The sequence below is a fragment of the Hakea prostrata genome, chromosome 7, assembly GCF_041222555.1.
Source record: "Hakea prostrata isolate BN-2017 chromosome 7, UWA_Hpros_2, whole genome shotgun sequence".
Classification (NCBI taxonomy): Eukaryota; Viridiplantae; Streptophyta; class Magnoliopsida; order Proteales; family Proteaceae; genus Hakea; species Hakea prostrata.
Genome location: NC_142606.1, coordinates 69227811 through 69299899, shown reverse-complemented (window position 1 = coordinate 69299899; position 72089 = coordinate 69227811). Strand labels below are relative to the sequence as shown.

The 72089-nt window shown below is 38.8% G+C and overlaps 3 protein-coding genes and 1 long non-coding RNA gene across 4 annotated transcripts in view; 1 reads left to right on the top strand and 3 right to left on the bottom strand.

Moving 5' to 3' along the window:
- Positions 1 to 25684: 25684 nt before the first annotated feature.
- Positions 25685 to 30031, bottom strand: LOC149011869 (uncharacterized). The gene is made up of 6 exons (XM_089162781.1): positions 29980 to 30031; positions 29050 to 29382; positions 28220 to 28741; positions 27825 to 27983; positions 26449 to 26897; positions 25685 to 26305 (listed from the first exon to the last, which is right to left on the bottom strand). Exons 1-6 carry the CDS (start codon positions 30029 to 30031, stop codon positions 25685 to 25687), a joined length of 2136 nt encoding a protein of 711 aa, XP_089018907.1.
- An 8262-nt stretch (positions 30032 to 38293) lies between these two features.
- On the bottom strand, positions 38294 to 39428 carry LOC149011868 (uncharacterized). The gene is made up of 4 exons (XR_016174345.1): positions 39359 to 39428; positions 39111 to 39203; positions 38811 to 38912; positions 38294 to 38482 (listed from the first exon to the last, which is right to left on the bottom strand). It is a non-coding gene; the product is annotated as an uncharacterized LOC149011868 (long non-coding RNA).
- Positions 39429 to 39598: 170 nt separating this feature from the next.
- On the bottom strand, positions 39599 to 40430 carry LOC149011867 (uncharacterized). The gene is made up of 3 exons (XM_089162780.1): positions 40340 to 40430; positions 39740 to 40261; positions 39599 to 39672 (listed from the first exon to the last, which is right to left on the bottom strand). The coding sequence occupies exons 1-3, from the start codon at positions 40428 to 40430 to the stop codon at positions 39599 to 39601; spliced, it is 687 nt and encodes a 228-aa protein (XP_089018906.1).
- Positions 40431 to 70135: 29705 nt separating this feature from the next.
- Positions 70136 to 72089, top strand: part of LOC149011866 (uncharacterized) — a 4085-nt gene continuing 2131 nt past the window's right edge. The window contains exons 1-4 of the mRNA XM_089162779.1: positions 70136 to 70625; positions 70685 to 70741; positions 71209 to 71384; positions 71854 to 72089. The exon at positions 71854 to 72089 is cut by the window's right edge and continues 170 nt beyond it. Of these exons, the coding sequence (XP_089018905.1) occupies positions 70136 to 70625; positions 70685 to 70741; positions 71209 to 71384; positions 71854 to 72089 (959 nt within the window). The remainder of the gene's footprint in view (positions 70626 to 70684; positions 70742 to 71208; positions 71385 to 71853) is intronic.

The following is a 72089-nucleotide window of genomic DNA, read 5'->3' as shown; positions in this document are numbered from 1 at the left end:
CATGATTTCTATGCCTCTGTAATTTCATAGTATTATTAGTAATGATGTTATGCATATTTGTTAAATATGTGAATGTTTGGAATGTGAATGAATTATGATATGATGATGTGATTGTAATCATATTGTAATGTGAATCCTTAGGTTGCGATTGTGGAATGGGGAATGCCAATTGGGTATTTCTGTCATGGGACATCAGTGGAGGTGGTATGGGACATAATCCTATGATGCCCCTTGATACTTTCCATCATTACTGGATGTCATACCTAGCATGTCTAGGTTAGAAATTCTATCATATCACAATCTATCGGCGTGGGTATTGAAGCTGAGTGACTAGTAGCATCAATGGGTATTGTGGGTGCTCAAGCCCGGTAGCCAACCTGTGAGAGGACACAATCACATGGTGGGGACCATTCATTGGTAGGATTGCATTATAATAAGCTTGGGCTTATGGGCGCTCAAGACCGGTAGACAACCCGTGAGAGGACATGAGAGCTTCCCGTTTATTATATGTGGATGACTAATAGGGTTAAGAGCTCATAGTTCGAGTTGGTTGGTGCCATAGGATATGATGACTTTAGGGGGAAGGATACTGGAACTGGTTGTGAGAGGCATGAGGGAAGTATCCAGCCCTAAGTTGATGTGACTCAGTAGATGACTTGCATTGGGCTAGGTATAACCTTGACATGCACCAGTACTCATACTAAATGGTGTGATGAGAGAGCGGTGACCTAAACCCCACCAATGGTGATAGTTCGAAAGGGATGCCCGTAACCCCTTGCTTGGATCCCAAAAGATGTAGCCAGTCTGTGAAGGATCAAAGTGACAAAGACCTTCCCAGAGGAGGCTGATGTTTTATCTTAATGCATGTCTGTCATTAGAGACTAGCATTTGTTAGAGTTAGTTGCATACTTGCATATTATATCATATCCTATTGTATCATGCTTTGTTCTTGAATTGGATTGTAATTGTAATTGTTATTGTATGTGAACTATTCGTTGAGTTCTTTTGAGCTCACACTTCGAGGACAATGTTTGTTTTAGACTTTGCTGCAGATATTGATGACATCGAGACCCAGGAGTATGAGATCCGACTAGTGGCGATCACGAATATCACGGTGAAGAATGTTCGTGTGTCTATTGTGTGTACTAGGATTAGTGCGACTCTGGAGCTAGTCTACCTTGTACTGGATACAGAGATTTTTGAATATAGACATTACCTTTTTGACAAAGGAACATACTATTTGTAGTACTTAGAACAATTTCGAGACTTCTTTATTTCTTTCAGTTGTAATATGTTAGTTATGACCATTCTTATGCATTTTGATTATTTGAGATCACTTCTGCACACTTTTACTCTAATTATTTTGGTATCATTTCCGTACTTCGATATTGTTTGAAGATCTTTCTGAGATCCATACTTTGATTATTCTTTTAATTACATCAATACAATGATTATTTCTTACTCATGATTGTACTATTGTGCTATATGGGAGGATGATTGTTGAGACTTGGTCTTTGGGACTATAGATCCACTTCTGGGTATTGCAGTCTACTGGCTAGGGGGATGTGACACAAGCTATTTTATATATACTAGGGATGGTGGTATTACATAAATACCAGTAGGTAAGATGGAACCCATGACCTCTTCATTAAGAGGTGTTGGTCTTATCAACCGTCCAACCTTGCAATGGTAAGAAATATTATTAAAATTATAGAGAAAATTGCACTGACACCCCAAAATGGAGGCCTTAAAGCATTGACAACCCACTTTATGTTTAAAAAGCACAGAGACCCCCAAAATTAGATTTTCATTGGATATATTTATCCAATTTATCACTGAAAACCTTTCAGACACTGTTTATTATAAGGACCACACTTTATGTTTAAAAAGCATAGAGACCCCAAAATTAAATTTTCATTGGATATATTATCCAATTCACTGAAAACCTTTCAAACATTGTTTATTATAAGGATATTTTTGAAAATAAACAGTAATTTAACTGTTTTTAGTGATAAATTTGACATATATATCCAATGAAAATCCAATTTTGGAGTCTCCGTGCTTTTTAAACACAAAGTGGGGTGTTAGTGTTTTAAAGCCTTTATTTTGGGGTGCCAGTGCAATTTGCTTAAAATTATAAGCATGCCACAACTTTTTTGATTGGGATCATCATATTAGAATTTGTATACATGATGCTAATCTGATGGTCAATCATATTGGGAAAAATTGAGAATATAAGGGCATTTTGATAATTAAAGATCAATGCGTCATCAATTGGTCATTTCAAATACCATAGGGGAGACAAATGCAAGAAATCAATCTTTTTAGGTTGAAAATGACTTGGATCAAATTTCATGGTCCAAATGAAAATTACTCAAGAATTTTTAAAATCCGAATATGATTTACCCAAAAATTCGATTTTTTCTTTTCTTGATTAAACATAAATTCGAATTAAAAGAAAGGAAAACATCACCCATGAAAGGGGTTGTTTCTCTCTGCTTCGGAGCTCGTCAAGTCAAGGAATCTACGTCTGGCTCCTAGAGTTCATACTTTTATCTAGAAACTTTTGCATCACAAATTACCTATTGCAGATCTACTTCGTAGGAAATGATACCATCTACCACTAGACTGTGTAGAACACATGCTTATCAATTGTAAATTCATCAAGAAAGTTTGGAATAAACTTGGTTTACAATTCTAGGGCGAGCATTCACATCTTCATCTCCAATTATCTCACATCTTTATGGCTCTTATGGAAAAACTATAATAATGTGTTTCACCATAGGAAAGGTAGCACAACTTGTGAATCCAAAGAGACGATGGAAGACTACATCGGCTTTTTGGAAATCAAGACTCCAACAACCAAGGAATCAGATCTCATTAGATGGAATCCACCAAACAAATGCTAGTTCAAAATAAACATAGATGGAGCAAACTTCAAAGATCACCACGGTATCATTAGAACTAGATATGGAAGTGTGATTTGCAATCATAAAGGAATGATGTTGTTCTATTTTCATGAAGGTTGTGCACATCAATTTTCACATCTGCTATGAAAATGAATAAGCTCTAAGTTGGGCAAGAGGCCTGGGGCTAACTAATTTGATACTCGAAGGCAATAACTGGGATGTTATTGATCTCATGATCCACAAAGATAGGGATCCTTGTTGGAAAAATTAAAACTATTATCCAAGATTGTTGCCAAATCGCCCTTCAATTTGATTTGTGATGAGAAAACAATAACATAGCACATCGCCGGGCATATAAAGGAGCATGTTCCCAATATTCTCTGTTCTGTCATTCATTCTATACCTCCCACGTTTCTGGTTTGGTATTGTTTGTTTGATAATTTAGGGTGTACTTAAGTTGTAGACTAGAACGTGACTCTAACTTTAAATAAATAAATAAAAAAGAAAAAGGAAAAAAAAAAGAGAAGACGAAGAAGAAGAAGAAGAAGAAGAAGAAGAAGAAGAAGAAGAAGAAGAAGAAGAAGAAGAAGAAGAAGAAGAAGAAAGACAGTAACTGGGGACGATTCGGGGAGAGAGAACCAGAGAAGAAGCGTAATGGAGAAGTTTTTTTTCTCCTTTCGCTTTGGGGGGGTTTCTACAGTTCTCTTTTCCGGGGGCTTCGGGACTCAAGGGGAGATTGAGAGTATCGTTGTGGCTTGGTTCGTTTCTTGAGGGTTTGCTTCAAGTGTTAAAGCTAGTAAGATTTTGCTTGAGGGTTTAGTATGGACACGTATCGATACAGCCTTCGAGAGGGGAAAAACCAAGGGTTTATCGTCACATGACGAGTTGCAGAGGCGGAGTTCGATCTCTCTCGCTGAGTTGGAGAGTTTCAACTTTCAAGGCATTATTCGCATTGTCACTGTTGATACGGAATCTCGCTCGTCCTTCCTGTCACGAACCTTGCAAGATACGAGCTCGACCTTGGGGGGTCGAGGTACGTCTCCGACGAACAAGTCAGTACCAATAATATGATCTCAACTACTCAATAGAGAATTCAAGTAATTGATCACAAGAAGTATGAATACCTACCTCCTCATGTTTACCTGAGGTGTTTATATAATGTAAGTTAGTAGAGTTATATTCGGTATGTAACTCTACCTTGAGTTGTTCCTAGGAAAGTAACTTCATAAAGAGTTCTTTTACCTATCGGATTCTTTTCTCCTATTGTTAGGTAAGGGTTTTCTTTTATAAGATTTCCTTTTCATGCCAGGCGGATGTACTTTTTATCATGGTCGGTCCTATCATGGACCTCCAGGTCGAACCTTCTTAGATAACGATCCTGGTCGAACCGTACATCCTTTGAATCAAACCGGAAGGCGTAGAATGACCATTTTAGTCATTAACAGAAGCCCCCGAGTCCCTTGTGCTCGAGAACTTTATGCTCGGCTCAAGGGAGTGTATGTCTTCCCGTGCACGTGGTATTTGGTCGAAACGACCATAACACCCTACCTCGAAATCTGTAACGTCCCACTCTTGTGTAGCCGCCGAATTTGAGCGCGTAAACCAATGCACGTTTCTCAAGGCTCGTTCGTGGATGACACGTGTCGTTGCTTTCTCTTCCTCATAAATGATTGTCATTATGATGAAGAGACTCTTCATTTTCCACCGTCCACCTACGCGTATCCATCATCGTTGGATATGGATGTTTAGATTTGATGAATTTTAACCGTTGATGGTATTTTTGTATCTACCCTTAGATCAGTATCTACGGTTTTATATATATCTTCCCCATTTCTTCTCTTCCTTTCACTTCTGCTTCTGAAAACCGTTTTTTTTCTTCTGCTACTGTGAAAATTTTTTTTGTTGGGGATTTGCTGCTTGCTTCGTTTTCCAGCTGTTGGTCTTTCTTTGGGAGAAGAGTATTGTTTGTGTTCTTCTTCTTCTCCGTTCGTTCAACAACAAGTAAGTCCTTCTTACTTTGCTTCTTCTTTTCTGTTGTTCAACAAAAATCTTATACGTTTCTCTGTCATTGTCTTCTTTGTTTTTCTCTGTCTTTGTCTGCACTTTCCGTCATATTTTCTTTCTTTTTTAGAAAAACATGGTAGTAGTGAAGAAAAGGGGTGCTACATCACATAGGAAAAACTTAGAAGAGGATCCGTCCGTCACTGTTTCAAGTGAAAATCCCGAACAGTCTGTAGATCCCGAACAGAGTCTAGATGGTAGGTCGGAGGCCATTGGTAATGATGATGAAGTAGATTCTCGACCACAGTTAGTTGCCCAAAGTGCCCGAGCTCGCTTCAAAGCCGAGAGGCGAAGTTGGAAGGATAGTTTATCCCTAGCGAGAATACACCCTAGAGAAGAATAAGGATCTTACTCCCGATCATATAGATTATGATCCTTATTCATCCGGCCCTGACTTTCTTCCTTCATTGATGTCCGAGGAGAGGCTAGAGTTCCTGCGCCAGAAGTATGGAATACCGTCCGACCATGTTATCCGAGTTCCGAACCCTGATGAGAGGGCTAACTCTCCTTGACCCGGAGAGTTTGCCTTTTATGAAGATGCCTTAAAAAGTGGCTTTCACTTTCCCGTTCACCCCCTTTTTAGGGATATTATGATCCATTTTGGAATGTGTCCTGGCATGTTTGTCCCGAGCAGTTGGAGGAATGTGATCTGTTTCTGGGGCTTTTGTCAAGATAAAAGGGTAAATGTCCGACCATCCCTTGCCTTGTTTCTTACGTTTTTTATGGCGAAGAAGCAAGAACAAGATGGATGGTTCTATTTATCCAAGAGAACCGTAACTCAGTGTGGTTGGGAAGGTAATTTTGTCGGGACTGGTACCCTCCCGTCCAACACTAGAGGTTGGCGTCCAAAATTTTTCTTTGTCCGTCCTCCTTCCAAACCTTCTTTCCCTATTTATTGGGTCCGGGGACCAATTCAAGGGTCAAATGACTTTCCCTTGCTAACTGGTGCCGAGGAGCGTGCTAGGGAGAAGATTTGCCATCTTTCTTCCGAGGACAGAAATAAGTTTGCCGTCCACGGATATTGTCCGGAATATCCCAATGTTCTCGTCATTGGGGATTCCTTCCCGGTAAGTTATCCTTCTATTTTCTTGATTTATAGAAAGTTACTTTGTCCGGATTTAACAATGTGTTTTTGTTTGTGCAGTGAAACTTAATCCAAAGAATACCGAGCTGGCTGCGGAAGCTGATGCTGCAGACGCCGAAAAGAGGGTTCCGACCAAGTCTGATCGGATTCGTTCCAAGTGCAAACAGAGCTCGGCTTCTGTATCTCAAAAGAGGCCTACTAGTGTTGCCGAACTTCCTCCTCGGGCGAACAAAAAGAAAGGTCCCATGTCTTTCATAGCTGGGTCGTTGGAGGAGAATACATTGCCTTCTTCTCCTCCTCTTCCTGATTCTTCCGCCGGCCCTTCTTCGGTGCTTATGCCATTGTGGTCGTTAAACTCCTGCTCGCACGTTCTCAGTAATAAAAAAGATGGGACTGAGGTGTCGAAGGAGTGGTTATCGGGAGTTACTCTCCCCGCCGACCAGAAGTTTTTGCTGGAAATTGGTTCCTCTCGTACACAGGATACGATGACAAGGTAAACTCTTTCCCGAGCTTTGTGGTAATTGCCTTTATTGATTTGGAGATTTCTTGATTACTCCGGTTTTCATTAGGTTGGTCTGTGCCCTGACACAAGCTTGGGCCGGTAATTTGGAGGTTACCCGGCGAGATGTGTCGGCGATCCATATGTTGGAGGACAAGATCAAAAGTTTGAGCCTTCAGGTGGATAAATTGACCGGTGAGAAGGTTGAAGCAGATGCTCGGGCGATGGCAGCCGAACAGCAGGTGTCTTCCTACCAATTCGAGGTTGAGAACCTGAAAGCGTCTTTGGAAAGTAAAGATCTGTGTCTAGCATCCGCCGAGCAAGAAAAGCTTGAGAAGGATCAATATATTAAGGATCTGACTGCTCAATTGGCTCAGTCCTCTCCGGCCACATTTTAAGATTTGTCCAATGAACTACGTCATGAAGTAATCCGTAGATGGGTCCGGACCAAAGGTTGTCAAAATTTTGTATCGAAGGTTGCCGCTCCCGGGTTTAGATATGGTCGGCGAGCGGCTTTCCTAAGCATCATCGGAGAGTTTCGGAATCTTGATCTGTCAAAATTTGAGAAGTACGTCGATCCGAGCATATATGATGATTTGAAGATCCCTCGACCGGGCTGGGCGGTAGGGAAAGAATCCTTTGGGCTGCCCAAGGATGTTTCCGTCCAGGATTTTCTTGACTCCGACTGGGAGCCGGCCCCTGAGGAGGAAGATGACGCCGGACCATCGTCGACCACTGAACCTGCCGACCAAATAGACTCGGAAGCTGTTGTTGAGTAGTTTTGTTTCAATGTCTATTTCGATCTTTTTGTGTCCACATCTTTTAAACAATGATAATTTTGTATCATAGTTTATTTTGTATGTGGTAGATCTTTGTTCGTCAATGGTATGTTTTTCCATCATTTGTACCAAATATATCTGGTCGATTGGATACCATTGTTCGGCCCATTGTGGTTTGCTCGCGTGTTTCTGTTCATCTAAGCCATGTTGTTCTGTATAGTAAGCTTTGCTCGGTCATGAACTGAAGAAGCTGTTCGTCAACAACTGCTCTTTCTTGCCTATTAATTGTAGGTCTTTTCTGCCTAAGTAGTATCTTAGGTCTTTCATGCCTTAAGATTCTTAGGGCCTTCCTAGGAATCTCAGGTCTTTTTCTGCCTGAGAGTTTCAGGTCTTTTCTCCTCCGAGAGTTTCAGTCGGTCTTTTCTCGGCTTTCGAGAGTTTCGGTCTTTTTCTCGCTCGAGAGTTTCAGGTCTTTTCCTTGAGCGTCTTGTTGAAGTTGTGTAATAATTTGTACGAATGTCTTTATTTATATATAAAAACTGATTTGACTTCTTGGGATTATGAATCTCCCAAGTTATCTACATACTGAAATAAATGGCAAAACTGAAATAAAACGCTCAAAATTTGTCGTGTTTACGACTTTCTCAGATACTATTCTCATTGATTGTATTTCCTGAGATTGTTCAAATTCCATGATCGAGGGATCCTGTCGCTCGTCTCTGGATCTTGTAAATGATATGCTCCGGGAGCGACTTGTCGTATGATTATGTATGGTCCTTCCCAATTGGGGGACAACTTTCCTTGATTGGTCGGATCTGAAGCAGTTGTTCGGCGAAGTACTAGTTCGCCTGGCAAGTATTGTTCATTTCGAACCTTGGCATTATAATATGTCGCTATTCTTCTTTGATATTCTTCAAGACGGAACTGGGCTTTGTCCCTTACTTCGTCAATCAGATCCAGATTGGTTCGCATTCCTTCAATGTTTGCCTCTTCTTCGAATTCTATTTCTCGAAGTGATCCAATTTGGATTTCTACTGGGACTCTAGCTTCTGCTCCATATGCTAGTCGGAATGGAGATTCTCCTGTGGTCGTCCTTGGAGTTGTTCGGTACGACCACAGTACACTAGGTAGTTCATCTACCCATCTCCCTTTTAGCTGGTCGAGCCTTTTCTTGAGTCCGTCGAGCATGGTTCTATTAGTAACCTCGACCTGGCCGTTACTTTGGGGATAAGCTACTGAAGAAAATCTATGCTCGATCCCTTGTTCTTTGCAGAATGTTGAGAATGCTGCGTTCTCGAATTGCTTTCCATGGTCGGTTACTAATATTTTTGGAACTCCATATCTGTACGATATGTTATGCTTGACAAAATGCTTCATTTGTTCAGTACTGATAGTTGCAAGGGGTTCAGCTTCTACCCACTTTGTAAAGTAGTCTACTGCTACTACCAAGTATTCTCTTCCTCCCGATGCTTTAGGTAGCTTCCCTACCTGGTCTATTCCCCACCTTGCAAAAGGTATTGGGGATAGAGTTGATGTTAAAGGAATTGTGGGGGTATGCGAGATTTTTGCGTGTGCCTGGCACTTGTCACACTTCTTAACGAAGTCTTTGGCATCTTCTTCTAAGGTCGGCCAAAAGAATCCTTGGCGTATAATTGTATTAGAGAGTGTTCGGGAACCTACGTGGGATTCGCATGTTCCCTCGTGAACTTCTCTTAATACATTTGTAGCTTCTACTGGTCCCAAACATCTTAGAAGTGGTCGGGTGAAGGATCTTTTGTATAATAGTCCGTCCCTGATCGTGAACTTGGCTGTTCTTTGTCTTATTGCCCGAGCAATTTTTTGGTCTTCTGGGAGCTGGTCGTTGTCAAGATAATGTATGATCGGCTCCATCCAACCCAGCTCGGTTGAAATTTGCATGTGGTCGATCTTGTTTATGCTAGGGCTATCAAGTTCTTCAAGGTAGATCACTGGTGCTTGGGCATCCATTCCTTCCGTAGCCAAGCGAGATAATGAATCAGCCTGGTCGTTTTCAACCCTTGGTACTTGAGTTATTTCTAGCTCTTTAAAGTATTGTTTGTAGTTGTTGACCAGGTTCAGGTATTTCTCCATCCTTCTTTCTTTGGCTCCATAAACTCCCTTCACCTGATTTACAATCAACTGTGAATCACTTTTGATCTCCAGATGTTGAATGCTTAGAGCTTTGGCCATCCTGAGTCCTGCTAACATAGCTTCATATTCAGCCTCATTGTTGGATGCTTTAAACTTGAAGCGAAGGGCATATTTTATTTCAAATCCCCCAGGACTCTTCATTAATAGGCCTGCTCCACTTCCTTGCGAGTTGCTCGATCCGTCCACAAACAGAATCCATCTTTTGAATGATTCTACCCCTTGCTCGTCCTCCTCTTGACTTGTTTCTTGTTTTTCAACAATGAAGTCTGCCAGGGATTGAGCTTTGATGCTTGGTCGGGGTTTGAATTCTATTTGATGTTCGCTCAATTCCACGGCCCATGTCACCATCCTTCCGGCCGTGTCCGGTCGGTGAAGAATTTTTTGAGTGGTAAATTCATCATCACCGTAATGGGATGAGATTGGAAATATGGACGGAGTTTTCTGGCCGCTATAACCAGTGCCAGGGCTTGTTTGTCCACTTCTGGGTAGCGAGTCTCGGCATCATTCAGGACATGACTGACATAGTAGACAGGTTGTTGTATGTTACCTTCTTCTTGTACGAGAACTGCACTAACCGCTATAACGCGGGTTTTTTTTGGGTGCGAGGGGGTTTTTTTTCCCTTGGTAGCGGTCTCGGCATCATTCAGGACATGACTGACATAGTAGACAGGTTGTTGTATGTTACCTTCTTCTTGTACGAGAACTGCACTAACCGCTACCGACGAAGCAGCTAAATATAGTTGTAGTTCCTTCTTTCTGGTCGGCATAACAAGCAAGGGTGGTCTGGATAGTTTGTCTTTTAGATCTTCAAATGCTCCATGGCATTCATTAGTCCAGATGTTTCCTTTCGACCTTGCTACCTACTTTAAAATTTTGAAAAATGGCAAGCACTTCTCCCCTGATCTAGAAATAAATCTATTCAGTGCTGCCACCCGACCACTTAGGCATTGGATTTCTCTCGATGGTTTTGGGTGCTTTCATATCCAAAATTGCCCCGATTTTCTCAGATTGGCTTCGATTCCTCTTTGGGATACCATGAACCCCAGGAATTTTCCCGAAGATACCTCGAAAGCGCATTTTTCAGGATTGAGCTTCATTTTGTATTTTCGGAGTACTTTGAATACTTCTGCCAGGTCGGATAGATGATCTTTTTTTGAGATGCTTTTCACCAGCATGTCGTCCACATCTACTTCCATATTCCGACCAATTTGATGTTTGAAGATTTTATTTACCGCTCTTTGGTATGTCGCTTCTGCATTTTTTAGACCGAAAGGCATTACTTTATAGTAATAGCTGTCCCTATCAGTCATGAATGCCGTATGCTTTTCGTCATCATGATGCATAAGGATCTGATTGTATCCTGAATATGCATCCATGAAACTGAGCATTTCGTGTCCTGCCGTTGCATCTATAAGAAGGTCGATTCTTGGTAGTGGATAGTGGTCTTTTGGGCAGGCTTTGTTGAGATCTGTGTAATCGCACACATCCGCCATTTCCCGTTTGCTTTTTTGACCATTACCACATTAGCTAGCCATTGCGGGTGGTCTGTGCGTTTTATAAAGCCAGATTGTTTTAGCTTTTGCACTTCAGTTCGAATGGCTTCATGTTTTTCAATGGCGAAGTTTCTTCTTTTCTGAACAACCGGAATTGCCTGTGGATCAATACAGAGTTTATGCTCCGCCACCTCCCTGTCGATCCCTGGCATGTCTTCAGCCGACCAAGCGAAAACATCAGAATTCTTTTTTAGAAACTCAAGGAGCTCTGATTTGAATTCTGCTTCTTGCTCGGAACCGATCATGGTACCTTGCTCCTTCTGGTCGGAATTGAAGTGGATTCTTTCTAGTTTTTCCACTGGTTCAGCTCTTTGCAAGGTTTCTTCATCGCGGTCGTCCCTAACTTCAATGGTCATGGTCGACTTCGTTCTTTTCTTTTTCCGCATGTAGTCGTTGTAACTTTGCCGGCTACTTTTCTGGTCGGCTACACATTCTCCAATTCCCTCAGTGGTCGGGAATTTCATTTTCATGTGTAGCGAGGAGACCACTGCTTCAAGTGCACAGAGGGTTGGTCGTCCTATGATTGCATTGTATGCTGATAAATCTCGTACGACCATAAAATTGGTCTGTATGATTCTATCTTGTGGGTGCTCTCCAATCCGTAGCTCTAATCGGATCGTTCCTTCTGCTCGGGTTGATGATCCCGTGAAACCATAAAGCTGGGTTTCGCATGGGACGAGCATGTTTTCTTTTAGCTTCATCTTTTTGAACGCATCTAAAGATAATATGTCTGCTGACGATCCAAAGATCTACCAAGACTCTCTATGAATTTCAGTTCCTTCCAGGAGAATTTTGACTACCAAGGCATCATCATGAGGGATTGTGATATCCCATAGATCCTCAGAAGAAAAATTATTGGCTCAGTAGATATATTTTTATGGGTTTCAGTATTCCCAATATATCGTACTTTTCTTTTTGCTTGTCGATTTGATTCTTCCGTCGGACCACCAAATACAAGATAGACTCGTAGATCTTTTTCTTTGTTTTTCATCCGCCTCGGTGTCGGCGTTTGGCCGGACTTCTTCTTTCTTCTCTGTGGCTCGACCTTTCTCTCTTCGGGATAGGGTTGTCATGTGGTCGGCCATCTTCTTTAGATTGGATATACTTCTTTAAGTGTCCTCGGGAGATTAAGTTTTCTATCTCCGTCTTTAGATTTTTGCAATCGTCCGTCCAATGGCCGTGATCTTTGTGATATTCACAATACTTTCGTTTATCACGCTTTCCTGGCGGTGCTCGGATTTTATCCGGCCATTTCATATGTCCTTGATTTTTGATTTGCATCAAGATTTTGGATATTCTTGTATTCAGTGGTGGAAGATTACTAATCTCCTGCTTTTTTGGAGATTCTGCTCGACCTTTCTTGGTCGAGCTTATCTCTAACATCCTGGTCGGTTGAGTCCTTTCTCGACTGCTTCTTCTTTCGGCCCTTGGTTCTCTTTTTGGAGATTCTATGGTTTCCGAAATCTCTGCTTGTTTGTGACATCTTTCATTCAGTTCCGCTTATGTTTTTGGCATATCTTGGAGCAGTCGCTCTAGCAATCCTTCATGAGTAATTCCTTGGTATAACGCATGAAAGGCAATTTTCTCGTCCATGCTTTCAATTTGCATGGTAAGATTATTGAATCTCTGAAGGAAACTTCGGATAGATTCCGTTCTACCTTGTTTTATAGAAAACAAAGTATCTTCTCTTTTCTTCAATCCGACTCCTCCTTGGAAGCGCAGCACAAACACTCGTCCTAGTTGATCGAAACTCACAATCGAACCGCTTGGCAGTGCCAAGAACCAGTCCAATGCGGAACCGGTTAAAGAGGCTACAAAACTTTGGCACATGGCTGCCTCATTATGCTTATAAATTGACATGGTCGATCTGTAGCGAGTGATGTGATGTTTTGGACATTGTGATCCATCAAACAAGATGAAAGTTGGGCATTTGAAACTCTTTGGTATTTCCGCCTCAGAGATAGCTTGGATGAAAGGATCCTCTTTTAGAAAAGCATATAGCTCTTCTTTCTTTGGATCGTTTAACTTGTTTACCTTCTCGTCTAACTCTTTGATTTGTTTGCTCAAACGATCTTCCCGCTTGCTCGGTCCGGACTCAACTTTCTTGTTTTTTGGTTCTTTGAGAGGAGCGTTGCTACTTCCTCGATCATGATCTTCATTGAACAGAGGATCTTTATTTGGAATTTCTTTCTCAGATGCTCGGGATTTTTCGCCTACCTTCTCTTTTGACTTCTGTCCGTCTTCTAGAGATGGTCGAGGCGTTCGATCAGGAAGGACCAAGTGGTTATTCTTGCTTCCCTCAAATATTTTTTGAGTATTTTTAGGATCTGCATTAGGGGCAATTATATGACCCACGGCCATCCTGAGTAGTTCATTCATGGAGGATAATTCCTCCCGAAGCTTTGTTTGTTCCTTCTGGAGTGTCTCAACTTGATTTGCTAATGCTCCATGATTCGGGTGTTCGGGATTTTTCTCCCCTTGATCGGTATTTTTCTCCACCTGGTCGGGAATTACTGATTTTTCAGGTCGAGGAATTCCCTTCGAAGCATCATCCTCCACCTCCTTCTGATTTACAGCCTTCACTTTCGATCGCACCATGACTTTTTGATGCAGTTCCCACAGACGGCGCCAATTGTTGATACGGAATCTCGCTCGTCCTTCCCTGTCACGAACCTGCAAGATACGAGCTCGACCTTGGGGGGTCGAGGTACGTCTCCGACGAACAAGTCAGGACCAATAATATGATCTCAACTACTCAATAGAGAATTCAAGTAATTGATCACAAGAAGTATGAATACCTACCTCCTCATGTTTACCTGAGGTGTTTATATAATGTAAGTTAGTAGAGTTATATTCGGTATGTAACTCTACCTTGAGTTGTTCCTAGGAAAGTAACTTCATAAAGAGTTCTTTTACCTATCGGATTCTTTTCTCCTGTTGTTAGGTAAGGGTTTTCTTTTATAAGATTTCCTCTTCATGCCAGGCGGATGTACTTTTTATCATGGTCGGTCCTATCATGGACCTCTAGGTCGAACCTTCTTAGATAATGATCCTGGTCGGACCGTACATCCTTTGAATCAAACCGGAAGGCGTAGAATGACCATTTTAGTCATTAACAGTCACTTACCATCTTTTCCTCAGTCCTCTTTTAGTCTTATCTATAGATGATTATTGCATGGCTATTTGCTACTATGTTTTCTCTCGCACCTTGTTGATCCTTACCGTATCTTGTTGTTGCGAGTTGTATATTACAGTTTCCTTCTTACTAATAGCTGTCCAAATTAGTTGAGACCAATCCTCATTCAAATTGATCCAGATCTTTGTTTTTGGCTAATTTTGATTGATTGTTGCTGAATTGGATGAAAATCTACGATAAAAAATTCTGGTATCAATCCTATCTTTGGGAGCATGTAATCAACCGAATAAATGAGAATAATTACTGTGTTACTGTAGTTTGAAGGAGAAGATAGAGAAGATGGACGCAAAAACTAGAATCTTTTTTGAGAGTGGTGTGAGATTGGACAGGGAGCTGAGATGAAAGGAGATTATTCTTTTTTTCGTTTGAGTTTATAAGAAAGGGACAGGGGAGTTCCTGACCTTTGTGAAAAATATGAATTGCTTTGTACTAGCAAATAGCTTCTAGTGTGACGATGCATTACTTCAATCTGTTAGTGTGTTACATATGCTATCGTCCTCTGATGAAGATGCTTCTTGCTTACATGTTACCATTGAACAGTTTGTTGCAGTTCAAAAGGAAGTAGGATAAAAATTTTCTGGGTATGAGAAATGTTAAATTAACTTAAAAAAGGGTCTATCCGCATTATGTCATCTCTACATGTTGCTTCAGTTGCATTGAATTTTTTTCTTTCAAAGCATGATTTACATGCACATTTTCTGGTCTTCTTTTATCTCTGTTAAGCTTTGTTATTTGACTTGTAATAGGATTACTGTTACTTTCATTTGTAAAACAAGGGAGAGAAAGAATTTGGAATCATAGTCCGAATGGTCAGATTATACACCTAACTTGTGAATAATTTTCATGGATCAGCAATAATGGGTCAGCCAAAGGAAGCTGCGTGGTGTGACAATGGCAAAGCATATGAGCGACAAGTTGCTAAGCCAATCAAGGTTAGTTGTCTAACTTATTCTTTCTTTTCCTTTTCATTTCTCTTTTTCCATGTGAATCATTTCATTCTTTAGACATGTTGGAATGCATATTTTGCAGTTGAAATGTGCAAATGACTGCCCTTTGCGTATCTATATTGTCAGCCAATTCTTTTTTTCTGGTTTATATGTTTTCTGATGACTGCTTGGAAGACACGCAGAGTGCTCCTAATTTTGATTTTGTATACAGTTTATTCTTAGGAGTAAGAAATATAACTGTTGATTTTCTGAATTAGATCTAGATATAATCAAAACAACAAAACTTATGTGCTTGAGTTTCCATTTGATGAAAATTGGAAAGGAGAATTTCCTTTTGGGGACTCTCAGATAAGTTCATCTAGTGAGGATAATGAATAGCGCAGTTGTATTTGCAAGAAAGAATAAATAATATTTCTTCAGACTCTATATATATATTTTTCGTTTGTGCGTTTCTATTTGGGAAAAAGGTCTTGTGTAAGCATAATGTATATGTTAAGACACCCAGACTTCTGACTGTTGTTCATTATTTGTTATGTTGTTGGTCGTGCTATCGCATTGGACATTAATCCCATAAGGCGGCCTATGTGCAAGCTTGAGAGGCCCCTGAGGTGCTTGTGGCATTCTGGTTGGCGCAAGTTCACCTTTGAGTAGTTATCTTGTTGGGCTTTCCATGATGTAGGTTGGACAACTCGAACTAGCATGAACAAGACCTTAATGTGGGCTAGGTTTATGGAGATTGAGCAACCATTCTTGGGTGAACCAACCAGGTCAAAGGAGCTTAGTTTTCATATTTTTTATTTGCTTTAGTTTATTCCTATTTCAAGGAGAAGTTTGTAAGTTCATTACCTAAGTTGTAACTAGCAACTAAGTTAACGTAGTCAGATTAGGATTTTATTAGTTTAGGCGTCTATTTTTTTTCTTTTCTTTCTTCTTCTATTTGAACCATTATAGAAGGCCTGTACATAAAATGAAATAAAGTATTGAGAGGATAGAGGGAGTCAGCACTGTTATGAATCCAATAGGACAGTGAGATTCATGTGAGTGTGGTTTGGAACCTGGTTATCTTCTTTTTATTCTTATCTCTGTTTTACATACAGCATATGTGCGACATGATGCTAAACCAATAGGGTTAATTATTTAATTTATTCTTTCTTGTCATTTTCATTTCTTCCCCCCACCCCCCAGTGAATCCTTTTTTAGCCAATGTGCTGTACAGAAGCTACGATCAAGAGTAGTTGCAACACTACCCCTTTGCCGGTTATTTCTTCGAGTAAATATCCTTCCTTGAGATGGCATTTGTAGCAGCTCACACCTATCCACCATTTCCTGAAAACCAACAGCAGACCGAGCATTGAATCTACCTGGTCACCCGCTCTCTGACTCATATAAAACAGCATTAAGGTCTCCTATCACTGACCAGCTCTTCCCTGCCACTTGAAGTGCCAACAACTCTTGCCATAGCAGCCTTGGATCAACCATCCTAAAGTTAGCATGGATCAATGTCATCCTACAACCTAAACCTTCCATCATATTTCCATTGAGATTTGTTGTTCAAATGAATGAACCATTGTTGGCCTTGGTAACACCCCTTTGTATCACTGACAAGCTAGGAACCTTCCCTACTATGTTTGGAATCTGTTGAAAGAGACGATTGTGGTGAATGGCTTATTGATCAATGATCTTAAGCCCTCTATTTATAATTAAGTGGAAAGTAGACTATTACAAGGAATAGAATTTTACATGAATACAAACTCTAATTAACTCCTATACAAACTCTAATTCAACTCCTAATAGAATCCAACACTCCCCCTCAAGTTGAGGCGTAGATATTAGTCATGCCCAACTTGCCTACAATAGGGAGGAAATCTCTTTCTTTCAAACCCTTAGTGAAAACATCTGCTACTTGATCTCCAGATCTTACAAAAGGCATGCAGATAAGCCCTTGTTCCAACTTTCCTTTGACAAAAGACCTGTCAATTTCAATGTGCTTAGTTCGATCATGTTGCACCGGATTATTAGCAATACTAATAGCAGTCTTGTTGTCACAATATAACATCATAGGGTTTGGAACTTGGACTCCAATATCTTGCAACGGCCTTTCAACCATAGTAGCTCACAAACTCCACGAACCATAGCTCTATATTCAACTTCGGTACTGGATAAAGCTACCACATTCTGTTTCTTACTTCTTCAAGTAACTAGATTACCTCCAACAAAGGTACAATAACCTGAAATTGACTTCCTGTCTGGAGATCCAGCCCAGTCTGCATTTGCTTCTACTTTTAGATTATCAGTGGGTGTCAGAAGTATTACTTTTCCAGGTGTCCCTTCAAATACTGTAATATTCTAGTAACAACCTTCATATGAACTAAATATGGATCATGCATGAATTGGCTCACTATCCCTACAGCATAAGCGATGTCTGGCCTGGTGTGGGACAAGTAAATAAGCTTCCCTACCAGCCTTTGGTATCTTCCTTTGTCCACTGGTTCTCCCTCTTTTTCTTTAAGTTTAGCTCCAGCTTCAATAGGGGTATTAACTGCTTTACACCCCAACATTCCCACTTCTGATAATAGATCTAGGACATACTTTCTTTGGGATAAGAATATACCTTTATTTGATCGAGCCACCTCAATTCCTAAGAAATACTGTAACTTCCCTAAATCTTTAATTTCAAACTCTCTTCAAAGAAAGTCCTTCAACTTTTGAATTTCTTCACCATCATTCCCTGTGATGATAATATCATCTACATAGACAATGAGAAGTGTGATGTTAGTACCTGACTTCTTGACAAATAGAGTATGATCAGCATTGCTTTGCTTGTACCCAATAGAAGTCATTGCCTTCAGGAGGTGTCCAAACCAACATCTAGGAGACTGTTTTAACCCATAAATTGACCTCTTCAATTGACAAACTTTCCCTGCAGTATTGTCATTGGAGAAACCATGTGGGATTTCCATATAGACTTCTTCTGCTAACTCCCCATGTAAGAAGGCATTCTTTATGTCTAATTGGTGCAAGTTCCAGTCTTTGTTCACAGCTACAGACAATAGAACTCTGACAGTGTTTAGTTTCGCAACAGGGGCAAAGGTCTCCTGATAATCAATCCCATAGGTCTGGGTAAACCCCTTTGCAACTAGTCTAGCTTTCAACTGGTTGACTGACCCATCCATATTTTGTTTAACTACAAATACCCATTTGCAGCCCACTGGTTTTTTTCATAGAGGAAGTGTAGCCAGCTCCCAAGTGTCATTTTTCTTCATTGCCTGCATTTCCTCTACCATAGCTGCCTTCCATCTCTTATCAGCATAGGCTTCCTGCCAACTTGTAGGAACAGATACAGATGACAGAGAGGATATAAAAGCATGGTAGGAGTCAGACAAAGAATTATAAGAAACATATTTAGCTATGGGATGTTGAGTACAAGATCTGACCCCTTTTCGAAAACAATAGGAAGATCAGAAGAAGATACCTTAAGGGGAACAGTAGAATCTGATTCTGGAGTAGGAGACTGAAGTGGTAATGTATCACCTTTCTCCACTTGCTTTAGCCGATTGTAATTCTTCCTCTATAAGTCTGCACCTCCTTATTCTGGTCAATTTGGTTTTGAAAGACCCTAATAGTGTGTCTCACAGGAGTGGTCTCCCCCTGGCTAGGTTCTTCACATGGTTCAGAAAACGAAGGGGGGGGGGATTAGAGTCCTCAGTTATACTGGCTGAAGTCTCCCCCTGGTCAGGAAACTCTTCTGGGACTCTTAAGTTGTGTTGGTGTGTGATAGGAAGATCTAGAGTCGGAAAGAACACCTCTCCTCTAGGACTCTCCCCTTGGAGAGGTGTATAGTAAGGGCAAGACTCATTAAAATTTACATCCATGGATACAATGGTTTTCCTAGAAGGAGGATGATAACATTTGTACCCTTTCTGAGTAGCAGAATACCCCAAAAGTATGCAGCGTAGGCCGCGGGGAGGCAATTTACTTTGGTGGGCTGTGATTTTGGCATAACACACGCATCCAAAAACCTTTGGGGGAATAACAAAATAAGAGGCTCCCTGAAGAATCTCATTAGGACATTTAAAACCAAGTATCCTACTGGGCATCCTATTCATAAGGTAAGAAGCAGTGAGTATAGCATCACTCCAGTATTGGTTAGGTACATTCATAGCAATCATAATGGAACGGGCTATCTTTAAGAGATGCCGATTCTTCCTTTCAGCAACCCTATTTTGGGTAGCTGTATTAACACATCTGGTTTGGTGTATTATGCCAAAGTTAGAGAGATATCTCTGAAATTCACCATCAACATATCCTGTGCCATTGTCACTGCGAAGGATCTTTACAGTGGCATTGAATTGAGTTTTAATCATATTATGAAAATCACGAAAACATCGGAAAACCTCATTTTTTTGTTTTAAAAGATAAATCCATGTAGAATGAGAGTGACAATCAATAAAGTAACAAAGTACCTATGGCCAGTAATAGACACACGTCAGTAGGGACCCCACACATCAATATGAATTAACATAAAATGAATAGTTTTTCTATTATGAAGAGAATGTAAATAAGTAGAACGAGTCTGCCTCGCAAAAATGCAGGCTTCACAAAAAAATCATCCTCATTACAAGAAGAAACTAAATCAGGAAATATTTTCTTAAGAGTTCCTAGAGGGGGGTGACCTAGCCTACGGTGCTACTGATGAAGGTCTGATATTACCGAATGGACCTGATTAGAAGATGTAGTCAGAGCAGAAGTAAATCCTTCAATTGGCTCGAGCAAATAAAGTCCATTGTCTAGTTTACCACGTCCAATCTCTTTCCCGTGACCAGATCCTGGAAGACACAGTAAGATGGGAAAAATGTCACTTTACAATTCAAGTCATGTGTAAGACTATTGATAGAGAGCAAGTTAGTAGAGAAAGAGGGAACATGTAAAACTTTAGACAAAGAAAGGGATGGAGAATGTTGAATGGTTCCTTTTCCAGCAATGGAAGAATAGGAGCCATCAGCAATTCGAACTTTATCCTTTCTAGAAGTTGGAGAATATTGTAAGAAAAAAGAGGATAAACTTGTCATATGATCTGTGGCTCCTGTATCAATAATCCAAGGAGTAGAAACTAAAAAAACTTGGAAGCTTGTAAAAGTTTTACCTGAAGTAGTAAGGTAGGAGTTGGTTTGGTTAGTAGAGGAAATAGTGGTAGAGGTTGTACCGACAGTAGAAGATTGCAGAATACGTTGCGAGGTAGCTAACTCCTCCTGTGAAAGACCAATGTCTGCAGAGGGTGTTGTGGAAACTGTCTCAGAAATATGAGCTTTCGGTTTTCCTCTTTTTTGTGCTCTTTTTTGCTTAAAACAGCAGGCTTCCAATAGAGTTTCCAACAATTGGCCTTGGTATGATATGGTTTGTGACAGTGCTCACACTTGACAATCTCCTTAGCCGGATCATATTTAGTGTGAACAGACTGTAAGACTGATTTCTCCACAATAGGAGCATGAAGCATGGTTAATCACCGGCTTTCTCACACTGAACAAGTGCATAAGACTGTTCTAGTGTAGGAAGGGAGAACGACTTAATATTTGCACTCTGATTTGATCATACTCTACATTCAAACCTGCCAAGAAGTCATATACCCGAATCTTATCAACGTGCTTCCTATAAGTAGTCACATCATTTGGATTAGTGGGGTGATAATCCCCATAATGATCCAACTCCTGCCAAAGAGAGCGCAACTCAGCATAATATTGGGCCACAGTCAGTTCCTTTTGGGTAGTCTCATGAAGCTTCTTTCGTAGCTCATAAACTTGTGCATCATTCCGCAACTGTCTATAGGTTTCAGTAGTAGCTTTCCAGATTTGGGCTACAACATCAAGTAATAGGTAACCCTGGGCAATATTTGGATGCATGGAATTCAAAAGGAATGACATAATAAGAGAGTCATTTGATATCCATTTATCCTGTAAAACACCTGCGGTAGTAGGTTTGATAGTGGTGCCAGTAATGTGTCCAACTAGTCCTCTTCCAACAATAGTTAGGTAAGCAGATCAAGACCAGATAAAATAATATGTGCCATCAAATCTTTTCGAAAGAGGATGAAGAGTGAGAAAATATTCGGATCCAGTGGGAGCAATAGTATCATTGGTGGTTGTCATGTTGAAAGAATTGTCTGCAGTTCTTCAGTCTTCACCCCTTCAAAGTAACTGAAATGTCGCAAAATGCAATAGCCAAACCACCTAAAAAAGGTTATAAATACCTCCCTCTTTTTTTTTTTTTTCTTTAAAAATTACAAATATGCCCTTGAAAAAACCTGAAATTACAAATAAGTCCCTAAAAATTGCAAATTACGCATAGGTCCCTGTAGTTATGCTAATTTACTAATAGGTCATTGAAAGAATTCAAATTTACAAAATAACCCCTCCTTTTAATTCGATAAATCGACGGTAAGTTCAATCGATAGATGAAGCACCACAAACACAGAAACTCTACAGCGATTCAATCGCGATCTATCGCAGGGACTTTGGCAACGAAACTGAGACTTAAACACCAGAAATTGAGAGAAAAATCAGATGTAAACTCACTGTTAGGTGCAGGAAGCAGAACCAGTAGTAGCAGAGTCTTTGTGTCTGCTGTTTCGACTCCTTTTTTCTGTCGATTGCACAGGAAGCAGCGGCAGTACCTCAGCAGTGGCGGTAACTGGAAGCGGTAGGGATTAGCAGCAGCGTTAGTAGCAGCGGTGGCAACATGAAGCAGCATCGGCGGTAATATGGAGCGTGGTTCTTCTCTTCTTCTTCTTCTTCTTTCTTTTTCTTCTTTTTTTTTTTTTTTTTTTTTTTCTGGTCTTCGAGGTTTGCAACAGAAAAGATAGTGCAGCGGTAGTAATTGAAAAACGATGGTGACCCAATTGCGATGGTTTGCGATGGATTTGAAAAAAAAGAAGAGAGAAGAAGAAGAAAAAAAATCTACTGAGTACCCCTTCCTATTAAAAAATAGAGAGGGTTACCAGCAGTATCAAACATTGGCCTTGCCAAGCAAATAATGTCTGGGTTGTATTGCTCAAGGACGGCACTCAACTCTCTAACGCCAGCCCTCTTCTTACACCACTAATATTCCAATCTAAAACTTTCATAATGGAAACAATGAAAAAGAGTTAAAAGTTTTGGTTTGAACAAAACTGACCTGCATCCCCCCACCACAAAAAAAAAAAAAAAAAAGTCTTTCGTTGCGCAAGCTGCTCATCCGCTGCATACAATGAAAGACACTCTTGCCTTTCCATTTTGATTTTCTATGTGTTGGGTAGTTGTCACTACACCCTCTTCTTGAAGAAATCTTCTCGGCTACTTTGTAACTCCCTTCTGTTGGCCATCATATTGACCAGCAGGCTTTCCAACATGACAGGGTTCATAGTTTGCCTTTGTTTGCTTCGGATGTGCCACCTTGAACTCCTGTCGATCTTGTATTGGCAGTTAAGAACCCCCCCAATCTCACCATCACCCTCAGATATCAGCCCCTCAAGCGCCACGTGGTATGGCTGGCCATGAGAATTCTCCACCTCTTCTTCTTTGTCAAAAGTAGGTTCATGGCCCAGCTCAATAATAATTCATGTGTTAACTGGTTCTGTCATGGTTTGAACCTAATTAGGATGCCCCAAACTTGAGTCCAGCCCACTTTGCACCTCTACAGATTTGGTCAACAGCTGAACATGATCTGGATTTGGACCCACTTCAACATACGCCTCTTTAGAAAGAGTCTGAATATTACCTGGACTCTGATCCACTCCATTTCAAAAATTACTCAAACCCAATTCCACATCAGCGTGTATTTCCAATGAGGGAAATTTTAATTCTTGAGAAATTCCTTCCTAGAGAAAGTTGGAGTATTGTTCTCCACTTCCTCCTCACCATATGAAATTCCAAAACTGCCCCCCTTCCTGCATCTAATCATCCTTGGATGATACAACGGTACTTGTTGGTTCTTCCTTCTTTGTTAAAGCAATCTTTGCCTTTATAAACCTACGTTTTTCCACTTGGTGCTCTTCATGTCTGCAGTAGCTACATCATGAAAGTTCTAACTCATAGTTTACCCTACGCATGAAGGAAAGAAATTTCATGGACTCTAGTGATGTAACCAGCCAGAGACAGCTTAGGAGGGGCTGAAAGAGGGCCCAAGCCCATTAGCAGTTCGTGGCAAGCCCATGGGGGGCTGAACCAATATGGGGGCATTTTGTTCATTATCCACACCTGGTTCAAGCCCTATTTAGTTGGAATAATCTCAGCTATTTTTGTGGAGTCCTTTTCTACTTTTCTTTTGTTAGTTAGAGTCCTATTTCATGAGTTAGTTAAGAGTTTTAGTTTGAGCAGAAGTTCTTTAGTTAATTAGTTGTGGGCCCCTAAGGAATCTTAATTAGAAGTTAGTTGGGTTTTCTTTAAGAGTTCACGTAGGAGTCTTAGTACTATCTATAAAAACAAGTCTAGGGTTGTAATTCAATTCGGTTTGCGATGAATGAAAATATGAGAATTGCAGCCAGGAAGTTCGCCAATGTGCTTCAGGGCTTGAGAAGCCTTGCAGCAACCAGTGAAGTTCTCTCCAAGATTATGAACAGCAACCTGCGATTACAAGTAAGTCTCATACCAGCCCTTCGCCACCTGTATTCTCTCCTTCCAGCTTTTGAATCCTTGATAAAGGAAGAAGACTGTAGGAGGAGTTGTATATGTTACACCAGACTCAAATCAGGTAGCCATACAGCCGCAGTCATAGTCGATAGTGGGAATAGTGTTAATTAATGTGGTCAGGTTTTTTTTCTTTCCCCCCACTAGAACTGGGTTGAGAGTTGTGAGGGACCCCTAATCCTACAGAGTTTCCCTACTCAACAATGATAGACTAGAAGTATCTCATAGGTGTTTAGTTCCTGTTTGTCTCTATGGCTATTCTGAAGAAATTTGGAGTCATTTAATATCTATGAAATTAGCTGGCATCATCTTAGGGAGGCCTTGGTTATACGATAATGATGTATCAATCTTGGGAAGGGACAACACTTTTAAATTCTCACATAAGGGATAGAATCGTATTGTTACCACTAAACTTACCAGCAGAGATCAGGAAGAAACAGACCCACAAACCAACCAGCAGACACCCACTCAGGCAAATCTTGGTTATTCCACCCAAGGTGTAAAAAAGTATGTTCCACCCAAGGGATGAAGTAAAGAAAGCAATCTTATCATGGCATGAGTCACCAAAGTAGAGACACCACAACCTGAAGAAGAGCATTCTCCACCCATCAAAGAACATCTCCAGCAATATTCAGATGTAGTACCAGAAGATCTTCCTGATGGATCAACCCCCATTCAGAGACCATCGATCTTGTACTAGAAGCGCCACTTCCCAACCTACCAGCCTATTGGATGAGCCCTGCCGAACATGAAGAGTTACAAAGACAAGTTGAGGATCTTATGAAGAAGGGATTTGTGACCAAAAGCCTCAGTCCTTGCGCTATGCCAGCCTTGTTAACCCCCAAGAACGATGGATGATGGAGGGTGTGCGCAGATGGTAGAGCCATCAGCAAAATCACAATGAAGTACTGATTCCCTATATACCCAAACCTGTTGATATGCTTGACATTCCCTTTGGTTCTTCAGTCTTCTCCAAACTTGATCTCAAAAGCGGGACCAAATCAGAATCAGGCTAGGAGACGAGTGGAAGGCAGCATTCAGAATTAGAGGAGGCTTATTTGAATAGAAGGTCATGCCCTTTGGTTTGACCAATGCACCTAGTAACTTCATGAGGGTTTTGGCTCAGGTACTCAAACCCTATATTGGGAAGTTCTTGGTAGTATACTTTGAAGATATTTTGGTGTATGGCAAAACCCCGGAGGATCATCTGAAGCATCTACAATGAGTAATGGATGTCTTGAGGGCAGAGTAGCTATTCCTCAATCTCAAAAAATGCACTTTCATGCTACCAAAAGTGATCTTCTTGGGATTCTTCATCTTCAGGAGGAGTAGAGCCAGATCCAGAAAAGTTCAGATGTATTGCAGAAGGGTATGGATGAAGTGGCATATAAGTGATATGTTACCAACTTCAATTCCTTATGATTCTTGTCACTTTCTTTTGACGTACATAATAACAGTGTGAAGTTGGATCAAGTCTTTATAAAGACGATGATCTGAGTGAAAGCGTAGATGGTCTTAGACACCTTGTACAAAAGCATTATCTAGATTTAGTACGAGTCTGTATTCAAGGCCATACTCTACAATATTCCTTGTATTTACCATATATAACAAATTAATGCTCCAATAGCTAAAGTTGCGAGCTCTTTCTATAGAACAAATTGATCCTTCTTCAAATTTTGATCTTTTGTTGCCTGACACCAATTGGCTGTTCCACTAAGCTGGTAAATTTCACTTAATACACATTAACACAAGCTAGTTCCTTTACACATTGTTCTCGTGACAACACATCGCCAGTGGTGATTAATTACTTCCACACCCTCTCATGCATGCTTATTTGGTTCTCTTCCCAAAGACATCTGACAAAGATGTGTTAAACACCAATTGCACAAATAATGGAAGTTCCACTAGCGCGTATATACTGATTGGGATACTTGCTAGAATGACTATTGGGGCAAAGGCCCATAAACGAACCCCGTATGGAAGCATAAACAAGACAGCTGCCACAAAAGATATCATCATCCCCACTATAGAGATGAAGAGAAATGAAAGGCCCAACATCAGCATTCGAGGCAAAGTTGACAAGAAATCTTCTTCAGCGAATCGTGATGTTATGATGGCTAGAAACATTAACATTGAAGCAACGGAAGAGCAAAGTGCTAACACATTTGATATGACAAAAACTGTTGAAAACTTGCCATGTATGTATCTATTGGCTTCTCCTTCTGTTAGATCACCACCATAGTCCTCAACACCCGGTATTGTAAACAGTGCCGCAAACATAATCGTACTGATTAATGTTGCTACCACCATACATTGTGTTGATGTATCCTTCATCCATGTAGTGCCTTCCTTTAGTAAGTCTTTATGCTCTTCCGTGAATAATGCTTTTGGTGTTTGCTTATTTTTGTCTTCGCACCAATGATAGTTGGACTTCATAATATATTCCACTTCCTACATTAGATGAAAAAAGGAACTCTTAAAATTCACCTACACATCATGATCATGGTGATGGATGAATAGAATTGCATGCCTTGAATATTCAAACTTTGGATGCATGCATTGATGACTACATGTAAGAAGGAAAAACTAATCACCTTACTCCAGAGTAGCTCACGTTGCATTTGAAGAGCTGCACCAGGAACTTGATTCAGCCTTTCGATATTAGCTGGTCTTTTGGTAGCTATATGTGACATGAAGTCTCCTGATTCATCGGTCATCAGTGCAAGATCATTCTTCATTGGGCATAGATAATGAATAAGCCCAAAAATCTTTTCTTGGCGGTGTCTGATTGCGCAGTGGAGTATTGTTTCATCATCGTGTGAGTCTGATGAAAGCGTCAAAAGTTGAGGACAAGTCTTGATACATTCTTCGATGAATTCAACTGTTCCGTTCTTGGTTGCATAAAACATTGCAGAAAGGAGACCTTCCTCCACCCTATCAACTTCATCAACTTCTAATAGCATTTTTCCCCATATTTCTTTTAGTAGCTGTAAGGCTTGAAAATGCTTCAGCTTCTCCTCATAAATGTCCCTGCAACCAGGCACTGTACACCGTGTATCCATTGTAGAATTTAATTGAACATCTTTCATGTATATGATATGAAGATGACAACATTGATGAGTCTGAACCACTTGTGTGTCTGGTTTTCCCACCACACAATAGGAGTGAGGTCTATGTGTGACTCATTGAGGGTCATAAATCTGAATTATTTTCTCAGTATTCAAACTGTGTGTCCCACCTATTGTTTAGTGAAGAAGCATCAAGGAAGTGTACTGTGATCTAGACTGACAATGATGAGCACAGTCACCTTTCCGTCGGGGGAGCATATATTGCTTCCTTGCTGTTTCTCCATCACACAACTAGGGTAGGACTTGTGGGATTCACTTCTGAATTACTCTTATCAGTATTTCAGATGTGGGTTCTACACCTAATATGTGGTGAAAAGCGTCAAGAGAGCATGGTATGTGCTCACCGATGGAGGTGAGCCACACTCGATGATGACGGCCTAATGGGGGAAGGAAGATGCTGGATTTCATACCTAATTCAGTGAGTATCTTCTGAAGTGGCCTGCCAAAGTGTACCTTCAGAAGCTGAAGGCAATGGTACATCATCTTGTCTGGACCAGACACGGGTAGGTGTAGGTTAGAATTTGGAAGCCTCCACAAGAGAGAGAAAGAGAGAATTTTTTACGTCTCCTGTTGTGTGCCAACAAGTAACTTTTGCATCGACATTAACATCTAGCACTGCTCCAGCCATGTTTACACATACACAATTTTTAAATGAGGTAGGCAGAAGGAATCATTCTCCATTTGTGTCGATTAACAGTGGAGCTAAAAGAGAATAGAAAATACTTCACATGAGTTCTTTTTTGGTAAAGAAGAAATACTTACATGAGTAGATGAAATAGGAGCTAGAAGAGAATACAAAATACTTCACATTAGTTCTTTTTTGGTAAAGAAGAAATACTTACATGAGTAGATGAAATAGTATCCTATGTTCCCAACGCTTAGGGCTGGCAATGAACTTCTGAATGCAGTTTTCTTCTCTGCGAGTGTTTCCAAGGCTATCCATTTATCGTCCTCGATCAAGACTAAATGTGGGTATTTCTGTACTAGTTCAAGAGCTAGGTCTGCAGTACAAATAAATTATTTAATTAATTTTTAAAATTATTAGGAAAGCCAACATTCAATGGTCTGTTAAAACCTCAAAGATCAATTAATTTAGGTCCCTATTGATCGGACAGATTAAGTGGATTCATCCGCTCTAAATTAGGAAAGATTCTTTTTTACTTACAATAGAAATCAGCCCAAAAAAAAAAAAGAAGACCCCTTTGGGGGTGAGATATATAGTACTAATAATACTTACCATAGAAATCACCCCGAATTAGACAAGTAAGAATTGTAGCTCTAGTTTTTTCGAGCTTGCCGTCACGGTCTTGCTTCTGAGTATCTACATCTTGGCATATGGTGATCGGGTAAAGATAGTTCACCACACCTTTGTTGCCGGCCATTGCGGCAATGTTTATTGGAATTTTTCCTCCGTAGAATTCGCTTTCAAGGAACACTAGTTTCTTATCATTTTCTAGTACCATGCCCTTGACTATCTCTTCATTCCCCTTAGAAGCAGCAATGTGGATGGCTGTTCTACTGTTTTTTTCTTCTCTTGATAGATCATCTAGAGACATCATGTTTATCATTTCTTTTGCAATTTCAACTTTTCCTTGTTGAACTGCCACATGAATTGGAAGTTCTCCTCTCGTTGTGAGCCTAGATCGAAGAGCTCCCTTATTTTCGGAGAGCAACTCAGACGTAGTCTTCCAGTTGCCATCAACAATAGCTTTGTACAAAGGTAGACACCATGTGTAGGCTGTGCTCCTCTGAGTTGTCACTGCCAATATCAACCACTTTCATTTAAGCTGCTAGCTGAGTTCTTTATGTACATACTATATTTTAAATTAGAATGAACATTCAGAAATCAGTGATTGACTAGGCCTAAGCCCTTTTGCCATCATGGATCTCATGAATTGGGTCATCTAAGTTGCATGAATTGGGTCATCTAAGTTGCCCACAAAAATGTTGGTGCGGATCCATCTTTGGTGTTAGGTACAATTAATGGAGTGACACATAACATTTTAGAACTTGAAATACTGTAGGTGAAGAGAAAGTTGAAATCATCCGTGTACATTGATTACTTACCTAGAGTAGTACTTGTTGGATAAGTGAATTCAAACATGATAACTAGTTGGCTCCAAATATGTGTGACATTGTCTAGTTCGTCAATGTATGGTAGTGCCCTGGCTCCACATTTTTCTCTGAATACTGATATAATTTCTTCCTTCTTCTTCTGCCAATCCTCATCCTCCTTGCTGGAAGTATCTTCTGGCTGATGTTTTGCTCCAATCACATAATCCCAAAATCCTTTCTCCTTCAAGAAGTTTTCCATGCTATCTTTCCAAGTCTTGTAGTCTTCTTCTGTCAGAGTGGGAATCTCATCAAGATCATCATCTGTTGATGATACATCAGTTTCTCCTAGGAAGAAAGTAAATTCATTTATATTATAGATGTTAGAATGAATACCGAGAAGCAGAAAATAAAAATTGAATGAACATAGAAATTTCACGTGGTTCCCCTACCAACATGTTGTGCTACGTCTACAAATGAAATACTTTCACTATGAAGGAAGAAGATTATAGAAGATTATAGTGGAGACCTCTCAATCAATCACAAAACTCACATAGAGTTCTAATAGGGTAAATGGGTTGACCCGTCAGCTTGGGTCGTACCATATCCGATGGGAGTATGCCACCACCCCCCCCCCCCAATTCCAAAAATGAGATCAGTGATAGGCTCCCAGATCTCTCCTCCTATCATAGATCTGGGTCAACCCATATCCGATGGGGTACGCTTCCCACCCCCTTCCAAAAATGATATCAGATATAGGCTCCCGGGTCTCTCTTCCTATCATACATCTCACAAATCAAGTCATTTAGATTGCCCACCAAAAATATGTTGAATCAGACGATCCTCAATGCCGGATACAAGAATTCGGGTTACACATAATAGATAAAAACAAAATGATTGAAAATAAGATAGTAATTGTTAAGTTTCTGCTTTAACATTGCTTACCTGTCGTGTTTGTTGTATACATGTAAGCCAAGTGGCCCCAAATATGTACCATGATGTCTTGCTTTTCAAGATTTTTTAGTTTCTCATATTCACACTTGCTCCTGAATAATGATATGATTTCTTTCTTCTTCTGCAGTCAATCTTCATATTCTTCGTCGAAAGTATTTTCAGGTTCACGTTTTGCTCCAATCACATAATCCCAAAGTCCTTTTTTCTTCAAGAAATTCTCCATTCCATGTTTCCATTCTTTATGGTTTTTCTCTGTCAGCATGGGAATGCCTTCATAGCTGAGCCCTTCTGTTTCTGATGACACTTCAGTTTCCTTCTGTCCTTCCATACCTATATATGAATGAACAAACCAAATTATACATTCTTCAACTAACATGTATAGAAACGTACTTCAAGAGTACCAGAATAGGTTTTTCTTTGGGGTAAAAATGTACCAGAAGAGATGATTCCATGCGGATTCTGTAATTTTGTGCATCACCTTCCAGGACTTAGCAGTAATAGAGTGCTCTTCTCCTCCTCTAATTGCGGAATGAGTATTGGATGCAGAACAGGAAATGATGCTTGCTATTGATCAAGCAAAATGAAAACAGAAAACAGAATTCGAACTGAGTGAACTCTGGAAGAGAAATCTTCTGCCTTCTGACTACATTCAAACTCTTCTTTATTTATAGATGTAAAAAAAGGAAAGACAAAGGTAAAATAATTTAATACAGATGGAATTAAATAAGGATGCAATTTTAATGCAAAATTGAACAAAGGTATATGCATTATATACAGATAACTTGAGAATACAGGTACCCATCCATCACAAGATACAAAGAGATGTGTTATACATTGATAACTTGAGAATACAGCTACCCCATAACTTGCGAATACAGCTACCCTTCCATCACAAGATTCTTGGTCTTTCCAACCCAGCCAAAGCTAACAGGGATTTTCTTATATGCACAGATGGTGCGTGGGAGTCACCTACAGGCTACAGCACAAGGAGCACGTGGTTGTATTGTATAAGACCCTGAGACTACTTTTGTCGAAGCAAAGACGAGTGAGCAAGGCGATCTTGGCCTATATGGTGGATCCTAAAGCTATTCGCGATGCAGTGGATCCTAAAGCTATTCGCGATGCAGTTTTTGTTGCAATTTCAGTTCAATTGCTTAGGTTTCAAATAATTTCTGATTGTAAACCTGTTATTTTAGCCCTCAATGGACAGCCTTTATCCTTAAAGTTTTGTTATGTAAGTAGGTCTAGCAACATTTTGGCAGACTAAGTGGCAAAGGGTGCAAACAAATTTTGTGCTAATGGTTCATTGTAAATTCCTCTTTCCTTGCCTCTATGGATAACGTACATTTTCACCCTCACCTCCCAAAAAAAAAAAAAAAAAAAAAAAAAAAATGAAATCGGCCTGAAATATGTCGGACTGAAGCCACACGTCAGAATTGGTGGTTTCAGAAAGAGAGATATTTCCGGCCGGGGACAGAAGGCAAAGAGATTTTACGTCAAGGGTTTGGTGGTTTTCGGCGAAGGTGGACAGTTCTCGGCGAGGTGTAAGTAGAAGATGAGTTTCTTCACCCATCTAAGGGTTGGGTATGGGAGGGTCTAAATGGGATGGTTATGTCATTATATTTAAATGAGGGCAATATGGTCATTTGACTTATGAGTTAATAGAATCAAGGAACGAAATCTCAGCTTGATTTGCCCGTTCACTACTTGGCAAACCAGTTGAACCGGCAAAATCTCGTCCGACATATACAAAAGCAAAACTGCAAAAGTGCAAATGTAAGGTTTAAATAATAATAAATAATGTATAATCATTGCAAAGTGTCAACTGTCAAGTTTAAAAAAATTACAAAAATAAAACTTAATAGCAAATAAGTCACGTCCACTGGTCAAGTCATGTACAAAGGATGTTTACGATTAGTAATTATTTATTTTTATTTTTATACAATTCCATGGTTTTATATGAATCACGTGTGTGGCTCAAATGCAATTTACTGTTCATCTTCCTCCTCCATCCTTGGCTTTGCCAGAATCCAAAAGTATGAGTTTTCTCTTCCGAAGACCAGGAGCATCAACGATGTTTGTTCACCATGTTCACCATGAATAAGCTTCAATGGCGGATGGTGGTGTTGCGACGGTAGTGTTATCGAGGAGAAATTGCTATTTTCGGCAAGTTCAGTGATAAAATGGCTCGGCGATATCCCGTCGGATCGAATTTCGGCGATTTTGCTTTCCTTGAATAGAATCTTGGATGAATTCTTAATAGTGTGCATTTTGCAAGTGTACAATATATAATTTAGGCCAGTAAAGTGAAGTATTTAGAGTTTAACACAAAATACGTACTATAGTGATTCTAAAACTTAACTATTAGAGGTATTTGCATAAAAACGCCTAATATTGGCACTTTTTGGGCATTTATTAACATTGTCTCTAAAAGAAAACATTAAATACAATTATTTTTTGTTAGTGCCTCAAAAAATATTTTACAAATGTATTTAAAATACTATTTTCTTGTGGTATAATTGTGTCAATATCAATGTGAAAGGTCCAAACACCTTGTGTTTAATGGTTGTTACATAGAACAATTTGAACTTAACAATAAAAATTCAGCCGTATCATCAAAACGGAAAGTCATTGGCACCTTGCGATCTGGCGATCAAATTATAAGAGGATAATAAAATGGAGACCAACTAAGAAAATTCATATCCTACCATTCATATAAACTAAATAATCAGACTACCTTATAATTCCTATAGAAGATTGTTTCTTAGCTATACACATCTTTGATTAGGTATGTTACGAAATTTAATTCCTTATGATTCTTATCTCTTTCTTGTGACATACATGATAACAAATTCATGTTGCATATAAAGTCTTTGTAAAGACAATGATTTGAGTGAAATCTTAGATTGTCCTAGATGTCCTTGTACAAAAACATTTTCTAGATTTAGTACAAGTTCATATTTAAGTGGCTATATGATTTAAACACAAAGATTCCCTGGCCGAAACCTCAAGTGGGGCTCTCAGGATGGCTCGAAGAAACCACTCTAAGCTAGCCGAACACCTTCTAGAGACTATCTTGGGCATTTTCCCCTTTTAATGTTTTCATAATTTGAGTTGAGTCCAAATTCGTAAGTTAAGTTGAGTTTGATTTGGTTTGAAGAGTTCTATTTTGATTTAAAGTTAATTTAAATGAGTTTTAAGTTTTCTTAATTATCATGTGCTTTTTTAAGTTAGTTTAAAATTTGATTAACATTTGTGTTGTAGTAGATTCTAAATCTAGGGTTGAAGTCTTTAAAAAATTAGATTTTATTTTAATTGTCTTGATCAAGAGGTGGGACCCTTATCTATTAGGGAATTCCAACCTAAGTCAATGTCTACGTTTGAAAGCTATAAATTGCCCATTTGTGATTTGTAATTTTCAGTTTTTGATGAATAAAGATTATTGAATTTATTGTAGCTAGAGTATTTTTTTTTTTGGGGTAAAAGGGAATCTTTATTAAAGGGAGAAACCACGATTACATCCTAGTGATACAGCGTCAAATAACAGTAAGTGCCTAACATAAGGAGGGGGTGTATGTACATATAAAAAAGCTTCCTGCGTTAATGCTCATTCCTTTGCCAAAGCATCTGCCACAAAATTTGCTTCCCTAGGTACATGGGCAAAAGAGAGATAGTCAAAATATCCTGCTAGTTTGTTGATATCCGATATAATTGGAAAAATCTTCCACGGGGCCTCCATAGGGTGTTTGTGCAGGATGGAGATTAGAGCTTGATTATCACTTTCCAATACTATTTTGGACAATTTGAAAGCTTGTGCCCAAAGAATAGCCTGCCTTAAAGCAAGAGCCTCAAGCGTAAGAACATCTTGAGTTGTAGAGCCATGCCCAAAACCAAATAGCATTTGCCCCTATAATCCCTCGCAATCCCACCATAGCTTGCAAGATGCTTCTCCTTAAATAAGGAGCCATCGACATTAATTTTGGTAATATTGGGGGGGGGGGGGGGGGGGGAGTACCCATTTGATGACTCCATAGGAGATGGTTGTCACTGACTTCATAGCTTTGGATGAACAATAAAACTGAATACCCTTCCATACCTGAAAGCTAATTTGAGATGGCTGAATAGTGATGTCAGCTGCTATATTCGCTGTATATGATTTCCAAAGAAGCCATAAGGCAAGAAGGGTGTTAAGTATCATTGGTTTGTCCGTGTTGTTCTGTGCAAGAGTGATGCACTGTTGAACTGTAGATATAATCGAGTTAGCGACGAGCAAACCATTAAGCTGTAAGTCATGCCATACTTGTTTTGCATACTGACAGTGAATAAAAATGTGATCTGGTGATGTCTCCTGTAACCCACAGAATAAACATACTAGAGGCACAGAACATCCACGAGCTACCAGAAGGTCAGCTATTGGCAGTTTATGATGAAGGAGTTTCCATAGAAAATGTAGAGCCCTTGGGGGGAGTGTTAGTCTCCAAAGATGATGCCATGATGATATGTCATTCGAGCAATTACCCTGGCTAGGCTTCTGTGAACAAGCTAGTCTATAGGCTAATCTGACTGAGAAATTCCCTGAAGAAGTCCAAGACCAGATTAAACGATCCACCAATGCTAAATGAGGAATCGGAATAAACAGAATTTTCTCCACTACGTGCCCAGGCCACCATTTATTTAATAGCTCTCTATTCCAAGAATGAGTTCGAGGGTTGATCAGCTGAGCAACTTTGGTAGGACCTTTCGTGGCAAACGGGTAACATCCCACATCCAGAAGAGTATCCGGAATCCACTGAGATTTCCAAGGATGAATAGAATCACCGGATCCTACTTGGATGAAAATACCTTGTTTCACCAGATCTTGGCCCATCAATATAGACTTCCAACCCCATGAGTCAGTAGCTTGCGGTTCTACTTCGAGGAAGGAATTCTTTTTGCTGTATTTATGCAACATAAGCTTTCCCCACAGTGTGTTTGGAGTTTGAATTAACTCCCATGCCTTCCGAGACAGAAGTGCAAGGTTAAAAGCATGAAGGTTTCGGACATTCAGTCCGCCTTCAGATTTTGGCTTACAAATGGTATGCCAATCCACTGTGTGAACATGTTGTCGATCGCCATTTGACCAAAAGAAAGATCTCATATATTTCTCCATTTCCATTAAAGTGCTCATCGGTAACTTGAAGCAAGACATGAAATGAGAAGGCATGGCTGCCAAAGTAGCTTTAATTAGAACTGTCTTACCTGGAGCTGAGAGGACTTTAGATTTCCATCCTTGTAACTGGCGAGATACTCGCTCTATCAGGGTAATACAATGTTTCTTCTTAAATTTTCCTGCAAAGAGAGGAATACCCAAATAGATATCCATTGCCGATGTTGGGGGTGATATGGAAATGAGTGGCTAAGACCCGTTTCATACTGGTTGATGTGCTTTTACTATAGTGATGTGCTTTTACTATAGTGTGCCCTTGTTTTCTGTAAATTCAGTTCTTGTCCTGAGTGGGAACAATAATCCTGAATGATTCAGGTAAAATTACGAGCCTCAGATGCCTTGGCTTGCCAAAACAAGATTAGATCATCTGCAAAAGCCAGATGCGATATCCTTTCACCTCCCTGCGCTAAAGCAATGCCTTGGATTTTCTTTTGAGAGACTGCAAGCTCTAGATAAGAAGATAATACCTCAGCACAAAGTATGAATAGGTATGGAGATAAATGGTCCCCTTGTCTAAGGCCCCGCGAGGGCCTGAAGCTGCCAGAAATAGATCCATTAATCAGAAGAGAATATCTCACTGATTGCACACAAAACATAACCCACTCTATCCATTGGTGAGGAAAACCATAAGAGATAAGGGCTTGTTTAAGAAAACTCCATTCCAATCTGTCATAGGCTTTGCTCATATCAAGCTTGACAGCCATAAGACCTGTCTTTCTGTTCTTATGCCGATTCAGTTTTGTAAGAATCTCATGAGCTATCAAAATATTGTCCTGGATATGCTTGCCTTTAACAAATCCATTTTGTTGAAAAGAAATCACTTGTGGGATAATATGTTTGAGCCGGTTCACCAGGAGCTTCGAAATGATTTTATAGTTTGTATTGCACAAACTAATTGGTCTATAATCTCCCACCCCCTGAGGCAATCAGATTTAGGGATAAGTGTGATGAAGGTGTTATTATGAGCTGAGGTGAATGTACCTGTTTGATAGAATTGTAACACCATTGCCTCTACATCCTCTTTAATAGACTCCCATGCATGCTGATAAAATATCGCTGGAAAGCCATCAGGTCCTGGGGATTTAAGACCATTCATACCAAACACTGCATCCTTTATTTCTGCTGAAGAAAAAGGTCTGACCAACCATGATTTATCTTCCTCAGAAACCCTGTTGGCAATAGGATTGAAATAATAGGGTTCCTTTGAGGGGACTCTATGGTCGTTTAGTTCTACATTTTTCAAGCTTTTTCAATCCAGTTTTGCAACTCCTTCAAGCAATAATTCCAGCAAGCATCCTCAATCTACAAGTACAACAGCTTCCCCAACCCCTTTTAGACTCCCTTCCCCTTGCCCTAGGATCACACCTAATCCCAAAACCTAGCCCTATTATTAATTTCCCAATTAAACCTGCTTCCCTTAATGCAGAAAATTTCTACACTTCATCTTCTTCCTTGGGAATTCTACAGAATTTTTAAAACTCTAAAAATCCAGACCTGTCCACACTCCTGGCCTTACTTTATAATTCAAACTTATAGACACCAGTTCTGAAATTACAGAACTAGCAAGGATAGCCCTTCATCCACCCTAGCCGAACCATCACAAAGCCATAAATTCTGATTTATACAAATATCCAGAAACCTGCTCACATTGTAACTGAGTTTGAGAGTGAAAATCCCTCTAAAACCCTAGAATTTTCATTCTTCTTTGCTGGAATTTCCTGGGAAAACCTAAACTAGGGAAATTACTTCAATACCTTTAGGCCTAGATCTTTGTTTACTTATGATATATAACAAATTAATGCTCCAATACCTAAAGTTGCAAAGCTCTTTCTTATAGAATAGATTGGTTCTTCGAATTTTGATAGTTTTTCCATCGAGCTATTTAATTTTACTTTGTTTTTTTTCCAATAAAAGATGAGCTTTGTTAAAAGAAGAAAAATAAAAAAGATTATAAGGAACTAAAAACTCATACTTGCAACAGTAGTTCCACCCAATAGCTGGTAAATGTAACTTAATACACAGTAACACAGGATAGTTCCTCTACACATTGTTCCCCATCACAACACACGGGTGGTTGATTAATTACTAGTACACCCTTTCATGCATGCTTATTTGGTTCTCTTCCCAAAGACATGATCTGAGGTGTTGAACACCAGCTGCACAAATAATGGAAGTTCCACCAACGTATATATTCTAATTGGGATAATTGCTAGAATGACTATTGGGAAAAAGGCCCATAAACGAACCTCGTATGGAAGCATAACCAAGACAGCTGCCACAAAAGATATCATCATCCCCACTATAGAGATGAAGAGAGATGAAAGGCCCAACACTAGCTTTCGAGGCAAAGTAGATAAGAAATCTTCTTCTGCAAATCGTGAAGTTATGACGGCTAGAAACATCAACAATGAAGCAACAGAAGAGCAAAGTGCTAGCACATTTGATATGACAAAAATTATAGAAAACTTGTCATTTATGTATTTATTGGCTTCTCCTCCTCTTGTAAGAATACGGCTAGAATCGATACCTGGTATTGTAAACACTGCTGCAAACATTATGGTACTAATCAATGTTGCTACCACCATACATTGTGTTGATGTATCCTTCATCCATTTGGCTCCTTCCTCTAGTAATTCTTTATGCTCTAATGTGAATATTGCTTTTGGTGTTCGACAATTGCCATCTTCAATCCAATGATAGTTGGATTTCATAATATATTCCACTTCCTACATGTAGATGAAAAAGAACTCTTAAAATTCACATACATGCATCATGGTCTTGACTACTCAGATTTTGAATGCATGAATTGATGACTACATGAAAAACAAAAATTAATCACCTTACTCCAGAGTAGCTCACGTTGCATTTGAAGAGCTGCACCAGGAAGTTGATTCAGCCTTTCGATATTAGCTGGGTTTTTGGCAGCTAAATGTGATATGAAGTCTCCTGATGCATCGCTCATCACTGCAACATCATTCTTTATTGGGCCTTGATGATGAATAAGCCCAAAAATTTTGCCTTGGTGGTGTTTGACTGCGCAGTGGAATATTGTTGCATCATGATGTTTGTCGGATGAAAGCATCAAAAGTTGAGGACAGGTCTCGATACATTCTTGGATGAATTCAACAATTCCGTGCTCAGTTGCGTAAAACATTGCAGAAATGAGACCTTCCTCCACCTTCCTAACTTTATCAACTTCTAGTAGCATTTTCCCCCATATTTCTTTTAGTAGCTTTAAGGCTTGAAAATGCTTCAACTTGTCTTCATAAATGTCCTTGCAACCAGGCACTGTTCACCATGCATCCACTATAGAGAGTGAGTGAATATCTTTCAATGTATATGATGTTGTGATGATGGGTCCGGATCACCTTTTTGTTGGGGGAGCATGTATTGCTTTTTGACGTTTTTCCACTACACTATAGGGGTAGCACCCATGTGGGACCCACTGGGGGTTTCGCATTTGAAACATTTTATTAGTACTCAGACGTGGGCTTCATGCTTGTTGTGTAGTGAAAAAACTTCAGGAAATAAAGCAGTATATGTTCCTCCGACAAGGAGATGATCATGACTACCTAATGGGGAAGGCTGATGCTCCCTTTCATGCTCCATTTCTTACCTGATTGAATAAGTATATTCTGAAATGGCATGCAAAAGTGTGACTTCAAAAGTTGAAGAAAGAGGTTCTTGCTTGGACCAGACGTGGGCTCGTCAGTGGGACCTGTAGTTGTAGGTTAGAATTTGGATTCTTCCCACCTAGCCTGCTCATACAACCATATACCCCAACTCATATGAGTGTGAGACCCAATGCCTTGCCTTGCCCTAACACAAGCAGACTGTAAGGATGGGTCCCACACTCATGGAAAAGATCTGGACTTGAACTTGAAAGCACCACCAGAGAGAGAGAGAGAGAGAGAACCTTGACTGTTTTGTCCGTTGGGGTTGAAGGAATTTTCTACATCTCTCGTTGTGTGCCAACAAGTATTTTTTGCATCGACATGAACATCTAGCACTGCTCAAAGTCATATTCATACATATAGAGAGAATTTTTAATTTAGATAGGTAGAATGAGTCATTCTCCAGTTGTGTCGATTAACAGTGGAGCTAAAATCAACATCAAAAAAGAAAAATAAAAAGTGGAGCTAAAAGAAAATACAAAATACTTACACGAGTAGATAAAATAATATGCTATGTTCCCAAAACTTATGCTTGGTAATGAACTTTTGAATGCCGTTTTTCTGTATGCGAGTGTCTCCAAGGCTGTCCATTCATCTTCACTATTGGTCATTACTAAATGTGGGTACTTCTGCACTAGATCGAGAGCTAGGCCTACAGTACAAATAAATTATTTAATTAAAAATTGAAAATTATTGGAAACCCAACGTTCAAATGAATTAATTTGGTTGCCTATTGATCAGACAGATTAAGTGGATTCATCAGCTTTAAATCAGAGAAGATGCCGCTTTCACTTACAATACCCCCTTAAAAAAAGATAAAAAATAGAAAACCTTCTTAGTGTGGGAGATATAAATAAAGATACATACTTACCATAGAATTCAGTCTGAATTAGACAATTGAGAATCCCGGTTCTAATTTTGTTGAATTTGTCATCATGGTCTTGCTTCTGAATATCTACATCTTGGCATATGGTGATCGGATAAAGATAATTGACCACACCTTTGTTGCCGGCCCTTGCGGCAATGATTATTGGAATTGCACCATTGTATGCTCTGGTCTGAAGCAGCACTAGTTTCTTTTCTTTTTCCAGTACCATGGCCTTGACTATCTTTTCATTCCCCATAGAAGCAGCAATGTGGATGGCCGTTCTACCGAGTTTGTCTTCTCTTGATATGTCATCTACAGACGTCATGTCTATCAATTCTTTTGCAATTTCAACTTTTTTTTGTCGAACTGCCACATGAATTGGAAGTTCTCCTCTCGTAGTGAGCCTAGCTCTAATTGCTTCCTCATTTTTTGAGAGCAACTCAGACATAGTCTTCCGGTTGCCATCAACAATAGCTTTGTACAAAGGTACATACCATGTGTAAGCTGTGCTCCTCTGAGTTGTCCCTGCCAAGATCAACCACTTTCATTTAAGCTGCTAGCTCAGTTCTTAATGTACATACTATATTTTAAATTAGAATGAACATTCAGAAATCAGTGATGGGCTAGGCTTAAGCCCTTTTGCCATCAGGGATCTCATGAATTGGGTTAACCAAGTTGCCCACAAAAATGTCATTGCGGATCCATCATTGGTGTTAGGTACAATTAATGGAGTGACATAACATTTTATAACTTGAAGTACAGTAGGTGAAGAGAAAGTTGAAATCATGCTTGTACATTGATTACTTACGTAGAGTAGTATTTGTTGGATAAGTGAATTCAAACATGGTAACTAGTTGGCTCCAGATATGTGTGACATTGTCTAGTTCGTCAATGTATGGTAGTGCCCTAGCTCCACATTTTTCTTTGAATACTGATATATAATTTCTTCCTTCTTCTTTTGCCAGTCCTCATACTCTTCGCTGGAAGTATCTTCTGGCTGATGTTTTGCTCCAATCACATAATCCCAAAATCCTTTCTCTTTCAAGAAGTTTTCCATGCTATCTTTCCAAGTCTTATAGTTTTCTTCTGTTAGAGTGGGAATCTCTGTTGATGATTCATCAATTTCACCTAGGAAGAAAGTAAATCCATTTATATTATAGATGTTAGAATGAATACTAAGAAGCAGCAATACAAAAATTGAATGAATATAGAGATTTGATTTGGTTCACCAACCACGTGTTGTGTTACGTCTACAGATGAAGAACTTTCACCATGAAGGGAGAAGGTTACAGAGGAGACCTCTCAATCAATCACAAAACTAACATGAAGTTTTAATAGGATAAATGGGTCGACCCATCAGGTTGGGTCGTACCATATCCGATGGGGGTATTCCACCACACCCACTCATTCCAAAAATGAGATCGGTGATAGGCTCCCAGATCTCTCCTTCTATCATGTATGAATGAACAAACCAAATTATACATTCTTCAACTAACATGCATAGAAACGTACTTCAAGAGTACCAGAAGAGGGTTTTTTTTTGGGGGTAAAAAAGAACCAGCAGAGATGATTCCATGGATTCTGTAATTTGTGCATTACCTTCCATGTCTTAGCAGTGATAGAGTTCTCTTCTCCCCCTCTGATTGCGGAATGAGTATTGGATGCAGAACAAGAAATGATGCTTGCTATCGATGAAGCAAAATGAAAACAGAAAACAGAATTCGAACTGATTGAACTCTGGAAGAGAAATCTTCTACCTTCTGACTACATTCAAACTCTTCTTTATTTATAGATGTAAAAAAGGAAAGACAAAGGTGAATAATTTAATACAGAAGGAATTAATAAGGATGCAATTTTAATGCAAAATTGAACAAAGGCATATCCATTATATACAGATAACTTGAGAATCCAGGTACCCATCCATCACAAGATACAAAGAGATGTGTTATATATTGATGACTTGAGAACACTGCTACCCCATAACTTGAGAATCCAGGTACCCATCCATCACAAGATACAAAGAGGTGCGTTATATATTGGTGACTTGAGGATACAGCTACCCCTCCATCACAAGATTCTTGGTCTTTCCAACCCAACCATACCATACCTGTTGTTCCGAAATCTAACTACGGATTGTCTGGTTCATTGCTGGTCCAGGTCTGGTTCTTGAGAAACAAAGAGTGAGCAAGGTGACTTCGGCCCCCATGGTGGGACCTAAAGTTATTTGTGATGCAATTCATCTTTTTGCGATTTCAGTTGAACTGATTCAAATAATTTCAGATTTCAAACCTGCTATTTTAGCCCTTAATGACAGCCTCTCATCTTTTAAGTTTTGTTATGTAAGTAGGTCTAGCAACATTTTGGCAAATTAACTGGCAGAGGGTGTGTTGCTGCAAAAACCCTCCTCGTCCACCAAAATTCATTGGCCTGCACAAAGGAACTTGACAGTGCTGGTCGAGATCCGTCTCCGACGACAAAGTTAGCTGGAGATAAACAGGAGGAAACAAATGGGCTAACTTTCTGAACTCATGAATGATTTCTCTTAACCTTTTCTCATCTTTCTATTCGTTTATATAGATTCTAAGAGTTTTACTTGCCCTTTAGTGATTGAATCCTGCTTGGAATCTTATTGATGAGTTAGTTTCGGACTCTTTATTAGGAGAATCTCTTGGCCTTATCTCTTGACTTTATCTGTTGCGTGATTTATTGTGAGTTCAATTCTGGTCGTTCTTGATGACCGATCTCCATGGCTATCCGTTATGGTCGAACCACTTATTGGTCATTAATGTCCGGTTTGTCAGATTGTATGATGGTTGAACCGAACCGTGGTCGGTCCGACCTAGATATCAATAGTTCATTATAAATTCCTCTTTCCTGGCCTCTAGGCATTTATTTTGTCATGGAGAGGGAATATAAAGTACATTTCGACAAAAAAAAAAGGACAACTTGAGAAAACAATGAGACTGAAATTCGCCTGAAGTCGCACTAAACTTTAATCGGACCGAAGCCACGGTTTTGCTAATGATGCTTGTTTGGGATTGGTGGTTTCAGCCCAAAACCATTAAGCCTACATTAGAACCGACCTAGACTAAACTGTTGCAACTCCAGGGCTGTTAAGAAAATTTCCATCTTTGACTCTTATTAGGCTTTTAGAAAACCTACAATTTGTGTCGATCAAAACCTAATTTTTGAACTATTAAAGTTACAACTACTCTGCGTATCTATGATTAACATTTGCTTTTTGTTGTTGTCGTCGGAATCACTATGTTTGGAATAATCAATAATATATGTCATGTACCTCTTTTTTTTGGTAACCTGTCATGTACCTCAATCATATGATATCAAGTTGTCATACATAACTCAAGTTGTCATACATAACTCTACGAAAAAGAAAAAGTAAACTATATCAATGTGTTGGGTCGTTGCGAATAGGGTCATGAAGTGCAACTGTAGCAAGGAGAGCCTCATACGTGACCACAAATTCCACCCATCTCAATGAAAAGATTTCTTCATAGAGAAAATAAAAAATGGTTAAATATTACTTTCCTTCCATCTTAACGAAATGATACTTGGACCCCATCTTGGTTAGATAATATCACTTACCTCCCCTCTTACTTATTAAAGTTATTAAATACCTCCCTCCGCTAAGTTCTAGTTTTGCTGTTAAATATTTTTTTATAACCCTAAATTACCCTTAAGTGAAAAAATATTTTAGTTTAAAACCCAAATTATTCTAAATTACTCTATTAGTTAAAATCCCAAATTACCCAATATTATTGTTAAAAGCTCCAGAATACCTTTAATTATTTTGATATTTAAAACCTTAAATTACCTTCAATTAATTTTATTTAAAGACCCTAAAATACCCCTTATGTCTTTTAATCTAGGTATCTTTCTTTCATTAGGGAGACAGAAAAAAGAAAAAGAAAAAAAAGAAAGAAAGACGCTTATATTTTTTTTTGATTTAGTGATTTTTTTATTCTAATGAAAAAGAAACATATAGGCGTAATGGGTGTTTTGAGATTTTAATAATAAAATTAATTAAGGAGTAATTTAGGGTTTTAACTACAAAAGAAATTGACAGTATTTTAAGTTTTAATAATAATATTAATTGAAGATAATTTAGGATTTTAACTACTCTAGTATTGAAGGTAATTTAAGAAATTAAGATATAATTTTATGTAAGAGTAATTTGAAGTTTTAAAAAATAGTTAACGGATAAAATAGAACTTCATGAAAAAAAATTAATAGAAATGAGGTGTTTGATAACTTAAACAACTAAGAGTGATGGTAAATCATATTATCCAACTAAAAGGGGTCCAACTGCCATTTGGTCAATTAAGATGAGAGGTAAGTGACAATTACCCATACAAAATTAAACTATTAATGAAATTCAAAAATTGCCTCGTTCCTGCATCTACTCCTCGTTGAACAACACAACGATACTTGTTTGTGCTTCCTCCTTTGCCAAGGAATCTTTGCCTTTATAACCCTACATGGCTACATTTTTCCACTCGGTGCCCTTCACATCTACAGTAACTACATTGTGAAAATTTGCAATCATAGATAAACCCATGCTTCGTAGGAATTTTTTTTTCGTGGACCCTAGTTCACATTGCCCCACCTACACCTCTTCAATGTGATGGCTAGCCTCTGATGTGTCCCCAACTCAACAAATGAAGCAGTCTTCCCCCCCCCCCCCCCCCCCCCCATTGAATTGAATGCATTATTATCACCCTTTCTTTGAATTCCAAGATTTTGCAGCATGCACTTGCAAATCCTCTAGCGATAATAGTCGAAAATTCGCCCTCCCTACTATAGCAAAACGGAACTGCATTCTCTTCTGCATTCTCTACATTATCTAGATTTAGTACAAGTCCATGTTTAAGTACTGGCTATACTTTCCAATATTTGTTGTATATACCATATGTAACAAATTAGTGCCACAATAGCTAAAGTTGCAAGCTCTTTTTATGGAACAAACTGGCGGTTCTTTGAATTTTGATATTTTGTTGCCCAACACCAAATCACCAATTGGCTTTTCCACCGGCTGGTAAATTTTAATTGATACACCCTTACACAAGGCAGTATCTTTACACATTGTTCCCGTAACAACACACTAGCTAGTGGTTGATTAATTACTATTATGTACGCCATTTTATGCAAGCTTATTTGGTTTTCTCTTCCCAAAGATATCGTATGAAGATTTGTTAAAATCTAATTCTACAAATAATGGAAATTCCACTAGTGCATATATACTGATTGGGCTACTTGCTAGAACGACTATAGGGGAAAAGGCCCATAAACGAATCTCGTACAATAGCATAAACAAGACGGCTGCCACAAAAGATATCATCATCCCCACTATAGAGATGAAGAGAAATGAAAGGCCCAACACTAGTATTCAAGGCAAAGTTGACAAGAAAACTTTTTCTGCAAATCGTGAAGTTATGATGGCCAGAAACATCAACAATGAAGTGACGGAAGAGCAAAGTGCTAACACCTTTGATATGACAAAAACTGTTGAAACTTGTCTTGCACGCATATATTTTGGCATCTCCTCCTCCTATAAGAATACGGCCAGAGTTGATACCTGGTATTGTAAACATTGCTGCAAACTTAATGGTACTGGTTAATGTTGCTACGACCATACATTGTGTTGCTGTATCCTTCATCCATTTGGCTTCTTCCTCTAGTAAGTTTTTATGCTCTACCCTGAATAATGCTTTTGGTGTTTGCTCATTTCTGTCTTCGCACCAATGATAGTTGGGATTCGAAATATATTCCACTTCCTACATGTGGATGAAAAACAGAACTCTTAAAATTCACATACATGCATCATGGTCATGATGATGGATGATTAGGATCGGATGCCTTGACTAAAACTTTGGATGCATGCATTGATGACTACATAAGAAGGAAAAATTAATCACCTTACTCCAAGCAGCTATCGTTGCATTATTCAGCCTTTTAATATTATATGTTTTTTGGGGAGCCATATGTGACATGAAGTCTCCTGAATCCTGATTCATCATCCTTCATCAATGCAAGATCATTCTTCATTGGGCCTAGATTATGACTAAGCCAAAAAATCTTCGATGTCTCCAGCTCACGTCACTCCACTGCACCTCTTCAATGTGATGGGTACGTAGCCTCTTATATCTCCAACTCAACAAGGATCCAAGCATAGTAACCTAGGATTCCTTGCTTCGTACGTATTAGGGACATTTCTGGAAGGACAACCAAAACCCTAGCCGCCACTCCATCTCAAGTTTATGCGACTAGGGTTGCTTCTAAGGCTTCCACAGTTGATCAAACTCCAGCCACTACACTCAAGAAGGTCTCTACAATTGATATTCACAAGGACTCTAACCAATCCAAAGAAGAGTTTGATACAGATTACAGTTTCTACAAAACCTGGTGAATATTTTATATAATCTAAAACACCTATCTTCATGTAAATCCAAACACTATAACTCAGGGGATCTTGACGATCACAACTACTAGAGTCCTAGAACACTAATGAACAAGGACTCTATCCATATATAAGGAGCCATGTAAACAACTCAGTGCATAGTGGAAAATATCTAAAGTTCTCCCATGGACATAGGTTGAATTCAATCAAACCACGTAAACTTGGTCTCTCTCTCTCTCTCTCTCTCTCCCCTCCCTCTTTCTCTGTCTCTCCCCCCTCTCACACATCTCTCTCTCTCTCTCTCTCTCTCTCTCTCTCTCTCTCTCTCTCTCTCTCTCTCCCTCTCTCTCAATTCCACGATTTTAACATGGTATCAGGGCACTAGGTTCTTTCTTTCCCCCTACTTCGCTTCCCTCCTTCAACAATCTAATGGCCATTAAGCTCACTGACAACAACTACTTACTATGGAGGTCGCAACTTGTTCCTCTCTTGAAGACTAATGACTTATTTCATCTTGTGGGATGGCTCCTCAATATGCCCTCCTACAACTATCACCATTGAAGAAGACTCCATACCTGTATGCAAACCGAATCTTGCCTATAATTCATGGATTCGTAAAGTCCAACTTCTCATGTGTCGCCTTATGCCTTGCTCATAGAATTTGTACATGCTCAAGTTGTTGGATGTTCTACTGCCAGAGCAATCTGGCATTATCTTGAAACTACATATGCAACACCATCTACAACGAAGTTTATGCAACTTCATCTTCAATTACAAAACATGAACGAGGTAACAGTACTATACATGACTACCTTCTTCGCATTAAGCACACTTTTGATCAACTCACGGCTGCCGGTAAGACTGTTTCAGATGATGACATTTGTTTGCATGTTCTCAATGGTTTGAGCCCTGATTATTCGTCCTTTGTTACTTCTATAATCACTCGTGGATTCCCTATCACTTTTGTTGAGTTAAAAGGAATGTTACTCACTTAAGAAATTCGTCTCAAGGATGACTTAGCCTATGACTCCTCTTCACATTTGGCTAATCTCTCTCAGACAGGAAATGCTCAACATTATTGCCCTCTCTTTTGAGGTCAATCGAACAATAGAGGCAGGCCTTTTCATGGACGATCTTCTGGTTGTCGTTCTCCACTTCTTGCCACTCCACCTTAACCCTCTATTGGTGGTTACAAACAACAATAGGTGTCTCTAATTATTTGCCAAATTTGTGATCGTCACAGCCATAAAGCTTTTTGATTGCTATCAATGTTACAATCATGCTATTCAAGGTACGACCAATGCTCCCCCCATTGTGCATGTTTCTGAACTTTCTAGAGGCACTATTGCAGAGGTATCCTGACTCTGGGGCTACACATCACACCACCAATGCCCTTGACAACCTTCAAATTGCTCAACCTTACATTGGTTCAGATAAGGTGTTAGTTGGTAATGGTCCATGCTTGCCAATCACTCGTACTGGTAGCTTTTCTATGCCTACAAAGCATTCTCCCGTTTTTCAAAATAAAGTTCTTTATGTTCCTTCCATTCAAAATAATTTATTATCAGTGTCCTAGTTTACTCATGATAATAATGTCATTTTTGAGTTTCATCTTAACATGTTCCATGTGAAGGATCGAGCAACAGGAGTCTTCTCCAGGGAACTGTTAGGAATGGGCTTTACCAGATGCACTTAGGCGACTTTTTTCTCCACAAGCTTTCATTGGTGAACGGACTTCTCTCTCCCAATGCTACTTCAGACTTGGACATCCTGTTTTAAATTAGTCTATAGCATTGTTTCTAAATTTAAATTACCAATTACTTCTAAGAAAGTTCAGTTTTTATGTGATGTTTGTCAGAAGGGAAAGAGTCATAAACTCCCCTTTCTCCTCTTCTAATTCAGTTTTTATAGAACCTTCGGATTTGATATATTCGGATGTGTGGGGGCCTTCTCCAATTACTTCTATTGATGATTTTCGGTATTATGTAATTTTTGTGGATATCTTTAGTAAGCATACTTGGCTTTATCCTATGCATTTAAAGTCTGAGGTTGTTGGGATTCTTCAAAAGTTTAAGTTACTTGTTGAAAATTCATTTTCCCGACAGATTAAAAGATTTCAAAGTGATTGGGGTGGAGAACATCGAACTGTCTCTACTTTTCTCACCTCTTATGGGATAGATCATCGCCTTCCTTGTCCTCACACACATGAGCAAAATGGGGCTGTTGAGCACCATCATCGACATATTGTTGAAACTGGCCTTTCCTTATTAGCCTACTCCTCTTGCCCTAGAAAATTTTTGGAACTATGGTTTTTAAACTGCAGTATTTGTTATCAATAGGATTCATACCACTGTTTTGGGCAATGTTTCATCCCACTACAAACTCTTTAAAGTCCCTGATTATGCCTCCTTAAGAGTTTTTGGTTGTGCATTCTATCCTTGCCTTCTCCCTTACAACAAACATAAGCTAGAGTCTAGCATGATTGTCTTTTTTGGGTATGATCCTCGCCATTGTGGTTATCGTTGCTTTAATCCTCAGACAGGTAAACTCTTAATTTCCCACCATGTTATTTTTCACGAGAAACAATCTCTCTTTCACCATCAATCACCTACTCAGGTTCCCCATCAAACTCAACCACCTTCAACCTCTCTCTTTGGTCCTCCTCCTGTGTTACCTACCCCTACCCCACCTCCTCCACCTACGGTCCCACCACCCCCATCCCCACCCCTTGAGCTCCACGTCTCCCCTCCCCACCCCAATTAACACCCAAATCCTTCCCTGGGCCCCACAACTCTACCTCATCTTTATCCTTTTCTCCTTTTATGGATTTCATCATTGATCTCTCTTATGATCCTCACCCTCCATCTCCTTCCTCGCCTCTTCTAAGCTCTTCTTTTAATACTCACCCCATGGTTACTCGCTCTAAAGCCCAACCTCTCCTTAGAGCCCTTCTTACAACTACCTTTGATGACAACCAACTTGAACCTACAACCTCTTTCATTACTACCAACAAATACCCTCACTGGAGAACGCGAACGACTATGGATGAGAAATTTAATGCCCTAATAAAGAATGGCACCTGGTCTTTTGTCCCTCCTCCTCCTTAGATTAATGTTATTGGTTGCAAGTGGGTGTTTTGAATTAAAAGGAAGGCTGATGGTTTAATTGAACAATACAAAGCCTGATTGGTGGCTAAGGGGTTCAACCAACAGGAAGGTCTTAACTACAATGAAACTTTTAGTCTTGTTGTCAAACCTACTACTATCCGACTTGTTCTATCTCTTGTTGTCTCCCATTCTTGGCCTATTCACCAACTAGACATACAAAATGCCTTTTCACATGGCTTCCTTAATGAAATAGTCTACATGAAACAACCACCAGGTTTTGCTAATCGATTATGCCTATTATCTTCACAAATGTCTATATGGTCTCAAACAGGCCCCTCATGCTTGGTTTGATCACCTTAGTTCCTTTTTATTGGAATTTGGTTTTGTTGGATCTAAAACTGACACTTCTCTTTTCATTTATCATGATAGTTTTGGTACACTTTATATCTTAATCTGTGTGGATGACATCATTGTTACTGGAAGTTTTGAGTTGTTACTTTCTGAATCTATGACTGCTATTGCCTCTGTGTTTTATGTTAAAGATCTTGGACCCTTACATTATTTTCTTGAAATGTTTGTGTCTCCGTTCTCTAATGGTCTTCATCTTTGTCAATGGCAGTACATTACTGATCTTCTTCACAGAGCCAACATGGGTGATTGCAAGCTTGTTACCAACCCTCTTTCTCCTTCTACCCAGTTGAGCAAATTTTCGTGGGAGCTCATGGCCGATCCTACCTTGTATAGAAGTATTGTGGGGGCTCTATAGTATGCTACTATGACTCATCCTGACATCCAGTTTGCCGTCAATAAGGTGTGTCAGTTTATGTAAAGTCTGACTCTTGATCATTGGTCTGCTGTCAAAAGGATTCTGCAGTACTTAAAGGGAACCATATCTCATGGAATTTTTATCACCAAATCCTCTAATATGACATTAACAACCTTTTCTAATGCTGATTGGGCTGGTTGCCTTGAGGATCGTAAGTCTACCAATGGTTATGCTATCTTCTTAGGACCTCACATTGTATCTTAGAGTTCTCAAAAACAATCCACTGTTGCTCACTCCAGGTCAGAGTTTGAATATCGAGCTCTCGCTAATATTGTTGTTGAGCTCACTTGGCTACAATCTCTCCTCCACGAGCTTCATGTTTTTTGGATTGATGCTCCAGTCCTTTGGTATGATAATATTGGTGCAACCTACCACACTGCAAATTCTGTTTTTCATGTTTGTACCAAACATGTGGAGATTGACTTCCACTTTGTTTGTGATAAGGTCACTAAAGGAGATCTTCAGGTTCATTTCTTATCTACCAAGGATCAACTGGTTGACATCTTCACCAAGCCTCTCTCTACTCTACATTTCAACACCTTGTTGGCCAACCTCAAGGTCACTTCACCTCCCTTGAGTTTCCGGGTGCGTATTAGGGATATTTCTGGAAAAACAACAAAAACCCTAGCCACCACTCCATCTCAAGCTTATGCAGCTAGGGTTGCTTCTAAGGCTTCCACAGTTGATCAAACTCCAGGCACTACACTCAAGGTCCCTACAATTGGTACTCATAAGGACTCTAACCAATTCAAAGAAGAGTTTGATACAGATTATAGTTTCTACAAAACCCTGGTCATTATTTTATGTAATCTAAAACACCTATCTTCATGTAAATCCAAACACTATAACTCAGGGGATCTAGATCATCACAACTACAAGAGTCCTAGAACACTGATGAATAAGGACTCTACCTATATATAAGGAGTCACGTATACAACTCAGTGCATGGTGGAAAATATCTAATACTCTCCTGTGGACGTAGGTTAAATTCAATCGAACCACATAAACTCTCTCTCTCTCTCTCTCTCTCTCTCTCTCTCATCCACCACGATTTTAGTAGTATGTTTGTCCAGCACAATTGGTCTACCAACAACTTTCTCAATGGGAAGCAGAATTCCTTCGTCCTAGTACTCTAATTGTCACATCCACCTAGCCGGTACCCCATCTGGCATACCCGAGTGTGTGATCCACAGTCCACAGGATCCAATAGTTAGTAAAATCAACCTCCCACATTCACAACCATATAATCAAGAACAAGACTAAATCAAGGTTAACAATATTATTCAAATAATTCAAGTAAAGTAACGAGATAATCATCAGAGTGCGGAAATGATACCAATAGATATATAAATCAAAATGTAGAGTGAGGCGGAATCTCACTCCACGAGTACAGCGGAATGTAGATCAAAAGTCAAAGGAGATTACAACTAATTCTAAAGACAATAAAGAAATATATAATCTAACTAAGCTAAGTCTATTCTACTTTGTAAAGAACATCTTCATAAACATAGACTTCATCAATCACGCTCAGACGCTCCCACTCCACAATAGAGCTAATCTTGGTAACCAGTGAGACCACTTGAGGAATCCTCAACGTAATCTTCATAGTTTCCAACACCTTGCGTGTTGTATGCTTCTTCATCTTGCGCTTCTTCATATTGCACTTCATAGTCATCAAAGCTTGTAGAATAGTCTAACAAAAGATGTTGTACAAAAAGAGTGAGTTTCAAAAGAAACCCAGTAAGGCAAGTTATTCCATAACAACATAAATAACATGATAACATAAGCAAAACATAATGTGATATGATATGAGACAGACAATGCATGTATGAGTCTAACTCTATGTATGCTGGTCTCTATAGGCAGACATGCTTTAAGTCGTAGCACCATACTTCTTTGGGAAGGTCAATCACTCCCCCTCAGCCATCTTGGCATCTTGGGTCTGCCGGCGGTAGTTGGGTCTTGCATCCCTCTTGGACGTTCCTTGGTTAGGGGTTTAGGTCACCTCTCTCTCACATCACCATTGGTCTAAGTATTGGCGTATGTCAGGGTAAAGCCTAGCCCAATGCAAGTCTTCTACTTAGTCATATCAACTCAGGTCCAGATACATCCATTCCTCGCCCCGGGTGATCCTTTCCGGTATCCTTTCCACTAGAGTCAACATAGTCCCGGACTACGGACTCATCAACCCTATAGGTCATCCACATATAGTAAACGGGAAGCTCTCATGTCTTCTCATGGGTTGGTTACCGGTCTTGAACGCCCATGAGCCCAAGTCTATCCATATGCAACTCTACCCATACATGGCACCCACAATGTGATTCATGTCCCCTCACGGGTTGGTTACTGGTCTTGAGCGCCCATGATTCCCCATTGCTACCACGGGTTGTTCAGTCTCAATACCCTTCCGAATCGGGTCTGATATAACAGGGAATATCCTAGCCAAACACTGCTAGACAAGTCCTAGGTATGACAACCAATAATTTGGGAAAGTGTCAAAGGGCAACATTGGAAATATCCCATACTATCCCCAATGATGTCCAAGGACAAAAATGTCAAAAGGACATTCCCCAATCCCAAATCATACCTAAACAATCACAATCATAATTCAGTCATATCATCCACGATAGATATCTCAACATATGAAAGAGTATTATAAGACAATATCGAAGTAATGAGCAACATACATGAATAAGTATTCATACATGATCCAAGTACATAAAGTAAATAAGGAAATAAGATCCTAATGTACTTTCAGCATTCATATCATATTAGAAACTAACATAACAGTAGAAAATCTAAGTAGTTCCCAAATTAGAAACTAAATCTATGCAATCTATGTTAATATGGTAACAACTTTCCTTACCTTAAATAGATTCGAATATGTTCCGGACGAACAAGAGGATGAATCCAAAGTTAGCAAACAAACCCTAGAATAACATCATACAGTCATTAGGAAGTAGTCCTAAAAGAATAAGCATCAATCGAATCGAAACGGACGAAGAAATCCAATTCAGTTGTTGCGGGTTGATTGGCTGGGTTGATTAAGTCAGTCGACCCAGTCAGTCTGCCCAAGGGCAAATCCGAAACCAAAAAGAGAATCTTGATCCGAAACCTATGCTACACAATCCAGAATGCGACGAAACTTGGAGAGAATGTCTAACACAGTAGTCTAAGACTAAAAATCATATTTTTGCAGACATCAAACAACGATTAAAACCATTACTTACTAATTTGAAATCATAGTTTCTATTTTGGTAAAAATCATGGTTTTCATTGGAAACATGCTATGAACGAAAGAGATGAACTAGAGATGATAAGGTCTCATTCTAGTACAAGAACACAGTAGATCAGAGGTATGAATAATCATGGAGAGGCATCTATAATGTTAGAATAAATCAAAATAAGAATATGATCATAGTTTAAGAAGAAATCATAAGAATCATATTAAGAATGAATAAGATGATCATGGCATAAGAGAATGAAAAGAGATTGTAAAGATATGACTACAAGGTTGCAGCATCTTCATCATAATCTCAGTTCAAAGATGAGAGTGATCATGGAAAGAATGAATCAATAACACAAAAGATTGAATACTAACCTTGATTGAAGAACAAGAGAGAGAACTTGCAAGTTTGCAAGGTTAGGTCTTCTTCAACACCTTTGGAGGCTTGGAGATGGTTTCCCTTCGTTCTCTAAGTGTTTTGGAGGCTAGGGATACTAAAATCACGAAGTCATGGGGGGTATATATAGCAACATAACCTAAACAGAAGATTCTGTTCGAGTTCAACATCTTTGGGTCGATTGGCTGGGTAGCCTGGCCCAGTCGACCCAAGCAGTCGACCAAGGCAGACAGCAAAGCCAAAATCATGGATTTAAGGGTCTTCCACTACTCGGAATCAAACGAAACTTTAAACACATATTCTATAACTTACCTAGCATGGAAAAAGTGGCTTTAAATCATATCCCACCAAGCTCTAAGGTCATCAACCAATCTTCTCTTCATCAAGGCGTAGTCTCTTTCCTAGATCCAACACTGTCTTCAAATATGGGGCATCATCTTCAATCTCCATAGGTTCAGAGTCGAACACTATGTCTTCTACTGATATGGCCCATAGTTGACTCTCACTTCTACTTCGGGTCTTCGGACCTATAGACAAAAGAGTATTCGGGTTAAGGTTTGGGCTGGGTTTCACACTAATGGCAGGTCTAGTAGTCGCACCTATTAGGGATACTTCTGGAAAATCAACCAAAACCCTAGCCGCCACTCCATCTCAAGCTTATGCAGCTAGGGTTGCTTCCAAGAGTTCCACAACTACTAGGAGTCCCACAATTGATCAAGCACACTACATCCAAGAAGGACTCTACAGTTGGTGCTCACAAAGACTCTTCCAAGAGTTCTACAACTGATCAAACACTAGCTACTACATCCAAGAAGGACTCTACAATTGGTACTCACAAAGACTCTAGCCAACCCAAAGAAGAGTTTGATACAGATTACAATTGCTACAAAACCCTAGTCAATATTTTATGTATTCTAAAACACCTATCTTCATGTAAATCCAAACACTGTAACTCAGGGTATCTAGAAGATCACAACTACAAGAGTCCTAGAACACTAATGAACAATGACTCTATTTCTATACAAGGAACCCATGTACACATCTCTTCATAATAGTGAAGACATTTGAAACTCTCCCGTGGACATAGGTTGAATTCAACCGAACCACGTAAATCCTAGTGCCCTCTCTCTCTCTCTCTCTCTCTCCTTGAATGTCTCTCTCTCTCTCACCCAAACCAACTTTGCTCCGGGCTGGTCCTCTTGCACATTGAAATCCAACCGCCATCGTTGGAAATATATCAATTGCTGACCAGCTCTAATGGGACTTTGTTTCCATACCTACCTCATATTGCTGACCAGCTCTAATTAGACTCATTTCCATACCTCCCTCATTTCCTCCTCTAATGCATTATCAACCTTTCTTTGTGATTCCAAGACTTTGCAGCATGCACTCACAAATCATCCAATGACAATAATAAGAAAAAATCACCCTCCCTATTAGAACAAAATGGAAATGGGCTCACTTATGTTCATAGAGGAGATTGAAGAATCACAATATGCCTGATTGATGGGGAAGGAATGAACAACTCAACCACAATGTTGACAATAACAACAGAAAGAAATCAATTCTTCCCCTTCTTAAGTGAACATGTTACGAAACAGATAAATAGAGATTCTTGTAGACAATTTATCGAACAGATTGTGGGTAATATCTTTTGCTCACAATTTGGTTGCAAATTGCATCACAAACACATTCACAATCACATTTATAAGCATGTCCACAAATTAACAAGCACATATCAAAAATGAATTTTAACGTGGAAAACCTCTCTGGCGTGAAGAGGAAAAACCACGGGACTGTAGTCCACAAAAAAAAAGAAAGAAAAAAGAAACCACTAATCACTAAAATTGAGAATAGAAGGATCTTCTCTAGTTAAAACTAGCGGAAAATATCAGCAATCATCAACATTCATCAAGAAGAATAGTTAGTGGCCTACACCATTAAATGTATAAACTCCAATAATGAGTGCAATTAAGAAGTTTCAAATAAATCTCACAAAAACAGAGGCACAAAGGCATACAAATTGCATGGACTTTGCAAAGTTCAGATTCACAGTCCCAATGTTGGATTTGAAGAATGAGAAGTCACCAGCTTGCAATCCACATTTCAGCTTGATTGGACAGTGGGTTACCACCCGATGAAACTGGACAAGGAACACTAAAAAACGGGATTGGAGCTCTTTCCTCTCTATTTTTTGGGATCCATTCCGTAATTGTTTCTTCTTCAACAAACATGCAATTTCTTCTTCAACAAACATGCAATTAGTACATACCAATCTTGCTTAAAAGGAAGCTCCTGCAAAAATTTCATCATCCATAGCAACTTTTTACAAGCTTCCGTTGCTGCAATAAACTTTGCAACAGTAGTAGAAAGGGCAACACATTTCTACAATCTTGATTGCCATGCCACCGCATCACCAGAGAAAGTAATCAAATAAACCTAGAATCAACACCCCAGCATATCCACATTTGTGTAGCCAATCAAAAGAGTTTATCATTTCCAAACCCAAACTTCAAATCTGAAGAATTACGAAGATATCTCATAACGCATTTAACAACATTCCAATGCTCTCTTCCTATATTTGAGAGAAAGCGACAAGCTACACCAACAACATGAGCTATATCTGGCCTTGTGCAAACCATGGCATACAAACTCCCTATTGCAAAGGCATATGGAACTCTCTCCATGTCTTCCTTTTCTTCAATTGTGAAAGGACTTTATTTAGTGCTCAATTTAAAGTGAGTAGCAAGAGGAGAACTAACAACTTTAGCCTCGTCCATTTTGAATTTCTAAAGGATCTTTTCAATTTATTTCTCCTAAGAAAACCACAGCTTTTTTGCATCTTTGTCTCAAATGATTCTTATACCAAGAATTTGTTTTGATGGTCCCAAGTCTTTCATAGCAAAAGACTTGCTCAACTCCTTCTTCAACTTAGAAATTCTTGTTGAATTCTTGCCAACAATTAACATATCTTCCACATAGAGCAAAAGAATTATAAAATCATCATCAAAATAACAAAAACACAATGATCATAATAAGCTTTCTTGAAGCCTTGCTCCCACATAATTGACTTAAACTTCTTATACCATTTCCTGGTGCCTGTTTCAAGCCATAAAGACTTTCTTCAACCCGCAGACATAATCTTCTTTTCCTTTTGATATCCTCTAGTTGCTCCATGAAAATTTATTCCTCTAGATCACCATGAAGGAAAGCAGTCTTTACATCCATTCGCTCAACCTCTAAGTCTAGACTAACTGCTAGACTAAGAACATGCCATCTTCACAGCTGGAGAAAATATCTCATCAAAGTCAATGCGTTTCCTCTGATTAAAACGCTGATAACCAATCTAGCATTCTATTGTAGAAGTAAAGAGTGTTCTTCCTATTTTACTCTACACACCCACCTGCTTTTCAAAGCCCTCTTGCCCTTAGACAACTTTACTAATTCAAATGTGTGATTTTCATGCAAGGATTTCATTTTAGCTTGCATGGCTTCAACCCACTCATTCTTCTACTCATCTACCATTGCTTCTTCAAAGCACACTGGTTCTCCCCCATTTGTTAGTAACATATACTCATCAACAGAGTATATTGTGGAAGGTTGTTGGTTTCTTAGTAGACTTTTTTAGTGGAATAGGTGATGGAGCTTCTGGTATTGGTGACTGCTCTTGAGAACTACCATTTATCTCAGCTTCTATGGGAGCATCTGCATCATCTAGACCTTGTTGTTCATCTTGAACTTCATCTCCAACCTGTTCTAACGCCATTGTTGGAGGATTTGGATCCAAGTCAATCAAGTCACCACTATGCTTAGGCACTGTCTTTTCCATCTTGTCAATGTCCTTTATGGTCATATCTTCCATAAAGACAACATTCTTGCTTTTGAATTTTTTTTATAAATTGGATCATACAACTTGTAACCAAATTCATCTTGACCATAACCAAAAACATACACTACTCTGTCTAACATGCATATATGCTTTATATCCAAAAACACGGAAATGATCATAAGAAACATCCTTACTTGTTCATACTCTGTTTGGCATATCAAACTATAATGGAATACATGGTGTCAGATTCAAAACATGCACAACTATACTCAAAGCCTCACCCCAAAAGGATCATGGCAACCTTGCATGTGAAAGCAAATATCTGACTCTCTCCACATCTAACTCTCTCCACAATGTCAAATTGGTTGTTCTCTACAATGAACATCAAATGACCCTTTGTACTCTCACCCATTATCTGTGGGAATGCACTTAAACTTCTTTTCAGTTTCTTTCTCAATTGAAGCATGAAATTATTTGAATACATAAAGTACTTGATCCTTTGTCTTCAAGGTGTAAACCCACAACTTCCTTGAGTGATCATCAATGAATAAGAGCCTCTAAGTGTACCAAGTCAAGTACATCTTTCTTTCTTGAAGGAGGGGAATTTTTTTAAGGAAACTCTATTTGTTTACCTGCCAAGCAATGAACACACTTCTTAAAATGTGTACATTTTGTTAAGGCAACCTAGAAGGGGGTGAATAGGTTGTAACTAGTGGACTTGCCTAATTTTCGGTTTTAATTGCAAATACAAGATAAATTATAAATTTTAATGATAATAAAGTAATACAATAAATCCACAAGATAAGTATTTTATAGTGGTTCGACTTAAGTCTATGTCCACTCCTCTCTTGGCATGAAGAGAATATTCCATAGTGATTCTCTTTCAATACAATGAGTAGAGATCAAACCCTTTACAATCTATGTTCAATATTTGGCAAGAGCACCCTTTAAGTAGGGCAAGAGCTCCCTTTACAATCTTTATTCTGAATTTGGCAAGAGCACCCTCTACCAATTCTAATCAATCTAGACTAGAATTGAACAACAAGACAATTTAAAGAATTGGAAGATATTACCTAACAGGGGGTGTGACACTTTTCCCCTTGTGTGAGTGTGATGCAATGATGAATAAATACTCAATGGAAGAGATGCACCACTGATGGAGTGCCAATAACCTTCAATCACTCCAAGTTTTACTTCAATGAGCTTTCTTGACAACTTTGGAATGTCCTTCAAAGTTGAGTGAAGTTAGAAGGCAAATGATTAATGCTTGTTCACCAATTTGAGAGCTTTGAGAATTGTGAGATAGTAAATGCTCAATAGGCAAGGTAGAGCCTTTCAAATGGGGATGGTTGGGCTTATAAAGATGTTAGTCAATTGCTTAACCCAACCTACCAATGGATAGAAATTTCTGTGAAATTTCAATTTCAGATGGACATCCGTCTGGATCAGACGGGGATCTGTCTAAAAAATAGCCGTTTAAAAATAGCCATTGGCTTAAGTCTGGACTAGATCTGGCTCTCTGTGACCAGAGGGATGACCGTCTGGCTCAGATAGACGTCCTTCTGAAGCACAGAGTGCACAGTTAGTGAAAACAAGGACTTGATTGGGTTTTTGGTATTTCTAACCAATCGTAAGCCTCATACACTCTCCTAATATGTCCAAGTCACTCTAGTGACATGATATGCGTATAATTTAATGCGATTACATATGAGTGCATGTGGAGGTGTCCTAAGTCTTGAATTTATCTAAGCCTTGATCTGGACTTGATTTTTGCATTTTCTTGTGCTTTGAACTTGATGCTCTTCTTGACTTTTGGTTCCTTGTCCAAGTTTGCTTGATCTTGACTTGGGCTTGAGCATCCGGTGAGTTTGGTCCAATGAGTTGATTTGGTCCACTTGCTTTTTGTAATGAGCTAGACAATCACAACTTAATATGGACATTAGTAATTCGTGTTTGTTATCATCAAACTAATGGAGGCTGATGTGGCAATGTTGACATCACATTTCCCAACATCACCATTCCTTTCTCACTCATGTGCCATAACTCAACTGTACCTTTATTCTCATTTGCATTTATAATGCCCTTAGAGATCTTTGCCAGCATCAAATACAAGGATGAAATTGTCTTATCTCTTGCCATAACTATAGCATCCTTGGTGAGCTTCCACTAACCATTATTAAAGGTACTACAATACCCTTCATCATCAAGCTTGCTCACAGAAATTAAATCGGATGTCAGATATATATTTCACATATTTGAGAATCAACCTTGTGCTGATATTGGTTTCCAAACAAATATCTCTAATGCCAATAACCTTAACTAAACTATCATTTCCCATCTTTACAACCCCATAATCACCTGGTATGTAAGATGTAAAGAAAACCTTTTGAGATGTAGCATGTATCGAAGCACCACTGTCAATCACCCAACTAGTCTACTGACACACAAAATTAACATCATTCTCATAGACAATGAAAAAATCATTAGAAGTAGTAGCAACTACTCACTCCACTTGAGCTCTCAACCTCCAACAATGATAAACAACTTGTTTAAGAGGCAAAATAACAATAAAATGAGGTTTCAAACATCAAAATCCTGAAAATTCCCTTTTTTGGGTAGGAGGCAATCAGTCAATTGGACCAACTGACTCCTAGAGACAGCCCCTATAACTTCTTCATTTGAAAGCGGTTTCTGTCGGGCTTTGGTCAGGAGACTCCTCTAAACATACTTTACTAAATAGTAACATTTACCTGGGCATTGTGGGTCTTCCAACCTTGGTTTTCATGCTTGCCAAATTCACCTTCCCAGGCCATCCGCGTTGGCTTTCTCTCTTCTTCCAAAATCATTTAAGGTGGCTAGGTCAACTCCTATCTCATTTGCATCCAATGGGTTCAGCTCCTGAGTTCATAGTCTCGAATCGGACGGTACAAAGTTGCCTTCTACTGGCACTTCAAGTTTTTGGACACGCAATGATGGGTTATCGGTTAGGATTCTAGGGGATTTCACAATTTTAGGCACTTTGGTCAAGAGGTGTGATCCTTATCTATTAGGGAATCCCAACCCAAGTCAAAGTCTTAGTTTGAAGGCTATAAATATCCCATTAGTTCATTGTAATTTTCAGTTTTCGATGAATAAAGATTATTGAGTTTATGTAGCCACAGTGATTGGCAGGGTTCCCTTGAGGGGGGCCCAGCATTGTCTAGTTCTATATTTGTCAAGCCTTTTCAATTCAGTTCTGCAGCTCTTGCAAGCATCTTCAGCATTCAAGCAATAATTCCGGATTGTTGAGATATGGCATCCAAAAGAGGGATATTCACTTCTATCTTTTTGAAGACATCAAAAATTTTCTCCATAGTTGCAATCTTCTTCTTATTAACTAGACGACTAGGATAAGGAGCCTTAGGAACATAAGGACTCTAATTTGAAATTTGTTCTTTTCTCATAGTTTCTGATAGTGGTTCACCAAACTTAGGTACTGCTAAAGCAACTGGCTAATCCTCAACTTCTATGGGTTCCTCAAACAAACTTTTATTAGGAGATACTTGAACATTCTCCTCATCACAGTGGTCACTAATCTCGCTTTTTTCATTAATATGTGACTCACTTGTTAAATACCCTTTCCCATTTCTCAATGCAGACACATAATTAATTGAAGCTAAAGAAGAATGGGAGGATTCAACTTGGTTGACTTGATTTGGTGGTCTTTGTTGAATCTGAATCCTAGGATTTAACTCAAGTTGGCTAAGCATTTTACCTTTTTCTCGCTCAGACAAAGCACTTGCAAGAGTGAAAATTTGTTTTTCCATATTATGCATAGAAGTCATGAAGGTGCTGGAAAGTACTTTCATATTCTTCTCTAAGGAAGAGAGACGAGAAAACTCTAGATTGTTACCTCTGTTGAAATTAGGTGATTATTGATTTTGTGCAATGTGAGGCATATGAGGCATAATAGGTGGATTGACAGGCCTAGCTAAATTGGCATTCTAGAAATTTGGGGCTTGAGGGAACTGGATATTTGGATTAGGAGAAAATTGGGCACTTTGTTTTTGAGGGGCACCAAAGTGGTTTTGTGTGGAATAATTACTTAATCCATTTTGGTTTTGCCCTTGAGACCATGAAAAGTTAGGATGATTCTTCCACCCAGGATTGTACATGTTATTGTACGGGTTTGGAAACATCACACTGACATTTTCATGTTGGCCTCCAGAATAGCTAGACATTCCTCAATTACATGTGTAGGAGATTGACACCATGCACACATAGCAATAGATTTGTCAATAAAATGTGCTTGACTTGGTGGTGGTAGTGCAACTTTAACTACCAAAGTCTCTAACTTTTTCAAAAGACTATTTATTTGTGCTTCCTTATGAACTTCGCTATCAACAAAATATCCCCTACTAGTCCTTTCAGATTCTTGGGTTGACTCCCATTCTCTAGTTCTATACCATGGTGAGGGCATTCTTGGAGAAGGCTTTAGAACCTCTCAATTACCTTAGCAAATGACTCATTGGGTTTTTGACGAAATTGAAGAATATCATTTCTTATTTTATTCGTCTTAGAGAAAGGAAAGAATTTCTTCAAGAATAGGACAGTAAATTGTTCCCATGTGGTAATGCTATCCCTAGGTAAGCTATAAAGCCACTTTTTGGCTTGGTCCTTTATTGCAAATGTAATAAACCGTAGTCTTACGGCATCATCAGTGAGTTGTTGTACCTTCATAAGGACACAAACCTCCTCAAACTCCCTAAAGAACAAATATGCATCTTGATCAGGTAACCCATGAAATTGGGGTAACATAGACAGATAATGAGATTTAAGTTCAAAATTATTACCCCCTACATCAGGTAAACGTATACATGAGGGTTGTGCAGATCTGGTTGGATAAAATATATCTCTAAGATTCTTAGGTGGAGGTGGTGGAGGTAGACCTTCCATGGTCAAGTTAGACACTCGGACTATTCTATTTGTAGAATCATGAGTCCAGACACACATGCACTAACCACCTAATGCAATTAATGGCTCTTATGAAAGAATGAGATTAAAAAAATAAAAATAAAATAATAATAAAAATAATTAAAGAATAAAAGAAAAGAAATAACAAAAACGAAAGGAAAGTAGTGAATTTCCCACCACAAAGATTGAAATAATGATTCTAAAGCTGTAAGGTTGTTGTAGCTGAGTGTATAGGTTTGACAGCAAGGGAATCCATATAGTCTTTGGAGCCACCTACAATCGAATCCTGGGGATTCTGCAGTAAAGTGGGGACTACTATACGTTTTTGTTTCTGCTCAAGTTAAGAGTAATATCTTTGAATTTATTTATTTATTTTTATTTTTAAACACTTCGATTTACCTACGAATGAAAAAAACAAAATGGACTAATACCTCCCTAGGAACGGCACCAAAAACTTGTTTGTGAAATTTAAAAGTAATCGCAAGCGCATGGTATCGTGTAGCTAAATGGTCGATCTCAGGGAGATATGCCACTTAGAATTCAACTTCTTAATAGTAATTGCGAGAGTGGAATGATTCAATTTTTTGTTAAACTAATTAACTAAACTAAACGATCCTAATCCATACATCTAATGCAATCGAATTGAAATGAAAAATAAAGCAAACACAATCAATGCATAAATAAAAGACAGGAAAAAAAATGTGAACAATAAAAATAAAAGGAAAAGGGAAGTTATCCGAGTGTCAGCTCTGGATCGAGGGAAGGGGAGTATAATAATAATGACTTTGACCGTGGACCCTTTGCCGTAGCTTACAGTCCACCGATCGGGGGAATGGATACTAAAGAAAAAGAAATTGCAGAAAAGAAATAATCAAAGCAATAAAAGGAAAGGGAAACCTTAACCAAAGAGAGGCACGACTGTAGGCATCTCTGATTAAGGACCCAGGGGAAGGGAGAACAATAAATAAATGCTGAAAGTAAATTGCAGAAAATAAATAACAGAAAGTAAATTGCAGAAAGTAAATAACAGAAAGTAAATTGCAGAAAGTAATGGAAACCTTAACCAAAGAGAGGCACAACTGTAGGCATCTCTGATTAAGGATCCAGGGGAAAGGAGAACAATAAATAAATGCTGAAAGTAAATCCTAAATTAAGAATATGGAGGGGTAGATAGAAGCGGGAATGGAGGGAGGAGAGAAGATTAATAAAGAATGTTACTTACTTGCGAATTGAACAAACGATTCGAATCTCAACCAACCCTAACAACCAGATCTAGATCTAGAATGATCTAAATCTGCAATTGCTAGACCCAGAGAAAAACGAATCTAAAAACTTGAAACTTGAACTTGAATTGCATTACATAAAAAAAATTAAACCTAAACATTCAATCTAGAAATTAAAATCTCACAAATGCAAGCAAAGAAAACTAAAGAAAGCCTAAATAAACCAAAGAGAAAAGAAAATGTGCTTCTCCTAAGCTCTAGAACACGTTCTCCTTTGATGGAGTATGCTCACCTTTTATAGAGTTTACATGAGATATGAATCTTGACAGAATTTGAATCAAACTCAGGGGTCCTATCTGACTCAGCCAATTAGGGTTTTGACGTACTAATCGGGCCGACTTAGAGAGATCAGATGCACAATTCCACCGTTGGATTTGAGGTTTAAGAAGTCATGAACTCTCCTCCAAAAATCAGCGCGACCGGACACCGGATGACCATTCGATGAAGGGCTTGATCGAAACTGGACAGACACATTCAAAAACGGGATTTTTGCCTCTTCCTTCTCTAAATATAATTCTTTTTCCTCTTTTTCTTTCTTTAATCAAATCACAAATAGGAAATAAGATATTGAGGTATGCAAGGACTCTTTTCTCCATTTGGACTGTCTCAATGATATCTTTGTAGATTTGATTGATAATTTATAATCTCAGCCGTAGATCAAATTTGCTTTCTTTATCTCTTAAATATTTCGGAGTTAGCCCATAATCACATCTCTAGCCCATCATGCTCCAGATCAGGCCCATTTTCGCATTTGAGAATTTGAATGGACCTCTTGACGTGTAAAATTGCATGATTCATACCCAAAACTCCAAATATTTGTTTAAATCATGAAAAGTCTTAAAATCTGCAAAAACAACATAAAACCCAAGGTAGCTCCACTCTAAGTGTGTAAAATGCATGCTTTATGCCCTAAGATTTCACACATAAATGTGCTCATCACATGCTTATTTGGTTCTCTTCCCAAAGACATCCGAGGAAGATGTGTTAAACACCAATTGCACAAATAATGGAAGTTCTAGTGCATATATACTGATTGGGATACTTGCTAGAACGACTATTGGGGAAAAGGCCCATAAACGAACCTCGTATGGAAGCATAAACAAGACAGCTGCCACAAAAGATATCACCATCCCCACTATAGAGATGAAGAGAAACGAAAGGCCCAACACTAGGATTCGAGGCAAAGTTGACAAGAAATCTTCTTCTGCAAATCGTCAAGTTATGATGGCTAGAAACATCAACAATGAAGCAACGGAAGAGCAAAGTGCTAACACATTTGATATGACAAAAACAGTTGAAAACTTGTCTTGCTCGTATTTACTGACTTCTCTTCCTCCTGTAAGAATACGGCTAGAGTCGATACCTGGTATTGTAAAAACTGCTGCAAACATGATGGTACTGATCAATGTTGCTACCACCATACATTGTGTTGATGTATCCTTCATCCATTTGGCTCCTTCCTCTAGTAAGTCTTTATGCTCTACCGTGAATAATGCTTTTGGCGTTCGCTCCTTTTTGTCTTCGAACCAATGATAGTTGGAATTCATAACATATTCCACTTCCTACATGTAGATGAAAAAAAGCTCTTAAAATTCACATACATGCATCATGGTCATGACTAAAACTTTGAATGCATGAGTTGATGACTACATAATAAGGAAAAATTAACCACCTTACTCCAGAGTAGCTCACGTTGCATTTGAAGAGCTGCACCAGGAACTTGATTCAGCCTTTCAATATTAGCTGGTTTTTTGGCAGCTAAATGTGACATGAAGTCTCCTGATTCATCATCATTCATCAATGCAAGATCATTCTTCATTGGGCCTAGATGATGAATAAGCCCAAAAGTCTTTCCTTGGCGGTGTTTGATTGTGCAGTGGAATATTGTTTCATCATCATGATAGTCTGATGAAAGCGTCAAAAGTTGAGGACATGTCTTGATACATTCTTGGATGAATTCAACAGTTCCATTCTTGGTTGCATAAAACATTGTAAAAAGGAGACCTTCCTCCACCTTCTCAACTTCATCAACTTGTACTAGCATTTTCGCCCATATTTCTTTTAGGAGCTTTAAGGCTTGAAAATGCTTCAGCTTCTCCTCATAAATGTCCTTGCAACCAGGCACTGTACACCATGAATTTTTGTAGAGAGTGATTGAACATCTTTCAATGTATATGATAATGTGATGACGGGTCCATATCACCTTCCCATTGGGGTAGCAAGCATTTCTCCCTGATGTTTCTCCACCACACTATAGGGGTAGGACCCATGTGGGACCCATCGGGTGTCCTACATTTGAATCATTTTATTAATATTTAGACGTGGGCTTCACACTAGCCGTGTAGTGAAGAAGCATCAGGTAATAAAGTAGTATACGTTCCTCTGACAGGACGATGATCATGACTGCCTAATGGGGAAGAGTGATGCTCCATATCTTACCTAATTGAATAAGTATATTCTGAAGTAGCCTGCAAAAGCGTAACTTTAGAAATTGAAGACAATCGTTCTTGCCTGGACTAGAGAGGGGCTCGTCAGTGGGACCTGCGGTTGTAGGTTAGAATTTGGAGAATTTGGATCCTTTCCACCCTGCTTGCCTTTACAGCCATATACCTAGGCTAGAAATCCTGCCCTGACACAGGTAGGCCTGTGAGTGTGGATATATGGCTGTATGAGCAGGCTGGGTGAAGAGGATCTGAACTCACCAAAAGAGAGAGAAAGCGAGAGAGCGAGAGAGAAAGAGAGACTGAGAAGAGAGAGAGGGCCTTGATTGTTGTGTTTGTTAGTGTTGAAGGAATTTTCTACATCTCCCGTTATGCATGTGCTCCAACAAGTAGTTTTTGCGTTGACATGAACATCTAGCTCTGCTCCAGTCATATTTATATATATATAGAGGGAACTTTTAAATCAGATGGGCAGAATGAGTTATTCTCCATTTGCGTCGATTAACAGTGGAGCTGAAATCAGCCTAAAAGAAAAAAAAGAAAAAAAGAAAAGAAAAAAGAAAAGAGTAGACCTAAAAGTAAATACAAAATCCTTACACGAGTAGATAAAATAATATGCTTATGTTCCCAACACTTATGCGTGGTAATGAACTTTTGAATGCAGTTTTCTTCTCTGCGAGATTTCCAAGGCTATCCATTCATCGTTCTCGATCGAGAGACTAAATGTGGATATTTCTGCACTAGATCAAGAGCTAGGCCTGCAGTACAAATAAATGATTTAACTAAATTTGAAAATTATTGGGAAACCAACATTCAATAGTAACCTAAATGATCAATTAATTTGGGTGCCTCCCACCAAAATAAATAAATAAATAAATAAAAATAAAAATCTGGGTGCCTATTGATCAGACAGATTAAGTGGATTCATCAGGTCTAAATTAGAGAAGATGCTACTTCACTTACAATAGGAATCCGCCCAAATTTTTTTTTAAATAAAAAGTAAAAAATAAAAAACCTTCTTAGGGTGAGATATGTATACTTACCATAGAATTCACCCGGAATTAGACAAGAATCGAAGCTCTAGTTTTTTCAAGTTTGCCATCATTTTCTTGCATCTGAGTACCTACATCTTGGTATATGGTGATCCGGTAAGGATAATTCACCACATTTTTGTTGCCGGCCATTGCAGCAATGTTGACTGGAATTTTACCTCCGTAGAATTCACTTTCGAGCAACACTAGTTTCTTATCTTTTTCCACCATGGCCTTGACGATCTCTTCATTTCCATCAGAAGCAGCAATATGGATGGGTATTCTATCATTTTTTTCTTCTCTTGATAGATCATCTACAGACATCATCTTTATCAACTCTTTTGCAATTTTGACTTTTCCTTCTTGAACTGCCACATGAATTGGAAGTTCTCCTCTCGTATAGAGTGAGCCTAGCTCTAACAGGTCCCTCATTTTTTGAGAGCAACTGAGACATAGTCTTCCTTGCCATCAACAATAGCTTTGTACAAAGGTAGACACCATGTATAAGCTGTGCTCCTTGGCATTGTCACTGCGAAGATCAACCGATTTCATGTAGGCTGCTGGCTGTTTATGTACATACTATATTTTATGTTTGAACATTCATAAATCACTGATGGGTTAGGCTTAAGAGTTCGGAGTATCTACCCCAACGCTATATGAACATGAACGTTGGAGGGACCGACAGGAGAAAAAATATAAAAAAATTTTAGAGATGGGACGCACAGTGTGTCCACTGTGAGCCCTCTATTTTCGTGGTCATAAGGCATTGGAGAAGCACGTTGTGCTCCTTGTTGATAGGTCATTTATTTGCATTAATATTATATCAAATCATTTGTATTTTAATGAGACAAATTGGTTGTTTTATTTGGATATGGACAGATTATAGCATTTGGATATCAAATCTATAAAAATAATGGTTAGAACCATATTGGCACATTTTTAAATCAAATCAAAGAATCACACCCAAATTAAGATGGAAGATTTGATTATGTCCAAAGCTAGAGGTTTGATCTTGCCCAAATCAAAAGGATTTTCGTAAAAAATCTTAATTCTATAAGCAAATATTTCGTTCTCTCTTGCGATTAGACATCTAACGAAGAAACTGAATTGGAAAGTGACTAAATTGGAAACTAGTGCATTGGCAAATATGAAGAAAGGAAACAACTGAATTGGAAAGAATGCAGAATTGGCAGGAATCCTCTATAAGAAGGAACACATTTTCAGAAATTGGAGAACACACACAAGCTACAACAAGAGGAAGCCACAGTTCTGAGGAAGAACGGCATAATGTATTCTATTTTCATTTCTTTGTTTTTCTTTTCCATGTCTAGCTAATTCTAGCTTTCGATCAAGATTAATGGAAGTTTGATTTTCGCCAATTATGAGACTTTGGATTATTAGTTTTCTTTAATTCTCAGGTATTTATGCGTTTTCCATATTTATTATGTTATTGTATTAATCCTTAGACAAGAGGCCTGTTGTTTTATGATTAATACAATATTTAGTCAATTAGAATAATTATTTATTATTCTTATATAGTGACAAATAGCATTCTCGAATGGATAATCAATGCCCTGGAGAGTTTGCTATGAGAATGTATATCCTAGTTTAAATAAACAAGGCTTTTCCGGGTTTATTGACTAGGGATTGGGTTTTTCAATTTTTTATGCGATTAATAGACATAACTCAAAGGACAGATCCGAAGGTTATGTTTATTAATTAGGGAATAACTCAAAGGACGGATCCGAAGGTTATTGATAAAGTAGGGAAAGATTGGTTGTTAGAGGACTGATCCTCAATGACCATAACCAATCTATCTGAAATTAAAGTTTTTATTTTTTAAGTCAATGATCAATTGAGAGAATCATTACTGAAGTTAAATCTTGATTGAAAGTTTTATTATTCTGATTTTCTTGTAAACTATTGCATTCGTTTATTTTTATTTAGTTTGTTGATTTAAAACCCCCCAATTTTTATCAAGGAATAAATCTTCACCAATCTCTGTGGATTCGACCCTACTCACTACTAATACAATTCAGTTGAGAGAAGGAATATCTTTGGTGGATTCGACACCCATAAAAATTTGGCGCCGTTGCCGGGGACTGGTTTTTTTAGATTTATTCCTTTTGCTTTATTTTTTTTAATTTTTAATTTTTAATTTTTAATTTTTAATTTGTTTTCTTCTTAATCTCTTGGTTGTTTGTTTTATGCCTCGATCCACTCGTATAGGTGAACTTCAATTTGATCCTGAGATTGAGAAAACAGCCCGTAGATTGAGGAAGGAAACCAAACAACATTTTCAGGGAGTATCATCTTCTAGTATTGATTTAATTGGATTATTTGGGTTTGAAGAAGAAATCATGGATGCTAATAATATTAATGAGAGGACCTTAAAAGATTTAGCCATGCCAGATTTGAACCAACAACCATTATGTATTGAATATCCAAATATTGAGGTTGCTTTTGAATTAAAATCTGGTTTGATTCATTTACTCCCCACTTTCTGTGGTCTTGCAGGTGAAGATCCTCATAAACATCTCAAGGAATTCCATGTGGTGTGCTCCACAATAAGGCCACATGGTGTAACCGATGAACAAATCAAGTTACGAGCCTTTCCATTTTCTTTGTCTGAAAAAGCTACAGATTGGTTATACTACTTACCTTCTGGTTCAATAACCACCTGGATTGAGATGAAAAGGTAGTTTCTTGAAAAGTTTTTTCCTGCCTTGCGGGCTGCTACTATAAGGAAAGATATATGTGGGATCCGACAATATCATGGAGAAACTCTTCATGAATATTGGGAAAGATTTAAGCAATTGTGTGTTAGTTGTCCCCAACATCAAATTTCTGACCAACTTCTAATTCAATATTTTTATGAAGGGTTATCTAACATGGATAGGAATATGATTGATGCTGCTAGTGGAGGTGCGTTAGTACATAAAACCCCTATTGAGGCAAGAAATTTAATTTCTAATATAGCCGCCAACACTCAACAATTTGGGACTAGACGGGATGATCCACCAAGAAAAGTTAATGAGGTAAGTGTCTCTTCCATTGACCAACGTTTGGATAATCTAACTTCTCTTGTGGAAAAATTGGTTGTAGGAAATATCCAACAAGTGAAGGCTTGTGGTATTTGCTTCAAAACAAATCATGCCACAGATGCATGCCCAACACTTCAAGATGAGACTCATGAACATGCCAATATTGTTGAAGGATTCTCAGGTCCACCACAAAGAAGATATGATCCATACTCAAACACATACAATTCAAGATGGAAGGATCACCCAAATCTGAGTTATGGGCCTAGAGCTAACAATTTCCAACAACAATATCAGCCTAGGCAGTCCGATCAACAATATCAACAAGTTCCTAAGCAAGGTAAGTCTCTTGAACAATTAGTTGAATCTCTTGCTGTTAGTTCTCATCAATTCCAACAGGATACAAGAGCAAGTATTCAGAACTTGGAGAGTCAAATCAGTCAACTCGCATCTTCAGTAAGTAAGCTTGAGAATCAAGGAAAATTGCCCTCAAACAATTATCAATCCAAAGCAAAATGTGAGTGCCATGACATTGAGAAGTGGCAAAGAGTTAGAAGGACCCATTTCTCATCATTCAAATTTAAGAGAGGAGACATAAAAAGAAGTAACACCTCCTGTACAACATGTAAGCCCTAAGGTAACACCCCCTCCTTTTCCAACAAGACTTTCTCAATCAAAAAAACTTGAAGAGGAAAAAGAAATTCTTGAGACATTTCGCAAAGTTGAGGTAAATATTCCTTTAATTGATGCTATCAAACAAATTCCTCGCTATGCGAAATTTCTTAAGGAATTATGTACTAATAAGAGAAAGTTGCAAGGTAATGAGAAAATAAGTGTGGGGGAGAATGTCTCAGCTGTGTTACAAAAGAAATTACCTTCAAAGTGCAAAGATCCAGGTATGTTTGTCATTCCTTGTAAAATAGGTAATGTGAAAGTTGAGAAGGCTATGTGTGATTTGGGTGCTTCTATTAATGTTATGCCTTTATCAGTTTATAAATCTTTGAATGTTGGACCTTTAAAGAATACTGGCGTAATAATTCAATTGGCTGATAGATCAAATGTTTATCCAGAAGGAGTGTTAGAAGATGTTTTAGTTCAAGTAAATGGATTAGTTTTTCCTGCAGATTTTTATGTACTTGATATGGAAGAAGACTATTCTCCTAATTTAAGTTTGATTTTATTGGGGAGACCTTTCTTGAAAACTGTTAGAACTAAAATCGATGTGCATGATGGGACATTAACAATGGAGTTTGATGGCGAGATCATTAAATTTAATATCTATGCTTCCATGAGATATCCTAATGATGTATATGTTGTTTATGCTTTTGATGCCATTGACACTCTAGCTCAAAAAAACATTTAATTTTTGTGATGAAGACAAGTTAAAAATTGCACTTAGTAATGGTTTAACTCTTGAAAAAGTGCAACTTGCAAAAGAAGAGTTTGCAATAGAGGATGAATTGCAAAATACTATTTTTGAATTAGAGTCACTTAGACCTATGAGGGTTGATGTTCCTTTTACTAATCTTCCCATTTCTAACACAAAACTTTTACCCTCTATTGTGTAGGCCCCCAAGTTGGAACTCAAAACATTGCCAGATCATTTAAAATATGCATTCTTGGGTGATAATAAAAGTCTCCCCGTAATTATTTCAAGTAAGTTGAATGCATTAGAAGAAGAGAGATTGCTTAGAGTGCTTCCGGAATATAAGGAGGCTATAGGATGGACCATAGCTGACATAAAAGGTTTAAGTCCCTTAACATGTATGCACAAAATCCTACTTGAAGAGAATTGTAAACCTTC

Bases quoted from the DNA above. Each gene is read 5' to 3' on its own strand.
- LOC149011869 (XM_089162781.1), bottom strand. From the start codon at position 30,031: ATGGTACATATTTGGGGCCACTTGGCTTACATGTATACAACAAACACG. The intron at 28,742-29,049 runs GTAAGTAATCAA...TGATATTGGCAG, and splicing joins TCCAACAAGTACTACTCTAG to TGACAACTCAGAGGAGCACA. The intron at 27,984-28,219 runs GTAAGTATTATT...TTTGTACTGCAG, and splicing joins AATTCGGGGTGATTTCTATG to ACCTAGCTCTTGAACTAGTA.
- LOC149011867 (XM_089162780.1), bottom strand. From the start codon at position 40,430: ATGACATTTTTGTGGGCAACTTGGTTAACCCAATTCATGAGATCCCTG. The intron at 40,262-40,339 runs GTTCATTCTAAT...TGATCTTGGCAG, and splicing joins CCCATCACTGATTTCTGAAT to GGACAACTCAGAGGAGCACA. The intron at 39,673-39,739 runs GTAAGTATGTAT...TCTTTTTTTAAG, and splicing joins AATTCAGACTGAATTCTATG to GGGGTATTGTAAGTGAAAGC.